We start from the raw sequence: 72,089 nt of genomic DNA, 5'->3' as shown, positions 1-72,089 counted from the left end.
AACTGACAAATATATATATAATTTTATAATGAATTCAATTATTAATTATATTAATTAATATTACTGATTTTAAATTAGACACTAGTAGATGAATGTCTACAGTACACTCTACACTAGTATACTATAGTATATATATATATGACTGACAAATATATATATATATATAATATTATAATGAACTATTAAATTATAGATTCTATTAAATTGTAATTTATAAATTCTATTTAATTTATTTAAGCAGGACAGGCAATAGGCACTAGTGCCAGCCCAGGGCAAGGGCACCCCAGTGCCACTGAGGCACTGGGTGCACTGTCAACTCAACAGCACTTACACTAAAGTTGATGACAAATTAATTTTAAAAAAATTAAATTAATCAAATTATTATTATTAAATATATTAATTAAGTAGCACTGAAGTGAGGATGAAGTACACAGTGAGAAATGGCAGGCTAAGGCTTACCAGTCTCACACAGAACAGAACAATCTCTCTCTGTAACGCTCGGATGCAGCACAGCAGTGTTGCCAAAGCAGTCACAGCGAAAAATGAATGGATCTCTCAGGCAAGCTCTGGTCTTATAAAGGCGCCTTCAGAATTCAAAAAACAGCAGCACAGGCATTGGACGAGACCCTTAGCGTTACGTCACAAGAGTGAGCTGATTGGACAGACGAGGATCAGCTCACTCCTGTTTGAAATTTTGGCGGTTGCGCGGCAAAAACGAAGACGATCACGAAGAATCTTCGAATCTTCGTGATTGTGAGTCTTCGTCTTCGCCTACGGTTTGCCGGCACTGTATTCTGTTCTACGTTCCTTCGGAACGAACAAAAAAACGGCCTCTTCGTGCTCGTTTTCATGTTCGCCCGAAGACGAATGCACAAGTCTACTATTAATATCAAGAAGCGTCCATTAGGGTCAGCTTCCTCATATATGAGATCTATTTTAAGTTTATTAGAAAAGATTATAGCCACTCCCCTTTTCTTCTTTTGGCCTTCCATATTAGCTGAATAAACATGGGGGTAATTTTTAAATTTCCATAAGGAGATATGCGACTTTATCCAGTGGGTTTCTTGAATGAAAGCAAGATCAATATTATTATCTTGCAATGATTTAAGTAAGGCACTTCTTTTTTGTGGAGAATTTAGTCCCTGGACGTTTAAGGTAAAGACCCTAATGGTCATGAAAGTAATATATTGCCCCCAGTGTTTCTCCTCTCCTTCTTTCATTCATCCACTTAACAGAACAGTCATAAAATACAAACATCATCTCTAGAGTTCAAGCAAACTGATTATGTTGCTAACCCTAAAAGTTCCTGTTTCCACCACAGGAGTTATGTAGGGAGGGAGGGGGAGAGGAGGTATAGTTAAGAAAAAGAAGAGAAAAAAAAAAAAAAAAAAAAAAAAGGGATCGCACTGTCACTGTATAGTCGAGTGCAAACCTAATGATCAGGTTGCATCTTAACCGCACCCCTCAGTATAGCATAATGTATACACGGCTCCATGCACCTTATGATTACTTAATTAACACTTTTGAGAAAAAAAAAATATAATCGTGGTTATCTTGTCAAAATGGGCCTAGAAGCCTGTGTCTAGACATTTCTAAACTTAATTTAGTAATAGATAATTAATTCCAATAAATATCAAAATGACCACATATTAATAACAAAAAAAAACAAAAAACACAAAAAAAAAAATAAATAAATAAAAAAAATAAAAAAAAAAATAAAAAAAATAAAGGGGTAGCATATCGTCCCTACTTAGCATGACATCAGTTATACCAATATTTAGAATAAGAGAAGGTCAAATAAAATAATAAATAAAAAGAAGTAAACTCAGTACCTGAAATCGCACTATATAGTCAAGTCCAGGCCAGTAATCAAGTTGCATCATAACCACACCTCACTATATACAATATAACATAATATATACACAGCTCCATGCGCCTTATAGTTAATTAATTAACACTTTTAAAGAAAAAAATATAAACGTAATTATCTTGTCAAAATGTGCCTATGAGGCTGTGTCTAGAAGATTCTAAACTTAATTTAATAATAAATAATAACATCAATGTCAAAAATGACCATATATTGATAAGAAAAAGATTCAGGATATAGCGTATCGACCCGGCTTAGCATGGCCACCATTGTGCCAGTATTTGGAATAAAAAAAAAAAAAAAAAAAAAAAAAAAAGGATCAAATAAGATAACCGAGACTTAATAAATATACATATAATCTCCGCAATTCCTATTATCTCTAGTGCAAAAAAAAAAAAAAAAAAGGAAACGCACTATGTAGTCAAAACTGGGCCCCTGATAATCAAATTGCATCATAAACGCACCCCACAATATAACGTTCTGTATACACAGGTCCATAGACCTTATAGTGCTTTTAGGGAAAAATATAATCACACTTGTCCTATCAGGATGTAACTAAAAGCTGTATCTGAGCGGGTCAAAACTTAATAAGTAGTTAATGCAATCAATTTCAAATTATCCATGTATAATACGGTTCAAGATATAGCATATAATCATCCTTTCTTAGCATAACATCAGATGTGGCTATATTTGAGGTAAGCAAAAATCGCATGAAATAATCAGCACTTAATAGATATACATAGACTCTCTCAGTTCCCATTGTCTCTAGTGCAGTAGGAGGAAAAAAAAAAAAAAATAAAAAAAAAAAAAAAAAAAGGAGAAAGTAGATTTGTTCTACAAAAAAGTGAGGTAAAAATCTAAATTGTGAAGTGTATAGATTGTAAAAATCAATTAAGAAGGCTTAATAAGGAGAAAAGATAAGTGCCATGATCGGTAAATACCTTGAAATTAAACATGTGTTTAAGAATATGTGTATTGTAATACGAGATCGTGTTCAAATTTCACGATTTATGTGATATAAAATTACAAGAAAGTGCAAGTGTAAATTTGTAGAAGTTGTGTGTCACTCCCCTGTGTGGGAGAGTATATAAAAAAAAAAAAAAAAAGGCCACGGTGAGTAAATACATTTAAAATTAAACATGTGTTAAAAGTGTATGTAGTGCAAATTCGTGTTCAAATTTCCCGATCTTGTGTTGCAAGTGTAAAGTAATGAAAATTATGTGTACCTCCCCTATACGGGGGAGAATATATAAGAAGAAGAAAAGAAAAAAAAAAAAAAAAAATAAAAAAAAAAAAAAAAGGAAAAAAATAAAAAGAAAAATTAATATATTCATCTTTCTATTAAGCCCCATTGGAGCATCTTGTCTCTGAGAGAGGACTGGTCCTTTAGTTGATATTCTTTATCTTCATAATAAATAATTAATGCTGTTGGAAAGCCCCATCTGTAGCGAATTGATTTTTTCCTAAGGATTTGTGTAAGGTCTTGAAAAGATTTCCTGGCCATTCTTGTAGCTTGCCCCCTTGTACTGTTTTCACCTCAACATGAGTGCTGTGTAATGCTTGGGGTGGGCTGCTATGATACTTTAGTGTACTTTTTAGGACAATATCCACACTGTGTAGCCAAGTTGTGGCTAGCCACAGTGCCAACACAGCTCTGGTGCAGCGACGTCACCCCTTCTCTCAACAACGCTGGTTCTGTGCGGCGCTGAAGGGGTTAATCGCTGGTGTCTGGCAGGAGAAAGCAACGTTTGCTGGGAGTACCTAGTTGGGGGTAACATGGCGTCCCGTCACAAAACACTTTTAAACCTTAGCCGGCCAGAATCACGTTTTTATTCTAATTTCTGAGGTGTCTGTACAAAGGTGCAACAAAAAATGAAGCTATAATCACTATTTGTAGAAAACATAAAAAGGGGTAAACATATTTTTTTAAAATGTGTGCTGTGCTTGATAATCAGTAAAAATATCAATTTATATGCTTAAAATTAAGTTATGTAATTGCCTCAGTTACCTATAAGACTGTTTTATGCTGTATGCTTCTTAAAAACAATATAAAAAATACAAAGCAATTTTTTTTCAAAACATTTTTATAGCATTTAAAAAATGAAAATTTTTGTTACGTAATAAATAAGGTTGGTAAAAAAACCCTAAATCTGTCAAGATTAACACTCCTACATATCCCTTCTGCTCTTGATCCAAAGATTGCAAAAAAACCCAAGGGAAAAAATCCTTCTTGACTCCAAAAGGCTAATGACGTAAGCGGGCGGTCCCGTGACATCAGTGGGAGGCCCTGCTGACATCAGCAGACGGTCCTGGCAGGGCCGGCACCAACTATAGGCAAAGAAGGTGCCCGCCTAGGGCGCCTACTTGGAGGGGGCGGTCATTCATTAGAAGCGCGGCCGCAGCGCCTACTTGGAGGGGGCGGTCATTCATTAGAAGCGCGGCCGCAGCTTCACTTGATGCGAGGCAGGCAGCCGTGCAAGCAGTGCAGGCTGCAGCAGCGAGCCTCCGGCCACGGTCATCCAGTAAGTGCGGGTCGCGGTCACTATGGGGAGAAGTGGGATCGAGTCAGCTACTATAAGTGGGTGTGGTAAAAGGGGAGGGGGACTTTTGGGGGTGGAGCCAGGTGGCGGCCAAATTATGTTTTGCCTAGGGTGGCAAAAATCCTTGCACCAGCCCTGGGTCAACTTTCTTTTTTAATCTCATGAAACTTAAAGTAGTTATTTATCTATTAAGTAAGTAACGATGATTACAGGTCTTTTTTAATTATTATTTTTTTTAATGACATTATACCGGTTGTATTTCAATTTTGCAATATTTGATTTCCTTACAATATATTTTTTCTGGCTATTCACTATATTTATGGATACATTTTTTTTTATTTTTTTTTTTTTATTTTTTTTTAAGGCATTGCAATAACGGTTCTTTATTGCCGACAAAGAAATATATAGTCTTAAATACGTTTAAACAATTATTCCAAGCAAAACAAGTTGTCCAATCCTCATTCGTTGCTATATTTAATATTACAATAAATTATATATTTATTTAAGGACTTTATAAACGAACAGGCGCTATATTCCTGGCCCCACCGAATGGAAGGAAAAAAAAAAAAAAAAAAAAAAAAAACAACAAAAGAATAAATTACAGGATATTTGGCATAAGCTATAAATATAGCAGCCAAATATCAATGACAGATACCACATATATCATTCATACGTCAGTCATACTTAGGAGGAGATGAGAAACAGATGGGGGCTAGCTATTGATCGAGAGTTGGGTCATAATAAATTGTCCGCCCAGGGGTACAGCGAATGGTAAAGAAGAGAATAGATAAATAAATAGATAAATAGATAAGTAAGTAAGTTATATAAATATATATAGAAAAAGAGATAAAGATCTTAATCCTCAATTACGATCTCTAGCATTCTGGGAGTCGATATCACAAAGTTGTTTCCAGGGTCGCCAGATGTTGTCAAATTTGACAAGTTTATTAATTTTGTTGTAATATCCTCTTTCCATTAGGTACTGATGGTTAATTTGATTGATAACTAATCTCCAGTTAAATAAACCTGGTTGTCTCCAGTGCCTAGCTATACATATCTTTGCGGCCATAAGGACATGTATGATTAAGATTCTATAATTTAAACAAAAATTCTCAAGTCCCAAGTGGAAGAGGAACACCTGTGAGTCTAATTGTTCCAGACTGTGAAAGAGTGATCCAAGTAGTTGCAAGAGATTTTTTCTTAAATTTAACAATTGCGGGCACTCCCACCAGATATGAACAAAGGTGCCCGTATGGGAAAAGCAACGCCAGCATCTATTTGAATGTACGGTACTGATTTTATTAAGTCTAGTTGGGACCAGGTACCATCTGTAAGTTATCTTAATATAAATCTCTATTAGGCTTATTGAGTGGACGAACTTTTTTGTTTGGACAAAGGCCTGACGCCATTGGTCCAAGGAAAACTCAATACCTAGGTCATTTTCCCACTTCAGGATCGGTGGATCTTTCTCATCTTTTTGCAATGATAGTAGAAGTATAGATGAACTTGAGATTTGTTTCTTATTTTTATGTTTTGTTAACCAATGTTCTAATTCGGGGTTTCTATCAATCCCTACCTGGTCAATAAGATTCTTCATCCTCAAAAAAGAAAATAGTTCAGATGATGGTAGGGTAAAGGAATTACATAACTGAGGAAAGGGTATAATAGTGCTTTGGTCTAACAAATTGCCAATACAAGAGATGCCGCATCCTTGCCATCTGGACAAGTCTATATCTCTGATAAAAAATCGGATAGCCTCGATAGGGGTGGAGGGCATAAGAGTTCTCTTTATTCCCATAGTTCGTTTTAGTTTAGAAAGTGTTTTAAGTGTATCATGAATTATGGGATTCGAGACTTTTATATCTTTCAATCTATTTGTATCCGCCCAGAAGAGAGAATATAATTCACCAAGTCCAATATCTAATTCCTCTATATATAGCCATTTTGGGAAATTATTAGATTTTTTGTCCCAAGCCAAATAATGGGTCAGCATTGTAGCTTCATGGAGTTTATTGATACTAGGATAAGATATTCCCCCTCTATTTGATTTTTTAGTTAAGATGTTATATGTAATTCTTGGTCTTTTATACTGCCAAATAAATTGATCCATAGTTTGCTGGATCTGCTTCAAAATAGGGGGGTGAACTCTTAAGGGGATTGTTCTGAAAAAATAAAGAATTTTGGGGATTAAATATCCGTTTATTAGGTGAATTCGGCCCATCCAAGAAATTTCTAAATTTTTCCACCTTAGGAGCTGTGCTTTTATTTTGTCAATTAGTTTTTTGTAATTGAAATTGATAAGTAAGGGGAGCTCATTTGTAATATTAATTCCAAGGTAGTCTAAAACATTAGAATTCCAGTCGAGTGGACACAAGGACCCAAGCTCAGTTCTTTCATCTTGCGTAAAGCAGGTCGTGATAACCTGCGTTTTACCAAGGTTAATTTTATAATTAGAAATTGAGCTATATTTATCTATCGCCTTAAAAAGTGCGGGAAGAGAAGAAGTTAAATTCGTCATTGAAAGAATTACATCATCTGCGTAGAGAGAGATCTTAAATGACTCTGAGTTAATTTGTATACCAAATATGTCGGGCGATTGTCTCAATAACTCCGCAAAAGGCTCTATAGTAAGAATATAAAGTAACGGGGCTAATGGGCATCCTTGGCGAGTTCCATTTTTTATAGGGAACCAATCTGAGTCCAATAGATGGCCGACCACCTTGGCAGTTGGATTAGTATAAAGGTTCATAACATAATTTTTAAATGTTCCCTCAAAACCATAATTTGTTAGCACGGCATCTAAGTATCTCCAATTCACCCGATCGAACGCCTTTTCCGCGTCAAGCGCCAAAAAAGCTGATTTGATTCGAAGGGAGTTTGCCTTATGTAAGAGGTTTAAAATCTTACGGGTATTGTCCATGGGACTCCTGCCTTCCACAAATCCTGTCTGATCCTTATTAATAATGTTTAGTACCACTTGTTTTAGTCTCTGCGCTAATATTTTAGAGTAAATCTTAATGTCTAAGTTAATTAAGGAAATAGGTCTATAGTTAAGTGTAGAGCTTGGGTCCTTGCCTTCCTTGAGTATTGGAATTATCGCCGCTTGGAGAAGTTCTACTGGTGGTTGCACCGTTAGCGAAAATGTGGAAAATACTCGCAATAGTAGCGGGGCAATCGTTTGCTGAAGCGATGTATAAAAAAGGGAAGAAAATCCATCCGGGCCGGGAGCTTTTCCTAATTTCATTTCCTTTATTGATCTCTTAATTTCTACTAATGAGATAGGTTGATTTAGAAGTTGTAATTGTGGGGCTGAGATCTTTGAAAGATTTAATTTCTGTAAGAATGTAGTTATTTCCGAGTCCGAGTATGGAGACTCGGGAAGGTTATATAGAGTTTTGTAATAATTGGCAAAAGCATTGGATATATCTTTAGGGGTAAGGAAGTGCTTATTTCCAACTATAATCTTTTTAATAGTTTCAGCTTTATGTTTGGCTTTAAGTTTATTAGATAATATTTTTCCTACCCTATTACTAGAATAATACCATTTCTGGCGAAGTTGTAAAAGCATCCAATTGATTTTTTCCTGTTCTTTAGTTACGATTTCCTTTCTAATAGCTTTTATCTGGTGGAGCATAGGAAGGTCCCTGTTATTTTTATTAATTCTCTCTAGCTCAGCTAATTTTATATGTAATTCAGTCAATGTAGAGCCCCTGCGTTTCCTCTCTCTAGTGCCTATTTTTATCAATACTCCCCTCATGTATGCCTTGAATGCGCACCAAAGGATAGGGTCGGATACTTCTCCGTTGTCGTTGACCTGGCAAAATTGCTTAGCCTCCTGTGACAATTCGTCTAAAATTAATGTGTTTCTCAATAGGGATTCATTTAGTCTCCATTTGTTTCTTGTTGTATAATCGGGATTATTAGCAATCTCTAGAAAGACCGGTGCATGGTCCGACCAAGTAATATTTCCTATCTTGGAATCTTTCACCATTTTCAGAGAGTTTGGTTTTGTCAAGAAAAAATCAATTCGCGAGTACGTTTGGTGCATATTTGAAAAAAAGGTATAGTCTCTCTCTAATGGGTGAATAGTGCGCCAGCAATCAAACAGAGAATTTCTTAACAAAAAATCTTGGATCCCATAAGATGAGTTTTTAGGATGACTGCGATCTAATTTAGGATCTTGAACAGAGTTGAAATCCCCACCAAATAGGAGAGTGCCCGTCTGAAGAGAGTCAATTTTAGTAATAAGTTTATCCAAAAAACGGACAGAAATCCTATTTGGGGCATATACATTAACTAATGTAAACTTAATATCATTAATTTTAACTATTAATATCAAGAAGCGTCCATTAGGGTCAGCTTCCTCATATATGAGATCTATTTTAAGTTTATTAGAAAAGATTATAGCCACTCCCCTTTTCTTCTTTTGGCCTTCCATATTAGCTGAATAAACATGGGGGTAATTTTTAAATTTCCATAAGGAGATATGCGACTTTATCCAGTGGGTTTCTTGAATGAAAGCAAGATCAATATTATTATCTTGCAATGATTTAAGTAAGGCACTTCTTTTTTGTGGAGAATTTAGTCCCTGGACGTTTAAGGTAAAGACCCTAATGGTCATGAAAGTAATATATTGCCCCCAGTGTTTCTCCTCTCCTTCTTTCATTCATCCACTTAACAGAACAGTCATAAAATACAAACATCATCTCTAGAGTTCAAGCAAACTGATTATGTTGCTAACCCTAAAAGTTCCTGTTTCCACCACAGGAGTTATGTAGGGAGGGAGGGGGAGAGGAGGTATAGTTAAGAAAAAGAAGAGAAAAAAAAAAAAAAAAAAAAAAAAGGGATCGCACTGTCACTGTATAGTCGAGTGCAAACCTAATGATCAGGTTGCATCTTAACCGCACCCCTCAGTATAGCATAATGTATACACGGCTCCATGCACCTTATGATTACTTAATTAACACTTTTGAGAAAAAAAAAATATAATCGTGGTTATCTTGTCAAAATGGGCCTAGAAGCCTGTGTCTAGACATTTCTAAACTTAATTTAGTAATAGATAATTAATTCCAATAAATATCAAAATGACCACATATTAATAACAAAAAAAAACAAAAAACACAAAAAAAAAAATAAATAAATAAAAAAAATAAAAAAAAAAATAAAAAAAATAAAGGGGTAGCATATCGTCCCTACTTAGCATGACATCAGTTATACCAATATTTAGAATAAGAGAAGGTCAAATAAAATAATAAATAAAAAGAAGTAAACTCAGTACCTGAAATCGCACTATATAGTCAAGTCCAGGCCAGTAATCAAGTTGCATCATAACCACACCTCACTATATACAATATAACATAATATATACACAGCTCCATGCGCCTTATAGTTAATTAATTAACACTTTTAAAGAAAAAAATATAAACGTAATTATCTTGTCAAAATGTGCCTATGAGGCTGTGTCTAGAAGATTCTAAACTTAATTTAATAATAAATAATAACATCAATGTCAAAAATGACCATATATTGATAAGAAAAAGATTCAGGATATAGCGTATCGACCCGGCTTAGCATGGCCACCATTGTGCCAGTATTTGGAATAAAAAAAAAAAAAAAAAAAAAAAAAAAAGGATCAAATAAGATAACCGAGACTTAATAAATATACATATAATCTCCGCAATTCCTATTATCTCTAGTGCAAAAAAAAAAAAAAAAAAGGAAACGCACTATGTAGTCAAAACTGGGCCCCTGATAATCAAATTGCATCATAAACGCACCCCACAATATAACGTTCTGTATACACAGGTCCATAGACCTTATAGTGCTTTTAGGGAAAAATATAATCACACTTGTCCTATCAGGATGTAACTAAAAGCTGTATCTGAGCGGGTCAAAACTTAATAAGTAGTTAATGCAATCAATTTCAAATTATCCATGTATAATACGGTTCAAGATATAGCATATAATCATCCTTTCTTAGCATAACATCAGATGTGGCTATATTTGAGGTAAGCAAAAATCGCATGAAATAATCAGCACTTAATAGATATACATAGACTCTCTCAGTTCCCATTGTCTCTAGTGCAGTAGGAGGAAAAAAAAAAAAAAAAAAAAAATAAAAAAAAAAAAGGAGAAAGTAGATTTGTTCTACAAAAAAGTGAGGTAAAAATCTAAATTGTGAAGTGTATAGATTGTAAAAATCAATTAAGAAGGCTTAATAAGGAGAAAAGATAAGTGCCATGATCGGTAAATACCTTGAAATTAAACATGTGTTTAAGAATATGTGTATTGTAATACGAGATCGTGTTCAAATTTCACGATTTATGTGATATAAAATTACAAGAAAGTGCAAGTGTAAATTTGTAGAAGTTGTGTGTCACTCCCCTGTGTGGGAGAGTATATAAAAAAAAAAAAAAAAAGGCCACGGTGAGTAAATACATTTAAAATTAAACATGTGTTAAAAGTGTATGTAGTGCAAATTCGTGTTCAAATTTCCCGATCTTGTGTTGCAAGTGTAAAGTAATGAAAATTATGTGTACCTCCCCTATACGGGGGAGAATATATAAGAAGAAGAAAAGAAAAAAAAAAAAAAAAAATAAAAAAAAAAAAAAAAGGAAAAAAATAAAAAGAAAAATTAATATATTCATCTTTCTATTAAGCCCCATTGGAGCATCTTGTCTCTGAGAGAGGACTGGTCCTTTAGTTGATATTCTTTATCTTCATAATAAATAATTAATGCTGTTGGAAAGCCCCATCTGTAGCGAATTGATTTTTTCCTAAGGATTTGTGTAAGGTCTTGAAAAGATTTCCTGGCCATTCTTGTAGCTTGCCCCCTTGTACTGTTTTCACCTCAACATGAGTGCTGTGTAATGCTTGGGGTGGGCTGCTATGATACTTTAGTGTACTTTTTAGGACAATATCCACACTGTGTAGCCAAGTTGTGGCTAGCCACAGTGCCAACACAGCTCTGGTGCAGCGACGTCACCCCTTCTCTCAACAACGCTGGTTCTGTGCGGCGCTGAAGGGGTTAATCGCTGGTGTCTGGCAGGAGAAAGCAACGTTTGCTGGGAGTACCTAGTTGGGGGTAACATGGCGTCCCGTCACAAAACACTTTTAAACCTTAGCCGGCCAGAATCACGTTTTTATTCTAATTTCTGAGGTGTCTGTACAAAGGTGCAACAAAAAATGAAGCTATAATCACTATTTGTAGAAAACATAAAAAGGGGTAAACATATTTTTTTAAAATGTGTGCTGTGCTTGATAATCAGTAAAAATATCAATTTATATGCTTAAAATTAAGTTATGTAATTGCCTCAGTTACCTATAAGACTGTTTTATGCTGTATGCTTCTTAAAAACAATATAAAAAATACAAAGCAATTTTTTTTCAAAACATTTTTATAGCATTTAAAAAATGAAAATTTTTGTTACGTAATAAATAAGGTTGGTAAAAAAACCCTAAATCTGTCAAGATTAACACTCCTACATATCCCTTCTGCTCTTGATCCAAAGATTGCAAAAAAACCCAAGGGAAAAAATCCTTCTTGACTCCAAAAGGCTAATGACGTAAGCGGGCGGTCCCGTGACATCAGTGGGAGGCCCTGCTGACATCAGCAGACGGTCCTGGCAGGGCCGGCACCAACTATAGGCAAAGAAGGTGCCCGCCTAGGGCGCCTACTTGGAGGGGGCGGTCATTCATTAGAAGCGCGGCCGCAGCGCCTACTTGGAGGGGGCGGTCATTCATTAGAAGCGCGGCCGCAGCTTCACTTGATGCGAGGCAGGCAGCCGTGCAAGCAGTGCAGGCTGCAGCAGCGAGCCTCCGGCCACGGTCATCCAGTAAGTGCGGGTCGCGGTCACTATGGGGAGAAGTGGGATCGAGTCAGCTACTATAAGTGGGTGTGGTAAAAGGGGAGGGGGACTTTTGGGGGTGGAGCCAGGTGGCGGCCAAATTATGTTTTGCCTAGGGTGGCAAAAATCCTTGCACCAGCCCTGGGTCAACTTTCTTTTTTAATCTCATGAAACTTAAAGTAGTTATTTATCTATTAAGTAAGTAACGATGATTACAGGTCTTTTTTAACTATTATTTTTTTTAATGACATTATACCGGTTGTATTTCAATTTTGCAATATTTGATTTCCTTACAATATATTTTTTCTGGCTATTCACTATATTTATGGATACATTTTTCACGCAATACTAAATACCAATGCTAAAATGCTATGATAACATGCTATAAATATGTGCAGGGCCAATATAAAGAGCTCTTCAGAGGTTCAGAGATTTTGAAATAAAATCAATCTCTGGCCTGTTCCACCCATACATTCCATGTTGCCCAACTTAATCTCCATTTCTGTGAAGGTCCTACCCACCTTTTGAAAGTGTGCCCCTTTGTGATCCCAAATAGCCTTTATTTTACTACTAGCCTCAATTAACATCATTGAGTAGGGAGTACATAAAACAATGTGCATGTTATAATTATTTACTGATAGGGAGACTAAATACTGAATAATTGTCCACTTAAAAAGAAAACACTATTCCCCATGTAAAGAGGAAGGGTGAGATCCATGGATTAAACTACATGAAAATGTCACAAGAAGGATTATAAACAAGACAAGAAATACATTTTATTGTATGTTTAAGATGATATTATTTATTAGAAATAAATCTCTAGCAGAAGTTCACAAGGTAATACTAAATAGCATCATGTGGCTTTTGATATTGTCTACAAAAATCCTGGACTTGAGTTTACTAGGACTCAAGTGTACAGAAGGCTCCCTCTGGACTCACAAAGAATCATCCTTTAGCTCTCAGGAGAGGAAAAACCCCCTTGTGGGGGAAACCACTGGGGATCCATGGCTAAAAGGACTGCCCATCCCTCTGGGCATTAAGAGGTTAGTGCTTAAGGTGTAGTTTAAAGCACAATCGTACTGACAGTAGAATGGAAGTGGTGAAGATGGCTCTGTGGATCTTATTATGCTATTGTTCAGGTAATGTTGAAGAAAGGATGCATCGTTCTCACTTCTAAAAAGAAAATGAAGCACAAACAATGAGAAACTAAATGATAAGACACAATTGTTCAATATATTAAAAAAAATGTATTGCCCATATTAAGTCTTTTTTGGACATTAATCTGGTTTTTATGTTATGTGGAGTCCCTAAACTGCAGGAGTAAAAGAACATCAGCAAATAACTTGACAAAGCTTACTCTAGCTTAATCGGCCAAAATCAGCCCAAACAACAATATGTTTACTTTAAAACAACATGTCTAGCGAGTCTATACCGAAGATTTCATGGATTTTTGTGGCCCTATACTTCAATATTCAAATGTAGTTTAATATTAAAATCAGATACATTTCATTTAAATATAAACTTTCATCTAAGTTTCCCCAATGCAAGTCACCAACTTTTAAAAGTTTCTAATGCGGGAAAAAGCTTAGTGTTCAAATATAAACTGTCACAAAAAAAAATACGGATTCTTACTGTTCCCCCAAACCTGTCCTGGTGATCCGGTGGTCTGCACTTCAATAAAGCCGTCTCCTCCAGCAGTAGGGGTAAAATATGTGACCCTACAGATATAGAAGAAATAGAACAATCACTGTTACAGTTACACAAGTTAAATGTGTGAGTATTTCCATTTGCTTACTTAGTATTAGGCTTAGAATTTGCCTCACTGTCTGTGAGGGGACATTAAAAGGTGGAAAGAAAATTTAGTTGAAAAAATACCATTGGAAGGGGTTAAACAAAAGCAAGTATTTTCCATAGAACACATTTTTTGAGAAAGTTACAGCAGATTTCCTCTAAAGTCTTGTATTTGGTTCTATTCTCGCTACCAAACATTAAGAAATTAAGTTTGTGGGATTAGAGGTTTGTTACTATGCAAAACAATTAACTAATTGACTTCATTTGGGACAAATTCTGGCACATTAAAAATCCTTTAGCATTTTCCACAATAAATTTGTTAAAAGATCAATGAGATAAACATACTACAGAAACACGAAGCAAGGGGGGGAAACTGCCAGAAATTGAGAGATTGAAAAATAAAAAAACAATAAAAACAGAAAGTAGGGAAGGCAGAAAAAGCTGAAAGCTGAGAGAGAAAGTTTGATATAAATAATAGAGAACGGAAAGATTACCTCCAAAGATGTGAAACTTCCTACGAGACTTTCACCAATCAAGCTCAGCCTTTCCCATATAGCCGATTAGGCTTTATTGCCTTAACCAACTGTGTTGGTGAGTCCACAGGAGTGGGGGGTCCAGGTAACTCCATCCTTTCTACAAAAGGGGTACTCTATCACCAACACTCACTAGGGCTGACTCGCTGCTGTTACATATGCTGTTGCTGCACGCTGTCTTCTGGGATGTGGGAGAGAAAAACTAATGTTACTGCACTCTTATTGACAGTCTGCATTGTGACATCACATGACTATGACATCACATGACTATGACATCACACGACTATGACATCACTGCCTAGCATCAGAATTCTAATCTTATATATATTCTTAATCGGCCAAAATAACTCCAAACAACAGAACAGGCAGAAAAAGCTTAAAAGAGAGATAAAGTTTGAATAAAACAATAGAGAAAAGAACGATTATCTTCCTACCAGACTTTCACCAAACTTCAAGAAACGCATCCGATCCACACTGCTCCTAAAAATGAATCAATCATGTGTACTTTGCATGGAGTGTATGTATCAAATAAGCATGTATGTATGTAGCTGATTTGTGTGTATGTATGTTGTGTTTTGCTTGTATGTTTCTTGGCTGCTGTTCGTTACATATGCTGTATCTCTATGTTACCTTCATCTGATGTGTGAGAGATTAATGTTAGCTTACTGTTATTGAGAGTCTGCATTATGACATCACTTGGCAGTCATCATTATGACATCACTGCCTAGCAACACAATTGTATCAGGGAGGGGAAGTTAAAAAAAAGGCTACATTTTGTATACAATATTTTATGTAAAGTTCTGAGTCAATAAATGTATATTAAGCGTTTTTGAACACTAATCAGGTTTTTTATGGAATTTGGACTTCTAGTCTCTGACTCTCCCGAGGTCCTAAGGGTATATAGTACTGAGCGCTACTGGCAGTTACCACGACAGACTAAATCCACCTGTCTGGGAAATTAGTGCCTAACAGGTTCCTGAAGCGCTGGTCTTCTAAATCTTACACTATAAGTATGTGTCTAGGTGTGTGTTAGTGTGAGTGTCTAGGTGTGTGTTAGTGTGAGTGAAAAAAGACAGGACTCCATCATGCTCAGCCTTTCCCATATAGCCGATTAGGCTGTATTGCCTTAACCGACCGTGTTGGTGAGTCCACAGGAGTGGGGGGTCCAGGTAACTCCCTCCTTTCCACGAAAGGGGTACTCGATCACCAACACTCACTGGGGCTGACTTGTTTGTATGTATGTTGCTGGTTTGCGTGTGTTCGCTGCTGTTACATATGCTGTTGCTGCACGCTGTCTTCTGGGATGTGGGAGAGAAAGACTAATGTTACTGCACTGTTATTGACAGTCTGCATTGTGACATCACATGACTATGACATCACATAACTATGACATCACACGACTATGATATGACTGCCTAGCATCAGAATTCTAATCTTATAATTATTCTTAATCGGCCAAAATAACTCCGAACAACAGAACAGGCAGAAAAGGCATACAAGAGAGATAAAGTTTGAATAAAACAATAGAGAAAAGAACGATTATCTTCCTACCAGACTTTCACCAAATAGTCAACAAACGCACCCGATCCAAACGGCTCCATAAAATTAATCAATCATGTGTACTTTGCATGGAGTGTCTGTATCAGATATATATATATATATTGTTTTACGAGTGACCACACTGACTTGTGTGTATGTATGTTGCTGACTTGTGTGTATGTATGTTGGTGACTTGTGTGTATGTATGTTGGTGACTTGTGTGTGTGTGTGTATGTTGCTGGTTTGCTTGTGTTCGCTGCTGTTACATATGCTGTTGCTGCACGCTGTCTTCTGGGATGTGTGAGAGAAAGACTAATGTTACTGCGCTCTTATTGACAGTCTGCATTGTGACATCACATGACTATGACATCACATGATTATGACATCACAGCTTAGCATCAGAATTCTAGCAGGGAGGTGAAGTTAATGTTGAAGCCGATTAATGTGTAAAAAGGGCCACATTTTGTATACACTATTTTATGTAAACTTCTATTTCCTATTTTGGACATATTAAGCCTTTGTTGAACACTAATCAGGTTTTTTTAATGGAATTTGGAGTCCCTAAACTACAAAAATAAAACATCAGCAAATATCTTGACAGAGATTGCTATCGCTTAATCCGCCAAAATAACTCCAAACAACAGAACAGGCAGAAAAAGCATTAAAAGAGAGATAAAGTTTGAATAAAACAATAGAGAAAAGAACGATTATCTTCCTACCCGACTTTCACCAAACGTCAAGAAACGCATCCCATCCAGACTGCTCCTAAAAATGAATCAATCATGTGTGCTCTGCATGGAGTGTATGTATCAGATAGATATATATATTGCTTTACGAGTGACCACACCGACTTGTGTGTGTGTATGTTGGTGACTTGTGTGTGTATGTATGGTGCTGGTTTGTGTGTGTATGTATGTTGCTGACTTGTGTGTGTGTATGTATGTTGCTGACTTGTGTGTGTGTGTGTATGTTGCTGGTTTGCGTGTGAGTTCGCTGCTGTTAGATATGCTGTTGCTGCATGCTGTCTTCTGGGATGTGTGAGAGAAAGACTAATGTTACTGCACTCTTATTGACAGTCTGCATTGTGACATCACATGACTATGACATCACATGACTATGACATCACTGCCTAGCATCCGAATTCTAATCTTATATATATTCTTAATCGGCCAAAATAACTCCAAACAACAGAACAGGCAGAAAAAGCATAAAAGAGAGATAAAGTTTGAATAAAACAATAGAGAAAAGAACGATTATCTTCCTACCAGACTTTCACCAAACGTCAAGAAACGCACTGATCCAGACTGCTCCAAAAAACGAATGAATCATGTGTGCTCTGCATGGAGTGTATGTATCAGATATATATATATATATTGTTTTACGAGTGACCACACTGACTTGTGTGTGTATGTTGCTGACTTGTGTGTATGTATGTTGCTGGCTTGTGTGTGTGTGTGTGTGTGTGTGTATGTTGCTGACTTGTGTGTATGTATGTTGCTGGTTTGTGTGTGTGTGTGTGTATGTTGCTGGTTTGTGTGAGTTTGCTGCTCTTACATATGCTGTTGCTGCACGCTGTCTTCTGGGATGTGTGAGAGAAAGACTAATGTTACTGCGCTCTTATTGACAGTCTGCATTGTGACATCACATGACTATGACATCACATGATTATGACATCACAGCTTAGCATCAGAATTCTAGCAGGGAGGGGAAGTTAATGTTGAAGCCGATTAATGTGTAAAAAGGGCCACATTTTGTATACAATATTTTATGTAAACTTCTATTTCCTATTTTGGACATATTAAGCCTTTTTTGAACACTAATCAGGTTTCTTTATGGAATTCGGAGTCCCTAAACTACAAAAATAAAACATCAGCAAATACCTTGACAGAGATTACTATCGCTTAATCCGCCAAAATAACTCCAAACAACAGAACAGGCAGAAAAAGCATAAAAAGAGAGATAAAGTTTGAATAAAACAATAGAGAAAAGAAAGATTATCTTCCTACCAGGCTTTCACCAAACATCAAGAAACGCATCCGATCCAGACGGCTCCAAAAAACGAATGAATCATGTGTGCTCTGCATGGAGTGTATGTATCAGATATATATATATATATTGCTTTACGAGTGAACAAACTGACTTGTGTGTATGTATGTTGCTGGTTTGTGTGTGTATGTATGTTGCTGACTTGTGTGTATGTATGTTGCTGGTTTGCGTGTGTGTGTATGTTGCTGGTTTGCGTGTGTTCTCTGCTGTTACATATGCTGTTGCTGCACGCTGTCTTCTGGGATGTGGGAGAGAAAGACTAATGTTACTGCACTCTTATTGACAGTCTGCATTGTGACATCACATGACTATGACATCACTGCTTAGCATCAGAATTCTAGCAGGGGGGGAAGGGTGTTGTTGCAGAGGCTTTGCATTTATATCTTGTGATTATTTCTTCACATTATTAAACCACGGGATTCAGGGTCTATGAATCAGAACTTTTTCAAGAAGAGAGACTGAGCCATGGATAATTCATAAGACTTAATACAACAAATGAATGTCAGCTTCAGTGAGCCGCTACTCCTGATGTTACTACGGGAGGTTATGCATCAAGTTCTATTCTGGTGCAAATTTATAAGAGGGATGCAGTTACCATAGCAACCAATAGGTGTTTCTGATGATTTGAATAGATTGTATAAATGTCAGGGTTCACCCCGATGAAGCCACCTCTGTGGCCAAGCGGCAGGAGGGATCTCAGCAGACTTTGGTGGTCTGGAGTTCAGGGGCAAAAAAAAAAATGGACCCCAATATGATGTGAGTCAAGAAAAATAGGCATTCCTCGAATAAAAACATTTTGCTATTGCTCTATATCTGGTATGTATTTATTAATGAAGTTTTTGACTATTTTGAATTTGATGAGCTTGGTTTAAAGCCATATTCCTAGTTTTGATGAATATTTCTTGGATTTTGATCTCAGATCCCCTTTCTGTATTTCCAAGTTCTGCCTTTTTTTCCCACGTGTTACTACGTCTTCAGATAGTGTATGGTTGCCATGGCAATGGGGAGCTGACTCACCGTTTGTAATTGTGCGGAGGCTCGCGCTGCGTGTGACTCGCGGGGGGGGGGGCGCTTTGTTGTGGGGGCGATTCAGACGATTCCCACGTAAAGCAGCAGAAGGCATAACACCGACAGCCGCTACCCATTGCCCTGCATTCCTATCACGCTAAATCGGTGTCACTCGTATGGATATATGACACACGCGTGTATTTACTGTGTATATGTGCAGTTCTTTGCTGTGAGTGTTACGGTTAATCAGTTGTTGGTCTTGTCTGAAATTCAGGAGCAATATGCTTATCCAAAGCTAGTTTAAATTCCCTCACTGTATTAACCTCTACCACTTCTGCCGGGAGGCTGTTCCCTTTATCTACCACTCTCCCTGCAAATTAACACTTCCTTACATTATATCTAAACCCCTGACCTTCCAGGGGACATGGCAAACGCACGGGGTATTGTGCAGAATTCCTCCATATGTATTTAACCCTTTTTCCCCCAACACTTCTCCCATTGATTTCAAGCGACCAATTGGTGGCAAGAATCGTTTAACCACGGGGATAGCAGGGGGGCTGCAGATTCTCCCTAAGGTAAGTGCTTTTCTTTTAACCGTTAAAGAACGCATAGCAGAGCACTCGCAAAGCATGAGTTCTTTGGTGAGGCTGCCGGTGACATTAAACTGTCCCTCTAAAGTCTTGTAACAAGTGTTTTCAGCACTTTTATGGGTTTTAATAGGATGTGTACAGGATGAGTGCAGATAAAAGGACCCCGATCTTGGGATATAAATGACATGGAATGACGGCGCAGGGAATCGCAGGTAGTTCCGGTAGTAAAAAAATGATGTATTTTTACCAACAAGCAGACAGGGCAGGTTGCGTATTATTCAGCGCTAATTACGTGCTGTTTGTATTGTGTTGTTGATGTTCATGCTGCTGAGTCATGAATTCGTGGTGGGCATACGGGGCTCCTGTGTTACTATGACGAGTGGGCAAGTCGAAAAAAGAAGAAATATACAAAAACAAAGCTTTCGTAGTGACCCAATGTCTTCAGTTGTCCCAGATCCCAGTGATATATTTAGCCCTTCATTTACAGATAATTGTGGAATTCGTTACATGTTTTGAGAAATCACACTTTTCAAAGTACCCGATGAATAAAAGTGTAATTTTTTACCTGCTTCTAAAAATGTACCAATCACTACTGGCAATCATAGTCAATCAAACCATCTGTGGACAATGCACTGAACATTTTTACATTGTAGCCGATACAAGTTTCTTTTATAACCCTCTTTTGTATTCTGCATGGGTTTTCATGTAGTTGTAAGGGATAATGAAAACCATTAAAATGTAACAATAAACCAATATTGTGAAATAAAAACAAAGACACTTTTTTCTTGGAATAAACAGGCCGTGGACTTTTATTTAGTTTAACAATACTTATTTTACCATACAAACTTTAACGAAACTCTTGGCCCAAACCCAGAGTTTCACCATCATATAATTTACACGATATATATATGTACAATGCCTACCGCCCTAAAAGCCAGTAGACAAACCACCACATAACCAGTTCATCCCATTTGGGACAACCTTAACCCCAATAAAAGCACACGACATTTTTATTTTTTTTATTTTTTTATTTATTTATTTATTTTTTATATATATACATAACAAATATATATATATCAGGGAGGGTGGGTGGGAGTTTTTCAAGAAGAGCTTCCATCTTCGCCCGCGGCTCTCCTGCTTAGCTGAATTACCGGCCTTAAAAAGGTCAGTAGCACAGCCTGCAGTTCGCCTTGTGGCATGAGACGCTGCCACTTCAGCCCCTTCTATTTATAGCGCGAATTCGCGCCTTTTGCGCAGCGCGAGGCATACCTAAGCGCTCTCGAGGTGTCCTCGAGACAAAGGCGGCAAATAACTAAGCGGCGCGCGCACACCCCGAAATTTCTAAGTTATATAACCTAGCAGTTTTTTTGTTTTTTTTTAAACTTCAAGCCTGAACTTTTGAACCCTCCATATAACTAATAGCTGACCTTTCAATGAATCCTAGCTCCTATCCCCACAACTACATGCCGCCCTGTGCTATTTAAGCAGCAGGGCTCTACATTCTGTAAAAGGATAGTAATACCCTCAATGATTAAGCCTTATATTTATCACTATAGCAACAAATGGAATATTCCCATTTACCATTCCCCTGGTTGCTACAGTGATAAGACCCCCATACCAGATTTTGCTTCACAGTCTCTTTTTCCAAAATGAATATGGAACATTACAGAACTGTTATATTTTAGGCAAGCTACAACGTAACAATTCTTGGAAGGCCCTAATAGCCAGCAGGAAACACTCGCTGGATGAGCTATGCCATAACATTACATTGCTGATCGAGCGTCAACAGATTCTGTAGAGCTAACATTACAATAGAGAGAGTGATGATTAAGTATTAGAAAGAACAACATACAACGTTGACAATACCACCAACACATGTTAAGATATACTGGTACAGAAAGAGAAGAAGGCCATGCTATCACAAGATTACAATCTAGTAGGATGTTGAGGGGGAATGAGACAGAAGGAGAGGGACTGTTGGGTGAGAATGACTACTGTAGCAAGGGTCATGTGGAGAAGTCAGTATTGGGAAAATCTCTAAATTGAGGGAAAACGGTGGGTCCTCCAGAAATTCTGGAAGATATGGGGAGCCAGTGGATGCATAGTGGGGCAGCAGGTGGAGGGTGATGGGATAAGAAGATTAGTCTACTAGAGGTGCTCTGCTCACAGTGGATTAGAGAGTTGAAAGGGAATTGCAATAATCCAGAAAGGATATCACAAGGAGGACAAATGCAAAGAGATGAACATTGATGATTTGATGAGATGATTTGGTGAGAGACTAAGTGTAAGGGGTGAAGAAGAATGATGTGTCGTGTAACAACATCAAACTCTGGCTGTTGTTTAGATTGTGGAATTCTCAACAGTATTGTAGATATCAGAAACTGGGGATAGAGGAGGATAGCCAGAAGCTCAGTCTTGAAGATGATTTGCATCAGGTAGTTGTCAGAGAGATAATAGGGAAAGGTAGAAGAGATTGCAAGAAGAAGCAAGAAGAAATGTAAGCATGTGGTCAGCATAGAGGTGGTATTGGAATTCAATAGAAGAGACTTGTGTAGAGAATGATAGAATAGATGCTCTAGAACTAAAATACCAGATATTTATTGTTTATATAAAAATCCGCTCAATATCATGCCCCCTTAAAATAGGGCTGACTGGGTCAAATGCTATCCTAGGCAAAAGGCCCCTCATCCTCTGTGCACTGCTCCTCCTTCGACCCCTATCCCATTTAGAGATTATGGGTGCTGGGCGAGGAAACTGGTTAGGGCAACAATATAAGATAAACATACTCTGTTTTCTTATTTTAACCTCTTTCTGTAATCATGAACTAAATTACACCAACTGACAATAAAGCATCTTCTTTTGTTCACTGACACCCACTGACTGATTTCCTACAGAGATTTCTGTTTATATAGGAAAAGCTATTTATATAGTAAAAAAACTGAGCCTATCTCTTACAAGAGGATTTTCTAATATTAGGGACAAACCCTGCATTTGTACGGTATATTGAAGAGCAAGTTAGTCATAAATAAGATGCATCTTAAAAAGAAAGATCTTTAAAACATAGCAATCATTGTCACAGTAAATGATAAACAGGCAAATAATCTTGTAGCTCTACTAAAAAATAGAGTTAAAACTGAGTACCACATACAAACCCAACAATGTATAGATCAAATTATAAACAGATTAACGGAAATGCATTTAGCATTTTTTAATGGATCAATTAACAAGCTCTGCAATAATAAAAAAATAAATAAATGTATAGTGCTTAGAGAGGGTGTGCATGTATATGTGTTCAAGTGTATTGTGTTGGAATGGCCGTGTGTGTGTGTGTATGTATGAGGTGTTAGATTGTGTGAGTGCATATGCATGTGTGTGCACTTTACTCATTTCACTTTATTTGTCCACAATTTCTTCTGTTCCTGGCTGGTGAAGTTCCTGAGTGTCGTCCTGGGCTAAGAAAGCACGGTTTGGCAGCAGTCTCACGGCCTAATACCCATACAGACATATACACTCTGCATATACACACATATACACTGCCCTTACACATGCCTACCCATACACATAAACACTGCATCCCGTCTCACTATCCACTAGCCCTTACCTCACTTTCCTCCTAGCTCCTCATCTACCCACTTTTTCCCATCTCTTATCTGTCACTGTAGACCCCTGCTTTGGTGATGCCCGGGCCAGCTAGAGGGAGTTGCGTGATCTCCTTGTGCGCACACACGCGAAAAGGTCCCTAATATACTACCTTGACCCCCTAATTGATCTCGGATTAACCTACAAGTGCCCTATGCTGGGCCTTTACTCTACACGCTGCCCTTGGTTGGTGTATGTGTTCTTGCATTATTTGCTACATGTGTGATCATATTTTGACTTGACTGTTCCTTTGACCCTGGTCTTGGTTCCTGCTAGAGTTTGGTGTTTGTGTATCCTCCATGATTTAGTTTTGACGTTGCCAGTTTTGGTTCTGATGTGGGTCGACCTCTCACTCTGCATCTGTATTTTAACTTGATTCTGACACCTTGGTTTTCCCGGTTCCTGTTCTTGTGGACCTGCACCTGCCCCTATCTCCACTCCCAGGTTACTGATCTCTGCTGACCAATTACACTTGGAAGCTCCAGCTTCTCCTTAAGGGAAGTACTTTTTTTATGGCGGTCACTACCCTAGACCTGGGCCAACCCTAGCCATATCATCTGTGTGCCACATGAGCGAAGTGCAGGCTTGGGGAAGCACAGGCTATAGGTAGTTTACATTATGAAGTTTTCAGTTTTACTGAAAGCTGTGAAAGAGACATTAACCCTTTAAGGACCTTTAAGTATGTTGACGTTCATTGAAGTTGCTGGTCGTCTGGGGAAATGTTACATATTCTTGTGCATTATTTAATACACAGCAATGAATGTCACTAAATCTAGTGATTCACATCCACTGACTCATACATTAGCATGTTTTCAATGCTCATTTAAATTTTTGGTGCATTTTAGTACAACAGATGGACTTTGAAAACATAAGAAGATTTTGTAATACATAACATTTCCAAGCTCATTTAACCAATTTACCCCAAATTGTAAAAAAAAAGAGCATCTTTCTCATGATCTTGCAGGACTACAATTCCCATGATGCTCTGTATAATCATACTAGCTGAGTATCATGGGTGTTGTAGTCTTCCAACAGCTGGATAGTTACTATTACAATTAATGATATTACTATATTAAAAATATGTCTTTAAGTTTGTGCACTAAATGTTTCCCCCTATACATAATGTGTTCTCCTCTAAGCTGCAAAGGAAAAATCAGAAGTTATGACGTGCCCTGTGTATAAAAATATCACATTATTATTATCACGTTGGTTTTCCCTGTGGGCGTCAGGAAGTAGCCAGCGTCCCCTTTTTGGTTTTACGTCATTCATGAACGTCTAAGCATGACATGCATTGAGATTCATAGGTTATATCCATTTGCCTCTGGTTGTTTCTCTTAAAACATAGCATGTTCATTTCCTTTCAGAGGCTAATGTGTCAATCTGTATCACTAATGAAATGACAGGTCTAACTCGGTCTTAGAGAGAAACACATTTTCAGTGTCAATGACATCACAAGCAGCAGCCTACTCGGTAGCGAAAAATAAAAATGACCTCCGTTTCAATTGTTTCCTGACAATTTGTAGCACACAAAGGTAGGACCTGCACATGGATGTAGATTGCACCAAACATCATATATTGCATGGGGTGGGAGGGTAATTCTACAGATAGTGGAGGTGCCCAAACATTGCTCCTGTGACCTGGAGATTTAATGTCCTGATCCGGTGACCCAAAGTCATGGAAGCCTCCATGAGATGGGCTACTTGAGGGGCCTGAGTGCCAGCCTCCTACCTACAGACTATGGACTCTGGCCTTGGAAGGGGTTCTGTTTTTGGGGAGGTGGGTACAGGGGGTCCATTAGGACTACTTCTTCCCCCTGGTACAGAGTGCCACGTTTCTACAAGTACCAGAGACTCTAAAGACTGTGGAGCTTGGACACAGATTTGGGGCGCCTGCATTTTGGGAGAGGATTTATGTGTGGTGTTACTCTCCATCGGGTCAGGACTTAAAGGACAGAGACCTCTATGGCCAGTATTTGCACCTGGATCTGATATCACCTGGTTTCAGCCAGAAGTCAGTGCAAATCCTGAGCTGTGTGCAAAGGAGGGCCTGATGGAGAACTTTGTGTGGTTTGTTGTGTTTATTGTATATAAATTGCCCCTTGTACTGTTTTCACCTCAACATGAGTGCTGTGTAATGCTTGGGGTGGGCTGCTATGATACTTTAGTGTACTTTTTAGGACAATATCCACACTGTGTAGCCAAGTTGTGGCTAGCCACAGTGCCAACACAGCTCTGGTGCAGCGACGTCACCCCTTCTCTCAACAACGCTGGTTCTGTGCGGCGCTGAAGGGGTTAATCGCTGGTGTCTGGCAGGAGAAAGCAACGTTTGCTGGGAGTACCTAGTTGGGGGTAACATGGCATCCCGTCACAAAACACTTTTAAACCTTAGCCGGCCAGAATCACGTTTTTATTCTAATTTCTGAGGTGTCTGTACAAAGGTGCAACAAAAAATGAAGCTATAATCACTATTTGTAGAAAACATAAAAAGGGGTAAACATATTTTTTTAAAATGTGTGCTGTGCTTGATAATCAGTAAAAATATCAATTTATATGCTTAAAATTAAGTTATGTAATTGCCTCAGTTACCTATAAGACTGTTTTATGCTGTATGCTTCTTAAAAACAATATAAAAAATACAAAGCAATTTTTTTTCAAAACATTTTTATAGCATTTAAAAAATGAAAATTTTTGTTACGTAATAAATAAGGTTGGTAAAAAAACCCTAAATCTGTCAAGATTAACACTCCTACATATCCCTTCTGCTCTTGATCCAAAGATTGCAAAAAAACCCAAGGGAAAAAATCCTTCTTGACTCCAAAAGGCTAATGACGTAAGCGGGCGGTCCCGTGACATCAGTGGGAGGCCCTGCTGACATCAGCAGACGGTCCTGGCAGGGCCGGCACCAACTATAGGCAAAGAAGGTGCCCGCCTAGGGCGCCTACTTGGAGGGGGCGGTCATTCATTAGAAGCGCGGCCGCAGCGCCTACTTGGAGGGGGCGGTCATTCATTAGAAGCGCGGCCGCAGCTTCACTTGATGCGAGGCAGGCAGCCGTGCAAGCAGTGCAGGCTGCAGCAGCGAGCCTCCGGCCACGGTCATCCAGTAAGTGCGGGTCGCGGTCACTATGGGGAGAAGTGGGATCGAGTCAGCTACTATAAGTGGGTGTGGTAAAAGGGGAGGGGGACTTTTGGGGGTGGAGCCAGGTGGCGGCCAAATTATGTTTTGCCTAGGGTGGCAAAAATCCTTGCACCAGCCCTGGGTCAACTTTCTTTTTTAATCTCATGAAACTTAAAGTAGTTATTTATCTATTAAGTAAGTAACGATGATTACAGGTCTTTTTTAATTATTATTTTTTTTAATGACATTATACCGGTTGTATTTCAATTTTGCAATATTTGATTTCCTTACAATATATTTTTTCTGGCTATTCACTATATTTATGGATACATTTTTCACGCAATACTAAATACCAATGCTAAAATGCTATGATAACATGCTATAAATATGTGCAGGGCCAATATAAAGAGCTCTTCAGAGGTTCAGAGATTTTGAAATAAAATCAATCTCTGGCCTGTTCCACCCATACATTCCATGTTGCCCAACTTAATCTCCATTTCTGTGAAGGTCCTACCCACCTTTTGAAAGTGTGCCCCTTTGTGATCCCAAATAGCCTTTATTTTACTACTAGCCTCAATTAACATCATTGAGTAGGGAGTACATAAAACAATGTGCATGTTATAATTATTTACTGATAGGGAGACTAAATACTGAATAATTGTCCACTTAAAAAGAAAACACTATTCCCCATGTAAAGAGGAAGGGTGAGATCCATGGATTAAACTACATGAAAATGTCACAAGAAGGATTATAAACAAGACAAGAAATACATTTTATTGTATGTTTAAGATGATATTATTTATTAGAAATAAATCTCTAGCAGAAGTTCACAAGGTAATACTAAATAGCATCATGTGGCTTTTGATATTGTCTACAAAAATCCTGGACTTGAGTTTACTAGGACTCAAGTGTACAGAAGGCTCCCTCTGGACTCACAAAGAATCATCCTTTAGCTCTCAGGAGAGGAAAAACCCCCTTGTGGGGGAAACCTCTGGGGATCCATGGCTAAAAGGACTGCCCATCCCTCTGGGCATTAAGAGGTTAGTGCTTAAGGTGTAGTTTAAAGCACAATCGTACTGACAGTAGAATGGAAGTGGTGAAGATGGCTCTGTGGATCTTATTATGCTATTGTTCAGGTAATGTTGAAGAAAGGATGCATCGTTCTCACTTCTAAAAAGAAAATGAAGCACAAACAATGAGAAACTAAATGATAAGACACAATTGTTCAATATATTAAAAAAAATGTATTGCCCATATTAAGTCTTTTTTGGACATTAATCTGGTTTTTATGTTATGTGGAGTCCCTAAACTGCAGGAGTAAAAGAACATCACCAAATAACTTGACAAAGCTTACTCTAGCTTAATCGGCCAAAATCAGCCCAAACAACAATATGTTTACTTTAAAACAACATGTCTAGCGAGTCTATACCGAAGATTTCATGGATTTTTGTGGCCCTATACTTCAATATTTCAAATGTAGTTTAATATTAAAATCAGATACATTTCATTTAAATATAAACTTTCATCTAAGTTTCCCCAATGCAAGTCACCAACTTTTAAAAGTTTCTAATGCGGGAAAAAGCTTAGTGTTCAAATATAAACTGTCACAAAAAAAATACGGATTCTTACTGTTCCCCCAAACCTGTCCTGGTGATCCGCTGGTCTGCACTTCAATAAAGCCGTCTCCTCCAGCAGTAGGGGTAAAATAGGTGAGCCTACAGATATAGAAGAAATAGAACAATCACTGTTACAGTTACACAAGTTAAATGTGTGAGTATTTCCATTTGCTTACTTAGTATTAGGCTTAGAATTTGCCTCACTGTCTGTGAGGGGACATTAAAAGGTGGAAAGAAAATTTAGTTGAAAAAATACCATTGGAAGGGGTTAAACAAAAGCAAGTATTTTCCATAGAACACATTTTTTGAGAAAGTTACAGCAGATTTCCTCTAAAGTCTTGAATTTGGTTCTATTCTCGCTACCAAACATTAAGAAATTAAGTTTGTGGGATTAGAGGTTTGTTACTATGCAAAACGATGAACTAATTGACTTCATTTGGGACAAATTCTGGCACATTAAAAATCCTTTAGCATTTTCCACAATAAATTTGTTAAAAGATCAATGAGATAAACATACTACAGAAACACGAAGCAAGGGGGGAAAACTGCCAGAAATTGAGAGATTGAAAAATAAAAAAACAATAAAAACAGAAAGTAGGGAAGGCAGAAAAAGCTGAAAGCTGAGAGAGAAAGTTTGATATAAATAATAGAGAACGGAAAGATTACCTCCAAAGATGTGAAACTTCCTACGAGACTTTCACCAATCAAGCTCAGCCTTTCCCATATAGCCGATTAGGCTTTATTGCCTTAACCAACTGTGTTGGTGAGTCCACAGGAGTGGGGGGTCCAGGTAACTCCATCCTTTCTACAAAAGGGGTACTCTATCACCAACACTCACTAGGGCTGACTCGCTGCTGTTACATATGCTGTTGCTGCACGCTGTCTTCTGGGATGTGGGAGAGAAAAACTAATGTTACTGCACTCTTATTGACAGTCTGCATTGTGACATCACATGACTATGACATCACATGACTATGACATCACACGACTATGACATCACTGCCTAGCATCAGAATTCTAATCTTATATATATTCTTAATCGGCCAAAATAACTCCAAACAACAGAACAGGCAGAAAAAGCTTAAAAGAGAGATAAAGTTTGAATAAAACAATAGAGAAAAGAACGATTATCTTCCTACCAGACTTTCACCAAACTTCAAGAAACGCATCCGATCCACACTGCTCCTAAAAATGAATCAATCATGTGTACTTTGCATGGAGTGTATGTATCAAATAAGCATGTATGTATGTAGCTGATTTGTGTGTATGTATGTTGTGTTTTGCTTGTATGTTTCTTGGCTGCTGTTCGTTACATATGCTGTATCTCTATGTTACCTTCATCTGATGTGTGAGAGATTAATGTTAGCTTACTGTTATTGAGAGTCTGCATTATGACATCACTTGGCAGTCATCATTATGACATCACTGCCTAGCAACACAATTGTATCAGGGAGGGGAAGTTAAAAAAAAGGCTACATTTTGTATACAATATTTTATGTAAAGTTCTGAGTCAATAAATGTATATTAAGCGTTTTTGAACACTAATCAGGTTTTTTATGGAATTTGGACTTCTAGTCTCTGACTCTCCCGAGGTCCTAAGGGTATATAGTACTGAGCGCTACTGGCAGTTACCACGACAGACTAAATCCACCTGTCTGGGAAATTAGTGCCTAACAGGTTCCTGAAGCGCTGGTCTTCTAAATCTTACACTATAAGTATGTGTCTAGGTGTGTGTTAGTGTGAGTGTCTAGGTGTGTGTTAGTGTGAGTGAAAAAAGACAGGACTCCATCATGCTCAGCCTTTCCCATATAGCCGATTAGGCTGTATTGCCTTAACCGACCGTGTTGGTGAGTCCACAGGAGTGGGGGGTCCAGGTAACTCCCTCCTTTCCACGAAAGGGGTACTCGATCACCAACACTCACTGGGGCTGACTTGTTTGTATGTATGTTGCTGGTTTGCGTGTGTTCGCTGCTGTTACATATGCTGTTGCTGCACGCTGTCTTCTGGGATGTGGGAGAGAAAGACTAATGTTACTGCACTGTTATTGACAGTCTGCATTGTGACATCACATGACTATGACATCACATAACTATGACATCACACGACTATGACATGACTGCCTAGCATCAGAATTCTAATCTTATAATTATTCTTAATCGGCCAAAATAACTCCGAACAACAGAACAGGCAGAAAAGGCATACAAGAGAGATAAAGTTTGAATAAAACAATAGAGAAAAGAATGATTATCTTCCTACCAGACTTTAACCAAATAGTCAACAAACGCACCCGATCCAAACGGCTCCATAAAATTAATCAATCATGTGTACTTTGCATGGAGTGTCTGTATCAGATATATATATATATATTGTTTTACGAGTGACCACACTGACTTGTGTGTATGTATGTTGCTGACTTGTGTGTATGTATGTTGGTGACTTGTGTGTATGTATGTTGGTGACTTGTGTGTGTGTGTGTATGTTGCTGGTTTGCTTGTGTTCGCTGCTGTTACATATGCTGTTGCTGCACGCTGTCTTCTGGGATGTGTGAGAGAAAGACTAATGTTACTGCGCTCTTATTGACAGTCTGCATTGTGACATCACATGACTATGACATCACATGATTATGACATCACAGCTTAGCATCAGAATTCTAGCAGGGAGGTGAAGTTAATGTTGAAGCCGATTAATGTGTAAAAAGGGCCACATTTTGTATACACTATTTTATGTAAACTTCTATTTCCTATTTTGGACATATTAAGCCTTTGTTGAACACTAATCAGGTTTTTTTAATGGAATTTGGAGTCCCTAAACTACAAAAATAAAACATCAGCAAATATCTTGACAGAGATTGCTATCGCTTAATCCGCCAAAATAACTCCAAACAACAGAACAGGCAGAAAAAGCATTAAAAGAGAGATAAAGTTTGAATAAAACAATAGAGAAAAGAACGATTATCTTCCTACCCGACTTTCACCAAACGTCAAGAAACGCATCCCATCCAGACTGCTCCTAAAAATGAATGAATCATGTGTGCTCTGCATGGAGTGTATGTATCAGATAGATATATATATTGCTTTACGAGTGACCACACTGACTTGTGTGTGTGTATGTTGGTGACTTGTGTGTGTATGTATGGTGCTGGTTTGTGTGTGTATGTATGTTGCTGACTTGTGTGTGTGTATGTATGTTGCTGACTTGTGTGTGTGTGTGTATGTTGCTGGTTTGCGTGTGAGTTCGCTGCTGTTACATATGCTGTTGCTGCATGCTGTCTTCTGGGATGTGTGAGAGAAAGACTAATGTTACTGCACTCTTATTGACAGTCTGCATTGTGACATCACATGACTATGACATCACATGACTATGACATCACTGCCTAGCATCAGAATTCTAATCTTATATATATTCTTAATCGGCCAAAATAACTCCAAACAACAGAACAGGCAGAAAAAGCATAAAAGAGAGATAAAGTTTGAATAAAACAATAGAGAAAAGAACGATTATCTTCCTACCAGACTTTCACCAAACGTCAAGAAACGCACTGATCCAGACTGCTCCAAAAAACGAATGAATCATGTGTACTCTGCATGGAGTGTATGTATCAGATATATATATATATATTGTTTTACGAGTGACCACACTGACTTGTGTGTGTATGTTGCTGACTTGTGTGTATGTATGTTGCTGGCTTGTGTGTGTGTGTGTATGTTGCTGACTTGTGTGTATGTATGTTGCTGGTTTGTGTGTGTGTGTGTGTATGTTGCTGGTTTGTGTGAGTTTGCTGCTCTTACATATGCTGTTGCTGCACGCTGTCTTCTGGGATGTGTGAGAGAAAGACTAATGTTACTGCGCTCTTATTGACAGTCTGCATTGTGACATCACATGACTATGACATCACATGATTATGACATCACAGCTTAGCATCAGAATTCTAGCAGGGAGGGGAAGTTAATGTTGAAGCCGATTAATGTGTAAAAAGGGCCACATTTTGTATACAATATTTTATGTAAACTTCTATTTCCTATTTTGGACATATTAAGCCTTTTTTGAACACTAATCAGGTTTCTTTATGGAATTCGGAGTCCCTAAACTACAAAAATAAAACATCAGCAAATACCTTGACAGAGATTACTATCGCTTAATCCGCCAAAATAACTCCAAACAACAGAACAGGCAGAAAAAGCATAAAAAGAGAGATAAAGTTTGAATAAAACAATAGAGAAAAGAAAGATTATCTTCCTACCAGGCTTTCACCAAACATCAAGAAACGCATCCGATCCAGACGGCTCCAAAAAACGAATGAATCATGTGTGCTCTGCATGGAGTGTATGTATCAGATATATATATATATATTGCTTTACGAGTGAACAAACTGACTTGTGTGTATGTATGTTGCTGGTTTGTGTGTGTATGTATGTTGCTGACTTGTGTGTATGTATGTTGCTGGTTTGCGTGTGTGTGTATGTTGCTGGTTTGCGTGTGTTCTCTGCTGTTACATATGCTGTTGCTGCACGCTGTCTTCTGGGATGTGTGAGAGAAAGACTAATGTTACTGCACTCTTATTGACAGTCTGCATTGTGACATCACATGACTATGACATCACTGCTTAGCATCAGAATTCTAGCAGGGGGGGAAGGGTGTTGTTGCAGAGGCTTTGCATTTATATCTTGTGATTATTTCTTCACATTATTAAACCACGGGATTCAGGGTCTATGAATCAGAACTTTTTCAAGAAGAGAGACTGAGCCATGGATAATTCATAAGACTTAATACAACAAATGAATGTCAGCTTCAGTGAGCCGCTACTCCTGATGTTACTACGGGAGGTTATGCATCAAGTTCTATTCTGGTGCAAATTTATAAGAGGGATGCAGTTACCATAGCAACCAATAGGTGTTCCTGATGATTTGAATAGATTGTATAAATGTCAGGGTTCACCCCGATGAAGCCACCTCTGTGGCCAAGCGGCAGGAGGGATCTCAGCAGACTTTGGTGGTCTGGAGTTCAGGGGCAAAAAAAAATGGACCCCAATATGATGTGAGTCAAGAAAAATAGGCATTCCTCGAATAAAAACATTTTGCTATTGCTCTATATCTGTTATGTATTTATTAATGAAGTTTTTGACTATCTTGAATTTGATGAGCTTGGTTTAAAGCCATATTCCTAGTTTTGATGAATATTTCTTGGATTTTGATCTCAGATCCCCTTTCTGTATTTCCAAGTTCTGCCTTTTTTTCCCACGTGTTACTACGTCTTCAGATAGTGTATGGTTGCCATGGCAATGGGGAGCTGACTCACCGTTTGTAATTGTGCGGAGGCTCGCACTGCGTGTGACTCGCGGGGGGGGCGCTTTGTTGTGGGGGCGATTCAGACGATTCCCACGTAAAGCAGCAGAAGGCATAACACCGACAGCCGCTACCCATTGCCCTGCATTCCTATCACGCTAAATCGGTGTCACTAGTATGGATATATGACACACGCGTGTATTTACTGTGTATATGTGCAGTTCTTTGCTGTGAGTGTTATGGTTAATCAGTTGTTGGTCTTGTCGGAAATTCAGGAGCAATATGCTTATCCAAAGCTAGTTTAAATTCCCTCACTGTATTAACCTCTACCACTTCTGCCGGGAGGCTGTTCCCTTTATCTACCACTCTCCCTGCAAATTAACACTTCCCTACATTATATCTAAACCCATGACCTTCCAGGGGACATGGCAAACGCACGGGGGTATTGTGCAGAATTCCTCCATATGTATTTAACCCTTTTTCCCCCAACACTTCTCCCATTGATTTCAAGCGACCAATTGGTGGCAAGAATCGTTTAACCACGGGGTTAGCAGGGGGGCTGCAGATTCTCCCTAAGGTAAGTGCTTTTCTTTTAACCGTTAAAGAATGCATAGCAGAGCACTCGCAAAGCATGAGTTCTTTGGTGAGGCTGCCGGTGACATTAAACTGTCCCTCTAAAGTCTCGTAACAAGTGTTTTCAACACTTTAATGGGTTTTAATAGGATGAGTACAGGATTTAATCTTTTAAAGGACCCCGATCTTGGGATATAAATGACATGGAATCACGGCGCAGGGAATCGCGGGTAGTTCCGGTAGTAAAACAATGATGTATTTTTACCAACAAGCAGACAGGGCAGGTTGCGTATTATTCAGCGCTAATTACGTGCTGTTTGTATTGTGTTGTTGATGTTCATGCTGCTGAGTCATGAATTCGTGGTGGGCATACGGGGATCCTGTGTTACTATAACGAGTGGGCAAGTCGAAAAAAGAAGATAATATATAATTTATACATAATATTTCTAATGACCATACAAGGGCATCCCTCCAAACGCAGAGAAACGTCTAAAAAAAAAAGTGATCCTGCTTGAATGCAAGCAAATCTATCCAAATTGTTGCCTCGAATATAGAATGCTGGTTATCAATTCCTTATGTATAATATTACGTTATAGGTGCCCTGGGGACGCATATCGCATTAAGTATAGAATTTGACAGCAAATATGACTTATTCATCCCATCCGGTCTGCCCGTTTTTCTCCTTTCGTCTTAGATTCAGGAGCCATATGCCATACCCTTACTGTATTAACCCTTTACCACTTCCGCTGGGAGGCTGTTTCAGTTATCAGCCAAACATTTAGTAACATAGAACAGGCTCAACAGGAACAGCTCTGCTGAAGGGATGATGGATTTGACCCATTTCCCTGCCAATGAAAGCCGGGGAACTGGGACGTTCCTGTTAATGACCAAGGCTGAAGACTTCAACTTCTTCAACCTCACTGTGGAAAACCATGGCCAACCGATGGTTAAACTCTATGTTGTTTTTTTTATAGTATAATAAGCTGTTATTTATTAAAGTGCGGGAGCTATATGTTTTCTCTGCAGAATATGATGTATGCATTAGCAATTCCTCCTCGTAAACTGATGGGCATACCTGGGAACTCCCTGGCTTTTGCCTGGAGACTCCAGGTGATACACTGCTCCGGGTCTCCGGGTCATTACACAAAATCCTCGGGTCGAGGGAGCGGTGTTTAGGGACGCGGCCTTACTCCCCACCCATTTACCCCTCCTACCCCTTACCAATGTAGTGAGTTTGGAGGCAGTCACACCGCCAACATCACAGACTCCGCCCACTGATATCAATGGCCCGCCCACCGGATCCTGAAGAAGGGGAGCTCTGGGAAGCTGGATGGGTACATGCACCTCCTCAGCAGAGTAAGGACATGAAATCATCTGAGATACAACGGTGTCAGTCATTTAGTCCATGACCCACGCATCACACGTGACCGAGACAAGTTGACACAAAAATGGACGGTGTTGTAATGGTCAAAAAGACGTTAGTGAATGGACCGATGCTCATTCAAGGTCCTAGAGGTCCCTTCTTCAGAAGCTTAAGTGACCCTTGTCGGCCCACCACACAACAAACCTATTTAGGTAAATTTTTATTTGGTGAGATCTAGGAATGTCAAGTGCGTCCGCTGATATTCATCTAACACTGAGAGAGAAACACAAAAGGTGATGAAGCCCGGGAACCAGACCCCAAACTACAATTGGTTAGATGCAGACATAGCGCTATAATTGGTTTAAACGGCGGAAAGGTAAGGATAATTAGTAGGACTCTGGCATTATGGTAACGGCAGCCTGTTGCCATAGTGACAGCCTAACATCGCCTGATTTTGTCCAGATCCGGGTGTTTTTTTGCAGAGCTGCTTTGCTAATTTGGTAGAAAGCAAAAATAAATGTTTACTTACATTGGGGCTCAAGCTCTCGGGCCGGATACTTGTGTTCAGACGCCGTTAAAAGTTTATTTGCGTTAGAAAATGTCTCTTATGAGACATGTAGAAAAAAGTACTTTGAAAACTGGTAGCTATGGTGAACCATAAAACTCCCAAATGGGAATTCTGTTAGAAGTTGGACAATTTCATTTTGTTACGTTACCTTTTGCATTACTTACCGTGTACCGTAATAAAGATTGGAAACTCCAAGAGAGTAGATGGGGGCAAACACCGGGTAATTGGAGGATAGTAGATCATCTATGCTTTAAGTAAGGGTGAAATCCAGTCATTTGTAGAAGCTTACGTGTCGCTCAGCACAGTAGTCAAGGCCAGCAATTTACCTTCTATTAAAGCCTATAAAGTTGATTAACAAAATCCTGTCTGCATTGACCTGAAACACTCTAATAGCCTGTATAAATAACGCTTGCAGAGTCACACTCACAACAGGAAGGAAAGACGGGGTAAAAAGGGTGTGGGGCAGAATATGTGCCAATGCGATCCTGATTTTCGGCAGGGTCAGGCCAGGTTGATGACGCTCCTCCTTTCAGAAACAGGTTTGCATGAGACACGGGTAGAGCCATAATATTATTGTCCACGAGATAAAGGCTCCTGACTAGGCAGTGCTTCAAAGTTATGTTTTTCTGTGGCTGCTGATGCAGGCGTTACCATCTTCTGATGCTATCTTCTTGGACCTGCCACCCTATTCCAGAACACAACAGCGAAAAACTGTCTACCAGAATAAAGTGTCAATCATCTATATTTTGGGGTACAAATTGGTAGATAATGCCAATATACCCTATTAGCATATCAGATGCCTTAATTTTTGTTGTATTCTTTTGTAGGGAGAAGGTAGCCATGGTGGGTTGTTGAAGGCAGATGTAGCCATATGACACTTTTTTTCCGAATACACCAATTTTAATGATTTCATTTGGATGATGTTGGATATTATGTAATATTTGCTGGTAAATAAACTGTTGTCCATATGGTGGTCCACAGACCTGGGCTGGACAAAACTCTTAATAGAATAGTTTCTGTTGCGCTGCTGATACTGGACCTCAATATTACTATCAACGCCGGTCTATAGAATGCAGTTAACTTTATTAATTATGGATGACTGGTTACATAAACCTTCTGCGCAACCTCTGTGTCAGTAATGGTTCCAAAGTAAAATGTAACATTCAGAATCATTCCAAAGAAACACGAACATGCAACATTGCTCCAATAAACAAAGTATACAATCCGGTTTATACAGTGGCAACTTTGTGACCTTTCTTTGAAGATGGCTTTCCACAGATGTCCTGTGGTTATTCCACACTGTGACGCACTTCCAGCCGAATTCTGTTGGTATCTGTCCCATGGTTGCGGGCTATGGAACGTCCTTGATCTGAGATTGACGGTGATTCAACATCAAACACTCGCATGGGTAACCAGCCACCCCTTGCACCGATCCATATTTACAACCACGTATTTTCTAGTATTTACGTCAGCTTTAAGACTATAGATGAGTTTCTGTGTTGGAGGGTAAGCAATGTTGGCACTCAAAAAGTTTACATATAATGTACAGTTTTATCATATCTGAACATGCATTTGGGTAAAATCATTTATATACAAGCAGTGTATATGAGATGGTATCTCCAGGTTGTGATATCTCCAGAAAAAAAAGCACATAACATATTGTACACTACAAGAAATTAACTTTGGAGGTGGATGCGCAGTCATACAGACAGCTTAGAGGTTCCTAGGTTGGAATACACGGAGGGTCCTTGGAAGTCCCATGTTGGTCACCGTCTGATACTGCTGTAAGGAAAGAACAATTGTTTAGCAATTCATTGCAGCCGGTACAGCATGTTTAGTAAAGCATAACAGCTTTATTAGGGGAATCCCAAGAGAAGCCACGGACACGGATCGAGCATGGAGGACTTTAATTATTATCAGGAAACTGTTGATATAACGGGTCCTTTAAGGGCGCTGCAGCGTGAGGTCACTGTCACGTATTCCACTACTTCTGTTCATTTCTACCAGGGACAAACTGGGGATGACGGGGCAGCCCTAACCCTTTACGGCTGTCAGCCGGCAGTGGTGGGACACGATAATGTCCGCCCGTTACATTTTTATGCTCTGTGACATACTGTCGGGCAGGGACGTAACTAGAAACCACGGGGCAGGTCTTTGCCATCAAAGCCCATTGCCCCCTCCCTTCCACACAGAGCACACACATTTACTAACACACTCCATCTCATCCCACTTACACAATCATACTCACACACATACATATGCAAACACATATACCACTCCTGCCCCGCTTACCTCTCACATCTCCAGCAGCTTTTGCTCTGGTCTCCCCGTGCTGGTCCAAAATAGCCTGGAATGGGCCCTTCCGACCTAGACCGGTGTGGTCCAGGACAGAAGGGCCCTTTCTAAACAATTTTGGACCAGTACGAGGAGACAGGAAGAAGGGGACGCACCGTGCCCCTTAGAGGCACAGGCCCCATCGCTGCCGCGACCGCTATAGTTATGCCACACAGGTGTCACCCACCGCGTTGTATGGAGCAATGCCCACCAAAGGTGTGCCAGACGCCCTGTCCACTTCTACTTTTAATCATCAATTTCAGGACAACGAATTTTTAACAGCATCTTTTACGTCTGTTCTTTTTTTTTTTATTGTGTTTTTCATTGTATTTGGAGACATTTGATTGACATGTTATTTCTTCCCCTGAATTCACCCCCCACCAAACAGGGGCATCTTGGCCAACTTGTTCACCAGCAGCTGCTCGGCCACCAAAAATAGGGCAGGTGTGTTCTGTCTGTACAAAAAGGGACAGGTTACATAACAGGCAGCCTGTGAGCTACTTATGGCGAGAGCGGCTACGGAGCAGATGTGAGGCAGGGGATTAACGAACTGTCTGGTACTCGCAGGGATTACATGGGGAGAGCGGCAGGAACCGGCTGTACCGAGCTCCCGGATCAGGCGCAGTAAAGCCCCCGTTATACAGGTAGATAAGACTCGCCCCCACACTCTATTCAGGACCAGGTCGGTGTGTAAGCGGCTGCGCGCGCACTCCGTATCCGGCAAGCCACTCTGCAACGTGCTCATCCGGGCACTAGCAAGAAGGGCGGCCAATCCTCAGCCTCCGAGGGCATGGCTTAGTGCGTCACGGCCGAAAACAGCCTTGAATGGGGTAGTGGGCAAAAAAAAGAAAAGCTGTTTAAAAACTGTTTCTCGCAGCGCCAGCCGCTCCGACGCGATAACGCAGTACGGTAAAGACCCGGGGAGGCTCCGTGAAGCGCTCGGTAGTGACAAAAAGAAAAGGCGACAAAGGCCAGCTGAAGGGGAAAGGGTCCGGCCAGCGAACACACTAGAGAAACGTGAGGGCTGCTGGAGCACGTGACCGCGGCCCGACCAATCAGAAAATCAAAGCGGAAGAGGAGGGCGGGGCTGAGGTGACGTGCTTGCCTGTGTGCGCACTTGGAATCCAGTGCGGCAGGCAGTGACTGCTGCTCAGTGACTTGGTGACTCTGCGCCCCCTTTTTGATCCATAACTTGTGCTGGGAGCTCCGGAACAGGACCCTCGATTTCTTTATTCTCTCTGCGCACAATGGTAGAGAAACCCCTTCTCTCCACTCACATCCACGGAGACCCCCCTCTGTGCATTCCCACTAAAGAAGGTCGTAGAGGATAAGCCCCTCCAGCTGCCTTTTCTTTAACCCTTTACATAATGAGCCAGACCTGGACCTGATCACGTAACTATTCAGCGATTATCTCTACTTTCTGCATTTTTTTCCCCTTATTATTAACCCCCCCCCCAGTTGTATTTTTTGGGGGGTAAATTGAATTAGAGAATGGGGGTAAATGCAGTGCATTGGTTCAGGAAGGGGCTGAGGCTTCATGATAACCCAGCTTTAAGGGAGTGCATCCAAGGAGCTGATACAATCAGATGTGTGTATATTCTGGATCCCTGGTTTGCTGGATCATCCAATGTGGGCATCAACAGGTGGAGGTAAGTAAAACTTTTATATTCATCTCCCCTGACTATTTAACCTATACATATGCTGCTTTATTGCTGATCTGCAGGGGGCTAAAGTGCATTTAGGGGCAGCCCTTAGGACAGGCATGAAGACATGCCTATCCTAAGCCTGAAGCATCCAAGGGGTTAAAAGACCTGGAAAGGGTTAAATGTGACAGACGTAGGGTTTCGCAATAGGTGAAATCTGTTAGAATGTATAGATCAAAAAACCTTTATGATCTCATTAAAAGAATAGCAAATTGCAAGGGTTAATTAATGCAGGATATATATATATTAATTAGGATATATATATATTTGTGTGTGTGTGTGTTAATCCCCCCCCATATTCCAATTGTACAGCGCCGTGGCGTATGTTAGCACTTTGTAAATAAATAGTAATTATGATCGTAGTAGTTCCGAGTTCCTCCTGTTTATTGTTTTTCCATTGATCTGCTTTTAAAGAACCGTAGCAACACTGTATCGCGCAAGTTCTCCTTCCAACCATTCAGTGGATTTCCCCTTAACACGTTTTGTATATTAAAAAAAAAACAAAAAAAAAACCAAACACAGCCCGTCGCTTGGTTACGTTAATATCCGAGGTTTGTACATTAATGAAACTGAGGCTTTTCACGTAGAAATATGGATGCTTTTGGGAATCTCCCCGTTTGGCGTCTTTAACTATTCCCTTTCCAAAGAGCTCCTGTTTGAGTCATAGTTCCAGCCAAACCACACACAAAAAAAAGGTTATGGCCGCTAGCCTAGCGTTGGATACGTTTCAGAGCGCGGGTCACCGGATTGTACACGGCCCTAGGGGTCCGGTGACCGTTTGGCGCCGGTCTAGGTCATAAAGCATGATATTTTATATTATTATTATATATATTTTACATTTTTTGGGTTGCTGATCTGGCCTCCGAGTTGGAAACCGGAACATGTGGGGAACGGCAGCGACGAGTTATGTAAAAAGGGTGTGTGTGGTTTTGTAACCCTTTCTATCCCAGCACAAAGCCTGAAAGCCCCCAGCAGCTCCGTGTCCCGGGGCAAATCACAAAGTTCTGCTCGTTTGTTCTATTTCTGCGGTCGACTTCACCGGTTATTATAATTTTTTTTTATTATTTATTACCTCTATTTTTATTTTTGTGGCGGAGCATTGTTCGCAGGACGACAATCCCCCTCTTCCCACCGTTTTATTCAATGCTTAATTGCCTAGTCGGATGCGATCTTTCGAAGTGACTCACGCCGCGGGCATGCGCGTCGGGAACGGAGCTAGCCAACTGGTCACTGTTATGTTAGCAGCAGTTCCTAGATATTGTGTAACAAAGTGCGTATAATAAAGGTCATTTCCATCACGTAATTACCGCCCTGGATTTACAAAAGAAATGTCAATTTTCCCCCTTTTTTAAGGCCGGTGATGTCAGTTGCCGTTTATTGTTTTCAGTAAGCGTTGCTTACATGAAGCAGGCATGTTCTTCTATGCGTGTGTGTTGCTGTCAAATCATGTAAACGGCACTCATGTTTTAACACGTCGGGGACATCGAGCCGCGTCTCATGTTATGCAAATAAAAGGTGCTTGGTGTTTCCGTGTAATCCCGTTTTATTCGGCTTTGGTTTTAATTTAGTTTCTTCTTGCGTAAGACGGGTCGCTCTGTAGAATAAAGTGTTAATGTATCCCACGGCACGTTCTCCCCGAGCTGAAGAGTCGCTGTGGCGGTTTCCAGAAGAGAAGAGAAGGCATTCCCTTCGACTTATAAAAACTCCGTCTAGGCCTAGAAGGTGCGACCGATGGGTTTGGCCTCCGACCGACGTTCTGCTGCTGCTCCTGTTTCATGCAGATCGCTTTGTCGCTTGTTGTAATGGGAAGCGTTTCTCCATTCCAGCTCCAGCTGGTAGGTTGGATCATACGCTTTCCTCATCCGCTTTACTAGGAAAGTTTTCAGGCTTGTAAGATGCCGTGTCCGTTACCCTAAGGCCTTATTATTTAAGGACGGACTGTAGCGTTTTGGGTTCAAAGTGTTAACCTTACTCCATGGGTGACCGGTCCAAACGTGGGCATTTATCCCAGAATTACGCCCAACGTGCCGTGATATATACAGCCTTAAATACTCCAGTACAGACAGACTGGGTCATGTTTAGCAAATGTGGAAAGTTGCACCGATTGCTATGGTGACTGCTTCGCTTATAGAAACCTAGTCCCTCGTATGGGCTATGAACATCCGTGAAGAAGCTCCTACCGCTCTGTGGCCTCCTCTGCTGTTCTTCTGTTATTGTATAAACTCGCACCGCGCGCTACGTATACTTGAGTGTTCCTTTAAGTTATTGTGTTACGGACTCCACCCCGCCGAAGGCTCCTCACAAGACGGGGTGCGAGCTGCATGGAAAACGCGCTTCTCTACGCTTCCGAGATCATAACGTGCCCATCACTTACAGAAGAGAACGCTGGTTAGAGATGCGGAAGGACTTTATATTAGGGGGTTCTTTTTCTCTTTGTCGACTGCATTCTATAGAGGTTTGTAATGTCTCTCCATGGGGGGGGGTTAAAAGGGGGGGGTTAGAAGACTGAGGAATAGTCGCCAAGCCCACCAATATTTTGGCTGTAAGATTATCTGCTACGTGCCTGTTTTTGTGTTGAGTATTGTTTTTATTCTTTGTACACCCGAGCTCGCTGAAACTCACGTGGGCCTAAAGGGTTAATACTTTCTTAAGAGGTTTCCTCTTCCGTATTCTGTTTTTGAGCACCAGAAGATGATCTAGAACTTTTTCCACTTACGTTTGCGTTTATGGGGGAAATTTATTTTAGAAATATTTAGAGAAATTCCAATTTATTTCCTAAAGGGCAGCTGAGGGAACATTTCATTTAGGTATATTTCTGACGATTCATCATGAAATGCAGGCGTTCACCTCATACGTTGATCCTGGTCAGGGAGCAGCCTGCTAAACCAAGTGCTGAACTTTGTTGACAAGGACCCCTTCTTACCTGCCACCTTTTACTAGCTCAGCTGATGGCCTCATTTACGGAGTGCCCCCATACTCATGTTATTGCATCCCGCTGATAAGATCATATGCCCCCGTCCGTGTGATTTGGGCAGGTAAGGTCAATTCTTATCTACCACCAGGTTCTATGCTGCAGGAGGTGAATCTACAAGCTAAGCCAGGGGCAGGTCATCATCAAATTAGAAAGGAAAAAGCACTTGATTGGGCTTTGCAGAGTTAAAATAATCCCTGGCATTTTAGGGACCACGTCTTAACGCGGACATGCTACCTTCTCATATGCTCACCTTACGTGTTGACCCGATTTGTGTTGAGTGACCCCATACTCACGTTGTCACGTCCTGCTGATGAGCCGATATGCCCCGTCAATACGAATTGGGTGGATGAGGTCGATTCTTGCTTTTTTCAGTACTGCCATCACGTTCCGGGGTACTGGAGGTGAAGATAAAAGGTGATTGAATAATTATCGAATTAGGCTTAAAGGTCACGTGATTGGGTTTTGCAGGAATCAAAAAATAATCCTAATCGTTTATCATTTGTTATTCAAATATAGAAGTTTGAAGGTGTTATGGGTCCATACTTTTTTCTTGAGCTCTCCTCCGCATCCCATGCCGGTTTGACGTCAATTCCCAAGTATCATTTGCTTCTAATATTTCATTCTGTTGGCTGTTTTGGCACACTTATTATGGAAACATTTCTTGTAGCTATGCTGAAGGTACTTGGGCTGTCAGCCAGACACATAAGTTACATGTATTTATCCAGACCCATCGTTTTTATGAAGAAGACTATGAGTAATGGTACAAAATAAGGTTGAAAGATCGAGGTAAAGCCAGCTCACCTTCCATTGTAGGACCGCTAGTGATGTTGGGTAGAGTGGCCAAAGTTTATGTTGGTGTTTCTGGCTTCCCTTCATTAAATTAAAGGTAATATTCTATAAAATAATGCAATAATCAGTAAAACTTTTTACTAAAAGGATCTACATTTTGACATGTATCTTTAAACCAAGGCATGCTTGATGTACGGGCCTACTGTGAGTCCCTAGGTCTAGAAGGTGCCAAGATTTCTTTTTGTCGGACGCTAACTTTTAAATTCTCCCTACAAACCCCCATATGTTTGTGGACCTAAACTTCCCTATAGCAAATAATTAAAAACTTCACTTTTCATTAATTATTGAGTGTGAAAAGAATTGTCAATAAAACAGCCCTACTTCCACCCCCCAAAAATTTAGCTCTTGGACATCAAGTTGTAATCAAGTTGGTCACCTTAAAATATCTCTTCTTTTAATGAATAGACCTGTTTGACTCTGTACCCCAGCATGCACCTGACCCCTTACGTAGCGGTCGGCAGACTTTAAATAGCGTCTTAAAACTTCGTGAGATGGTAACGCGACATATAGGGAGATATTTTAGACGACAGATGACTTTTCCTTGCAGCTGGATGGACGAGTGTTTTTCATCTCGACTCACGGCTGTTGTTGAGCGGGGAGACAGCCGTGCCCCATTTCTGTAAACACCGTAATAAATTGTTCTGTTAAAAGCCGCAAAGTAAAGTCATCAATCATTTGTTTCGTCTACAAAAAGATTAACGTGTCCACCATGGTGGCATGGAAGGCTGGTCAAAATCACACCTGGATGTAGGCTCACCAATGTGGAACTAACCAGCTAGGTTAATAAAAAACATTTATATTAGACCTTTTTCGAGTAGCTGCTGAAGTGTTTTGGTCACGTGGTCCTTGATGGTTTTTATGTAGGTTAATCAACCGCACCGCGCAGGTGCATTCAAGGTGATGCATGTACCGTACACCATTATGTGCTTGTTTTTTTGTTGGAACCTTTCCCACTCATCGGGCTGGAAAAACAAAACCTGCTTGTAGACCAGGAGGTAATAGAACTATGATTTATGGGGTTCTGATGGTTTTGAGATTGTCGTATGACTTTGTTTTCTTCTTCTGGTCATCAAGACAGCGAGTGGACCACTTAACCTTGACTGGTTGACCCCAGAGGGGACCTTCTTCTGCTGAAACTCTTATGATACTCGGGCATGCTGCGGATGAGTAGAGTTTAATTAAATTTTTTTGACGTGTACTTTGTAAACCATCATGTCAGAGGGTAGAATAACCTGAAAGTGCTGATGGATTTCACCTCTAATACATAGTTTTCTTCTCGTTTGTTGCAGCCTCAACGAGAAGCCTGATGTTCACGTTTTTTGTGCAAGGCTCATAAATATTCAGCCATGACTTTTTTGTTTTGTTTTGTAAAAAATATGAATATTTTATTTAAACCCTGTAATTATAATATTCACCCATGCTTGTGTTTCCAAGCACATGGCCTTAGAGCAGGGGTGTCCCAAGTTTTTTCTGCAGTGGGCCACTTCATCAGAATTGTATACGTGCGCGGGCCGCACTCATTTTTCACTGTGACAAAAAATATGGCCTTTAATAAAATATGCAGATTAAAATAAAGTAAATAACACAAAACCTTTACTCTTCCTCTCACTGATTTCTGGGCCTTGAAAGTTTTGTGACTACAAATTCAGGATTCCCTAGATTTATTCTAGGGATGAACTAAAATGAAAATTCTGGACCAAAACATTCAGGGTTCACTTAGCCAAAACCGAAAATGACCCCCACCTTTAAAAATAATAATAAAAACTCACATGTTTAATAAAAGTAGGTAACACACAATTGGACAAAATTAGCAATATGACTTGGCATGATAGGAGTGTGATTGCTAACAGCAATCACACTCCTATCATACCCAGGCAACCAGTAAATGCTGGTACCTAGGCATGATGGGACAGTGCTCGCTGTGATTGCTGTTAGCAATCACACTCCTATCATGCCAAGTCAGCCAGTACATGCTGGTACAGGGTGGCTGTAAGTGATGTGCAGACCCCATACTGCTGGCAGCATCACTACACAAGGGGGGCAGCTAGCTAGGTTTCAGCATATACTGGCTGATTTGGCATGATAGGAGTGTGATTGCTAACAGTAGTCACAGTCCCATCATGCCTAGGTTCCAGCACTTACACATCCATCCAGTAAATGCTGGAACCTAGGCATTATGGGACTGTGATTGCTGTTAGCAATCACACTCCTATCATGCCAAGTCAGCCAGTACATGCTGGTACAGGGTGGCTGTAAGTGCAGACCCCATACTGCTGGCAGCATCACTACACAAGGGGGGCAGCTGGCCAGGTTTCAGCATGTACTGGCTGACTTGGCATGATAGGAGTGTGATTGCTAACAGCAATCACAGTCCCATCATGCCTAGGTTCCAGCACTTACACATCCATGCTATCGCACACACACAGACACACATTTATTCATATAATCATTAATTCACAGATTCATTCCCTCAATCACACACACTCATTCAAACACCCTCCCCACCCCCTTACCTGCACTGCAGCTCCTCTATGCCGCTCACAGACTTCAGCAGGGGGCGCGGCCTCCCTCTGCCTTCTCTGCTAAAGCACAGAGGAAGTAGGATGTCACGTGAACTCCGCTTCCTCTGTGCAGTCCAGAAGACCCTCCCACAAGTAAGTAGCAGGGCTTGAGGTGCGGCTCGCGTAAGATCGGTTGCCCTGGCTGCCGATCTTACGCGGGGCGCACCTCGAGGACGCCCCTGCCTTAGAGTATGCTCTTGGCCCTTTATTTGATGTTCTTGTAAAATGTCTCCTGTTTTTATTATACTGGCGATACCCCTGAGGCTAAAACCACTGTAAACCCGCAGGACACTCTCCATGAGTATGTATGGCAACATTGCTAAACACCCCAATAAAAAATGGTTAAAGGGACCGTTTATGGTCCTCACAGCCCTACAGAAGAATAATGCATATTAAAATACCCTGTGAGTAATTTAATATGCCTTCCTCCAGAATGGGGGGGGGGGCACTTTTTTCGAGGTAGAAGCTGCAGATTCGCTAAGCCAGCACTGGAGTGGACTGGTTGCGATTATATACCGCGGTCGGCCGAAGACACCTCCTGCACAGAAAATACCTGGGGGCAGGCGGAGGGGCAATTGGGAAGATCGGCAGACTTCCCCCATTCTAAGGGGACACCGTGACAATTTAAAGGGACTTCTCCGCTATCATATGGATTAAAGATCAGGAGGCTTTTGTCATAGGATTGATCAAGTTGACTCTCATGGAGCCTCTTGCTTTGTGATTCTCTATAGTCTCCCCGGATCCAGCATGCGTCGGAGTATTTGGCGAGACACTTTAGGTTTTCCTGCAAAGTAAACCGGGATCATTTGATTTTACGAATACGCGCTAAAGAACTTGAACAAATATTAGATTTTGAAGCCATAAATTCCTTGTTAGTCCTGGAGATGCTTACATCTTTTTTTTTTTTTTTTTGTCCCTAAACTGGCTCAGCTTGAGAAATCCAATTTAGCACCATTTAGTTTTCTGAGCTCATCAGCGGAGGTCTGCGTAGTAACTTCTAAACGGATACATTGTGTCCTAACACAACTCTCCTGTTATTCTCAGAACGCCTTTATAAGACACAATCATGTTTTTTTGAAAAGGTCCGGCCGTAGTTTTATAACCCCTACATCATTTTAAAAAGGCCAGTAATAGGGGGGCATGGTAAATGTGCATTTTAATGTAGCTATCGGAGTTTGGGAGTTTGTATATAGTTCCTTGTCTGCTTCTTTATTTCTGCTTTGAATTCTGATTCTTAATGTGAGATTCTTAGAATGTCTGCGTCTATGCAAACATTCCCTATAGCCGGCTTGTGTGTGTGTGTGTGTGTGTGTGTATATATATATATATATATATATATATATATATATATATATATAATTTTTTTTTTATTTTTGTGTGCAAATACTTTTCTTTTTGAAGTTCTATTTGTTGTGCCTAATGAGCTTCCAGTGGATAGTTGTTTTTTTTTGGTATAAGAAGACATCCTGTATAGAGGGTAAGAAGCGGCCAGAAGGGGGACACAGAGACCCTCCTATCTCTGAGCATGCAGTCAGCGCTGCGAACAAAAATGCAGTTTTCTAGCAAAATGTTTGTATGAATTGTTGACTTCAGCACACAAACCAGTGTAAATACACTTTCTGGTGACAATGGCAAAATTTAGGAAAACGTTCTGAAATCTACTTCGTAATTCTAGAACAGAACCATTGTTTATTTTATTTAGCACCCTCATATTCCGTAGCGCTGTACAGTCATGATGTTTGCTGATACACCTGTTTATCCGTACCGGCGATATAGGTATGTATTGTCAGGTGAGATTCTGGTTCTTTGTAGCTTTAGCCGAAACCGTACCAGGAAAACATCTGTGAAGATACAAGTCCTGTGATGATCAGAAAGCTGAATTTCCTTGTCGCCTATCCGTGGTTTTGGCAAGGAACAAAGAAAACGTTTGAGGAGGCAGCCTTGATGTATGCGTCGTTACGTAGGTGCCGGAGAAGCTTTCCGTATGTAAAGCCTTTGAAGCAGCCTTGATCTTCTGATGAAATACAATAAGAGTTCCCAAATGAACTGAGGTCATGAAGAATACCTTCAGCAGGCTCTGGGTGGTGTACCGGATTATGTAATTTGTGTTAATTCCGTAGTGTGTGTACAACTATGTTACAGCCCTAATGTAAGATTTGTTTGAATAGGCGTAAGGATGAATCCTAGTGTAAATCACAGTGCAGGTGAAGCATTTTATTATTTTTCCCGTGTTATCACTGGCAGTGACATAGCTTCAATTTAGAAGACCAAACCAGCCATTGGCCAGTGTAGTGTATCCATTCCAACCATAAAAAAGCACCGTTCTTGATTCCATCCTGGTTGGGATTGCCCTGTTTGTGCCACTCATTCCTAAACTTTCCCATCTACCGCCGCTGCTTGGAATCTCTTCCATGTGCCCGGAATTCCTTACCCCAAGAAGAATCGCCTCGATTAAATCCAACCCCCCCCCGCGCCCTATTGCTCAAGACCCCTTCGTTGTTCGGAGGCGCCAGGTATAGCATCCTCGCGGAGTGTGCCGCATGTCTTCCTCACCCCGGGTGCCTTAAACAGCAGGCTTATCACAAAAAATATTTTTTACAAAATCCTTTTTTGGTACTGTGTATGCAGTGTATAATTTCACTCTTTGTATCCTCACTGCATTAACAGGGCATTAAACTGCATAGGCTGAGGCTTTTTCATCCTGCAATTTTCCATAATTCACCAGGTTTACTTAGTAATATTCAAATAACCCCCTTGCCTTAGTCTGGGAACATCGTGGCCTTAATAAAGCTAATGTGCTTTTTCAGTGTACACGGGGAGACTCATGATCATTTATGGCCACATTACACAACCTTTTTTCTTTGGCTCTGGTTGTTTACAAACATCCATTGCCGCCCCCCCCTTCCCAGCTCCATTTTCTTGGATATTAAAATGGTTTCAAGCCTTGTTGGTTCTGTGGTTTGGACTCTAAAGTGCGCAGGTGGATTAGGTGTATATAGCCTTCACGTGCGGGTATGTGTGCATTGTGAGAGTCACCTTTTTGTGCGCTGAAGCACACCCCTTCTATTCTTGACAATACCCAAACAAGTCTTTTTTAGGTCATGTGACATTGTTAGATGAAATACGTTTAAACCTAGGTACAGGTAGTAGTATCCAGTATACTGTTTATCGGCTTTGTCTGTGAGCCCTGAAAAGCTTTGGAAACCCTTCTGATGTAGGCTGGAGTGTTTCGAGATCGTTGTCTCGTATGACTTATCTCGCAGTAAGCAGACAGAAGGATAGCCCGATGTTCTCCTGCAGAATTCATGATTCCTTCAACGATGGCAACTCCTGATGTCGCAAAGCATTCCCAAACCGTGACACTGCTACCACTATGACGGCTGGTATGGGGTTCCTAATGTTAAATACAGTATTTGCTTTTCGATAGACATAACAGCGCCTGAATCTCTCAAAAAGCTCCACTCATCTGTCCTTAGAACTTTGTTCCAGAGCTGTTGAGTAGAATCCACTTTCTGGGTGATTATATGCAGGACAGCCACGTATAGGAAGGTTCACTACTGTCCCAGATCTTCTCCGTTTGGTCAATATGGCTCTGATAGTGGTTCGGTGATGTCTCGGAGCCATGAAAAAGGCTACGTAACACTTCCCAGGCTAATGTGCGTTGGTGTTTGTTTCCAGGAATGCCTTTTGAATGTAGCATGATGTGAATTTAGCACCTTGCAAAAGCCAACATTATATTTATATTGGATGGGTTTACTAAATACTAACCAAGGACTTTAAACATCTGGCCGTAATAATAATTTCATTGTGTTTACTTGGGGTCCAGGGGCAATAACTCTTCGACCTCAAAGACTGTGTGTTTCATTACCGAGCACATCAAAGAAATAAAAGAATCATTAAACTTTGTCATTTGTTCTCTCGGGCTCTCTGTATGGATCACAGAGCAGACAATCGGACAGGGGGCAAATACTTCACACTACTGTACATATAAAGTGTAAGGAGATTATTACTGTAACAGAGGAAAGAAGAAGGTAACTCCATTTCACAAAGGTCAGCGTGTCTGAGCCTGGATTAGCCTCGCTGTGTCCAGAATTGTGTGTCCTTGTCTGGGGATCACAAGAATGTTTCCGTACAGACTAAAAGGTCTTAACTGTTGGCGACACGAGGACAAGCTGACCTGCCCCACGATTCTCCCTGAGAAAGTTTAGTTGTATTTTAAGATGATCATCTGGCACAGGAACTGCGGAGGCGAAAAGAAATCAAAGCAAATCTTTAAATGACTGGAAAACTCTGCGGTTTTGGACATCAAATTGAATGCGCTAAAGTTTGGATCCAATCAGGCAGAGTTGCTGTATTGGTGTGATGTACGCTTAAAGTAAGAATGCTTTCAAACGTAGATATGTTAGTCATTTAATTTTATCATTTGGCTAAATGCAAAGTGAGTGAACAGAAGAAAAAATAAATCAAATCAATATTTTGTATGACCGCCCTTTGCCTTCAAAACAGCAAGGAAACTGCCTTCTGCTGCGCCCAAATATTTGAGCTTCATCAGTCCAGATCACCTGCTGCCATGTTTCTGCACTGCAGTCCCTGTGTTTTTGTGAATAGTTGAGTCTCTTGATCTTGTTTCCACGTCCCCGCTATGGCTTTTTGGCCGCAAATCTTCCATGAAGACCACTTCTGACCAGACTTCTCCAGGCGGTAGATTGGTGTACCAGGGTCTCGCTTGCCAATGCTGAGTTGATGGCACTGCTTGACATCTTCCGATTGCAAAAGGGATGTAAGCACGATGTGTCTTTGATCGAATGCAATAAGTTTCCTCAACATTAACGTTTCTTTGTGCTTCTTCAAAAGAGCGTTGGCTGAACCCCTGGAGACCCCTGTCTGGCTTGCTGATGCGGTATCACTACCTTGTGTCTTGTTGCTGTGCTCGGTGTTGCCATGACGTATGACTTTTGACATTAAACTGCCTTCAGCAACCTCACCTTATTGAGTTTGGCTGCTCCTCAGCCAGTTCTGTTCCTCCCTTCATAGCTGTTTCTGTGTCCGTTAATGATTGCATCTCAACCTACATATTAAATTGATCGATGGTCTTATACCCAACTGCCTACAACATCCCTGACTGTGCCTAGAAGAATTGATGCTGTTTTGAGGGACAAATATTGATTTGATTTTTGAAAGCATTTTTTACAGTTTCGTTTTTTTTCCTCACACCTGCCTTAAAGTTTTGCACTTTTATATGTTTTTAAATGTATCTACATTTATTTAAATTTACATTTGAGATTAGTCTGCAAGGTGTGTTACATATCAAAAGTACAAATTGTTTTGATCAAGCCGTTCAAGATCTAATTTCCTGTCTTGGGTACATTTTCTCCTGAATTCTTTTATTCTTCTTTAGTTTAAACTGAGATCCCACATTTCTCGCCTTTGTAAACAACTTCAGCTTATTGATTCCTGGCGTATTCTGAACCCCATTGAAAGAGACTTTACTTTCTACTCACACCCACACAATTCTTTCACAAGGATAGATTATATTCTATGTGCAGCATCCCTCTCCCAATTCATCCACAAGGCCCAGATACTGGATATTCTTATTTCGGACCACGCTCCAATTATGTTATCTTTCACATTCCGCCCCCCCATACCCTCCTCCTTCAATTGGAGGATGAACCCTTCACTATACAAATCCCAGGACTTCTGCTCCAGCCTAAAACTGGCTTGGGCAGAATATGAGGACAACAATGCTGAACATAAACACACTCCGATTCTTTTTCTGGGATGCAGCTAAAGCTACCCTCAGGGGCCATATAATTTCCTATGTTACAAACAAAAAACGAGAAACCGTAACCAATCTCAATAAATTAAGTGCTAATTTATCAAAGGCGAAGAGGAGACTCATTGTAGACCCTTCTCCTCTTTCTACGACTGCCTATACACAAGCGAAATTAGCCTACGACACTTTATTACACAATGCTTCGCTTCTAAATATTCGATATAGAGAAGCAGATTTATTCCATCATGCGAATAAGTCGGGCACTCTCCTATCAAAATTAGTGAAATCGGTCACAACACGATCTACCATACCGGCCATTAGACTCGGGGATGGCTCCTTAAGTACTTCCTCTTGGGATATTAATCGCACCTTTGCAGATTATTACCAGTCACTATACACCTCCAAGACTGTTTCTGCAAACTCAATAGACTCCTTCTTGCAACAAATAGACCTACCCTCTCTTACACAATCCCAACAAGACCACCTAAATAGGGACATAGAACAAGCAGAAGTTGATAGGGCTGTAGGAGGTCTCACGCTAGGCAAGGCTCCTGGTCCCGACGGTCTCCCAGCAGAATTTTATAAAATCCTGAAAGAACAAATAACCCCTTCACTCACCTTAGCTTTCAACACTTCTTTTACTACATCTGAGGTTTCCCCTCACTCCAATATAGCTCGTATAATTGTCTTACACAAGGAGGGGAGGGACCCCTACTCTCCGGCTTCTTATAGGCCAATCTCATTGCTAAACTCAGACTTCAAGGTTTTGAATAAAATACTGGCAGACAGACTCGCATCTTTCCTCCCCGCTATTATCTCTCCGGTTCAGAAGGGATTTATAAAGAACAGACACTCAGTCACAAGCGCCAGACACATAATAGCCGCCATTCTTAAAGCACAATCGACTCCACATGTCCCTCACCTACTACTAAATTTGGATGCTGAAAAAGCATTCGACAATATAAATTGGCAATATCTTTTTTCCCTCCTTCAACTTCAAAACTTCGGTTCACCCTTCATTGCATACATCAAGGCCATTTACTCCACCCCCAAAGCTTTTATTACGACTAATAATTTGAACTCCCCTCTTTTCACTCTAGGTAAAGGCACCAGGCAGGGCTGCCCCCTATCTCCGCTCCTCTTTAACCTGGCTCTAGACCCTTTTCTCCGCCTTTTATTGCAGTCACCATCTTATCAAGGCATTCAGGTGGGAGATCGAGAGATGAGGGTGACCGCATTTGCGGATGATATGTTGCTTTTCGTCGGGAATCCTTATACTACTATCCCTATCCTGCTGTCTTACCTGACACAATTTGAACTAATTTCTGGGCTCAAGATAAATTTAGATAAATCGGAGGCATTGTGGTTGTCGGGACCTAGACCTCCCGACGATCTGCAATCCTGGCCTTTCCGTTGGGCCCGAACTTCCATTAAATACTTGGGAATTGTTTTTTCTACAGACTTATCCAGTTTATTTGACTTAAATATGCTCCCCATCATTACTAAATCTCTGTCGGATTTAAAAGCTTGGACCACTCTTCCACTTAATCTCGTTGGAAGGGTAAATCTCATCAAGATGGTCATTTTTCCCAGATTCCTCTATTGCCTCAGCATGCTACCACTAATAATATCCCCACGCGATATCAGGAAAATACACAACGCATTCTCTCGCTTTATATGGAGAGGAAAGAGGCCCAGAATTAGCTTTCAGAAACTGACACAACAAAAGTCCAATGGTGGACTAAACCTTCCCAATATCAAATTATACAACATTGCTTGTCTTCTCCGGTTTGCGAAGGACTGGATCTCTCACACTGACCACTACACTGATTGGAGACGCGACCAAACCTTTTGCTTAGAGTGGAGCTTAAACTATCTCTTACACGCTCCCACAAGAGACATCCCAGTCTCCTGTCGCTCTAATCCCCTTATAATGGCTACTATACAAGCCTGGCGTAGTGCCCGTAGGTCGCTCTATGGCAACTCTGCCTACTCGCTCTTTTTGCCTCTCACTGGCAACTGTAAATTTCAAGGGCTGAGTCCAGACACCAGATTTCAGAGTTGGAGGGCCAAGGGTATAAACTTATTAGCAGATATTTTCAACCCATCTTCCGGGGATTGTCATACATTTCCTTTCCTCAAGGAAAAGTACTCCTTACCTCCTTCCCATATATGGCCGTATATGCAAGCTAAACATTATCTACAACAAACCGTACGCCGTATACATCCCACCCAAAGGAACCATATATTGGATTTGCTTCTTAATCCCTCATACTCAGGCAAAGTCTCCATATCCACTCTATACAGGGCGATTTTCCATCCCCTGAATTATTCCGATTCCACATCTGGCATCACCAGATGGTCTACTATCCTCCATACTAGCTCTCTCACTACACGTGATCTATTACAAGCTTATACTCGTAGACTGAAGAACCTACAAGCCTCTTGGTTCCATGACGCCACACTCAAGTTGCTGCATAGAGCTTACATATCTCCAAGACAGCTATCCACATTTACCCCCCATACACCATGGCACTGTTGTAAGTGTGCCATGATATCGGCTGATATGGATCACTGCTTACTTACCTGCCCCAACCTTCTCGCCTTTTGGAGGTCTATGGGCCGTGTCATAGGCACCATACTGGGTGGTGATCCCATTACTATGTCTTTTGATATTCTGCTGGGCATCTATGATTCATTAGAGATCAGGGGGAGGTACAGGATAGTCTTGCTAGACTACTTAATACTGATAGCAGTTAAATCTATTTTGGATCACTGGCTAAAGCCGTTAGCTCCTTCTTTATCTTATTGGAAGAATAAGGTCACTAAGGCCATGTTTCTGGAATGGACTATAGTCCTACGCGATAAGGAGGGACGTGGTGAGAAATTTTATGAGATGTGGGAACCGTACATACTCACCCTGCCATCAAAACTGCAACGTCAAGTTACTATGGTCTTTCAGCATACTGTATGGTTTTGTTCGCGGGTATTAACCTCTACCTAACTAATGGTGTATATGTCTTGTCTTCCATCGCTATGTTGTGAATCATAATCTACATGCGATACAATGGCTTTTGTTGCTTGGCCCCTTGGTCGGACGAAGCGTGGTACTTGCATATACTTCTCCTGGTCTCGGTCTCTTTCGTTTACTGTTATTTTTCATTTCATTTCTTGTCTTTGTTAATTTTTGTTATTTTCTCAAAAACACAAAAAAAAAAAAGCACAAGTGTTTAGTCTTATCTCTACAATGAGTTACGCTGCAGTTTTGAGTTCACTGCGCATTCTTTGTATACATGATATGATGCCTTGGCTGGGTTGACCCCGCATACTCTGTAACTCCAATGCGACACCAACTAGATGTGACTTTACCTTTACTGTTATCAGATCTCTCCATTCTGGACTGTCGATACATTTACTTCATGTTGAACTCAAATGTTTTACTAATGTATACGCTGTGCTTGAATAAACAGTTTTGGAAAAAATTGAGATCCCACGAGAACATTTTGTCTTCATTTTCTCGGCTTCTCCTTTAGCGTTCGGAAGTCGACGGTTTATGGTTACGCTCGGTGCTAACGTAAGCTGTGAACTAGGTCACCGTACAGGGAGTCGCCCTCTCCCCTGCTGGTTGCTGGAGTGATGACCTACTTCCAGAGATTGTTCCGACATGTTGAAATAGTTTTAAATGGAAGCCGACACAATGGACGAAAACAAATGTCTTATACAGGTGGCCCGAGTCTCATCTAAATCTGGGGCTACAAAGTGTGCCGCTTAAAATAGCAAACTATTTTGAGGTTTTCTTCCCCTAAATCGTGTCAGCCTATTCCAGGGAAAACCCTGTGCAATTATTGTATTCTTTTCCTTGGAAGACATGTAGGTCAAGGTTGCACGTGTGGTCCTTTTTGTATTTATTTTTGTTGTGTGGTTTTTTTTTTTTAGTTTTTTTTTTTTAGTATAAATCTGAACGCTGGTCCATCTCGCCGCTTCCCTGCTGCGTGTTATACAGGTCAAACGGCTTTCATTTTCATAAGTTTATCTTTGGAACTGTAGTTGTGTTGGGCAACGGGCAGATGAAAAGACTTTTACGTGTAAAATAATGATAATAATTTTAAAATGGATCATGTAGGCCCCTTGATAAAGTAAGACCAGTCTACTGGACAGATACTCTGACTCTTTACGATACTGCATGAGGTAAGCAATAGAATGGCTCAGTCTCATTCAGCAAGCCAGACACTCTGACTAATAGAAGTCTATGGAGGAACGGACTTCATCAGCGTCGCCATAATACATCGCCTCAGTGTGGTGCTGGGAAGGTCACCCAAGATATCACAAGACTGACAAGTATGGCGGCCTCAAGGTAGTTTATTGGAAACAAAATGAAGAAAACCATGTTTTCCTCGATGCTAAGCTGCTGACATCACTTTTCCTCCCTGTCGTGAATGTAGAACCTTAAACCTGTTATGTTGTGTAAATCCCTGTAAAGAAGGGTGCGTTACAACTGCCATGCGGGCATCCATTATAAGATGGGGCTGCCGTGATGTCTACCGGGACGTCCCTGGCCGTCACTGCCACCCTCCTCGTAGCGAAAGCCAGCTTACAAGATGGACAACCGCTCCGGTTCTCAAAGTAAAGGTTCCCAAAGAACCGCAACACCAGCCGGGGGTGAGAGAACACTTAAGAGGGACTGGGTATAGTCTATAAAGCCACTTTACCATGGGAAGGGAAATGGACATAAACATGAAAGGGTTAACATAATGGCACCCGACTAATCTCATGACACATGCCACAAGGGCAAATACCCAACAGAGGTGACAGGATTACAGATGTTACACTGAAATGTAACACTAGATGGTGTGTTATACACTTAATACACACAGAAATGGAAATAAGAGGCTGTAAATACCAAATATAACAGCTAAACCCTTTGCAAGTTAATATTTAATGGTGGTCCAGCGTGCGTAAGACACCGTTACATGCTCTGAAGCCTGGCAGGTGCCCCCCGTGTGCCGCGGAGCTCCTTCTTCCGCAACGCTCGGCCGTCATTCTAAACACAGAAAGGTGCAAATTAAACTGTGGTGCGTTCGATTTCGAGCTCGGTGCGTGTTCGTCTCTTTTCCTTCCGTAGCGTAAGATTAATTGCATGCTGGCACCTTGGTAATAGGTGCGTGGAGAGGGGGTCTGTGTGTGGATACAGAAACACAACATCTTGTTCTAGGGCAAGCAAAAGCTGCTTTGTCAATCCAATGAGTAATTAATCTCCCGTGTCACATCGCCAGATGCAGAACAAGTTTTTGGGACGGTGCCCATGTGCCCTACGATCCCATTCCCTTCCCGCTTATTTAACCCCTTAAGGAAAATGGGCGGTCCCTAAACCCATTGAAAACAATGCATTTTGCCATTAAGGGGTTAAAATAAAGATTCTCCGCAAACCTTCATACAAAATATCCAATATATACGTTTTGTAATCCATAACAAAAAAAAAAAGTACAGCTAACTACAGTATATAAAATGTTTGCTACTTTTTATATTGTTTTTACTTGTTCTTTGATTGTTGAAAGTAATCGAGTCATCTGTGCAGAATTAAATTAAATGGAAAAGACAAAAAAAAAAAAAAAAGCTTTCTGCTCCCTTTTTTGTTACGTGAAACCATGGCTGTTGACTTAAAAAGTGACGTGGGTTTTTATTACACTGCCTTAAAGGAACGCTCCAGCCACCCTATGAACTTTAATGCATATGATAGTCTCTTTAAGAGTTTTGTGGCGCTCCCCCTTGCAAAAACCTTACCCCCCCCCCACCAACAATATGGCTTCCAAGAGATGTTTTGGACTGAACGCATCTCACGTTGTGTGATATATGTACCACCGGTCCACTCCAGTAACGATACCCTCCGTGCGCATCCACCGAACCACTCTAGATCATGATTATCTAAAGAACATTGTTTAAAAGAAAATGGAAATAACAATTAAGAAACATCGCTGGCTTGCTTTAAAATGCCATATTTGTGAACGTTCTTGCCCAGAGACATTAATTAACTGGGGAATTGCCTCGTTAACGAGGTTAATTCTTCTGATCTACTCTTTACGGCTCTTTACCGTGTCGGGGAAGTGTACAGACGTGGCGGCAACAGACACCGTCCATACATCAGTGCCTTATCCAAATAAATCAGCATTCTAATCTATAATTCAGACAGAATGTCCCATCGGGTCATTTAATAATCTGTACATGCCGCGGAGCAGATGCTGATTCCACGTACGGTGCATTAAATGGGTTTGTAGGTCAGACTGTGTTTGTTTGCATGCGCGTGTGATGCGTCGTTTCACGCCGGGCACATTTTGTACTTTAACTTTTTGTAGTTTTTTTTTTTTATGGACTACAAACATAAGTAGTGGACATTTTTAACCACTAAATAAATAAACATAATATATGTTTATTTAGGTCAGGTACTAGCCACAGGGTGCTATAGGTTCTTTTCTCTATACATAACCCTCAATGTCTTTGTTCTCCGCTTGTTGTGATCTTCATTGCTAATTAGTTTTCACCGTTCCATTTATTTAGGTTTCTGCTGCAGTGTCTGGAGGACCTGGACTCTAATCTGCGGAAATTAAACTCCCGCTTGTTTGTGATCCGCGGGCAGCCTGCTGATGTCTTTCCTCGGCTCTTCAAGGTATATTCTCCTCGTTAACCCGCGTTCATCGACCTAGTCTACGTAAACAGAAATGTATTTACGTGCCTTTTTCCGTCTATACCGAGGAGTAGGCTATTCATAGAAGATGTAGTTGTTGTGGTCCTTCTTCTTCGTTCTATTTAAAGAATATAAGCACTGTTCTCATTAACCAAATCTCTTAATTAGGAATGGAAAATCTCCAAGCTGTCCATTGAATATGACTCCGAGCCGTTTGGAAAAGAGAGGGATGCGGCCATCAAGAAGCTGGCCAGCGAGGCTGGCGTGGAGGTCATCGTCCGCATATCACATACGCTCTATGATCTGGACAAGTGAGTTATTTCAGTGACGTCGTAACGAATCGGTTGTGTGTAGTGAAGGCACCGCTCTATAGTTAGTGTGAGTTGACGACACATTTAGAACCCTAAGCTTTTAAGTAAAGGAAACGAGGGTAATCGTGTGGCTTTTAAACCCGCAATGGAATTGTCCCCCAAGTATGGGAAGCTCCTGGCTTCTTGAACACTTTTGCTGGTCGGAACACATCGATACCCCAAGTTCTCCATCGCATATATTTGCTTGAGTAGTAGACGGAATTCCTTTCGTTTTACTTGCCTGTGAAAACTTCAAAGTATACGTTTCTACGGCCAAGACGTGGCATTTACAGCGTTGACATTTATGTATGGTCTTCAGGATTATAGAGTTAAATGGAGGCCAGCCGCCGCTGACGTACAAGAGATTCCAAACGTTAATCAGTAAAATGGAGCCCCTGGAGATTCCTGTTGAGACCATCACAGAGCAACTGATGGAGAAATGCACCACCCCGGTGTCAGACGATCACGACGAGAAATACGGCGTCCCTTCCCTGGAGGAACTAGGTATAGTATTGCATATCACATGTGTATCCCATCCGAATGTTACGTACCTAGGGTCGGATCTTAAAGTAACTTAGAACCGTCCAGGCTGTGTGTGTGTGTGAGTTTTGAGAGGTCTAGATTTCTACCGGTTGGGCTACTCGGGGGGGCAGAGTTTAGTGGAAATGGGAAATTTTATGGCTGTCCGAAATACTAGAGGTACCATTGCGACTCTTCTATCGCTACAACTAATAATCATCCATGCTTTTACCGATCCATTCAGTTCTGTAAGGATTTTGGATGTTCCTCTCCAAGCTTGAATCCGCCATCATCCTTACGGATTGCTTCTTTTCAACACATAATGACTTAACCGACTATCGAAGGGTGTTGTTAGCTGCCGTTTTACGCCCCAGTCTTTCTGCCTAATTTAACAGTTTTTTTGTACACAAGACGTTAAACATCACGTTTCTTGTCCTGAGACTTTTAAACGCTTATAGGATTTCTTGGAGCAGCACCCGTGCTTTTCTGTTCCCGATACTCTACAGAAAGCATTTTTACAGATACTCTATAAAAATTAGAATGTCTGCTTCCTTAATCGCCGTTTTGGTGATTGTAAGGAACTCTATTTTAAGAATCCATTTTTTTTCCTGATACGGACTATTGAAATGCCAGAAGTGCTATTACATCTGGAGTAAATATTAGCCAAATATATAATAATATTGAATAAATATGATATTTTTATTTACTGTAAGTACACATTGTGAGTGTGTACATGCTGAAAGTTCATCGTTAGAATGAAATGGACCTTTTTTATTAGGTATAAAATGTTAATAACTTGGATTAACACTTTCAGCTCCCTCAAAAATCCTTGGAATCTCCCCAGTATGTCTCGCTTGGGGAGTATCATTTTTAAATCGCTAAATTGTTTGTTTTGTTTTTTTAAACTTCTTGTTCTTAAACTTGTCATTGCTGAGCTATAATCTCCAATGTTTATGCTGAGCTAAAAAAAAAATATATATATATTATGGGACGTAATTCTTATGTGAAAGATCTATATCTAAAAAAAAAGTAAATTTGATAATGCATTTTCTTCGATTTGTAATCTGCAGTTTTATAACAACATAACTTTTGAGCTATTTAGCCAATATCTGCCATTATCTGGCTTGCTTCATTATAAACTGTTATTAATACTATAAAATATTGTTGTCGTTTTTTCCACCGTAGGAAATTTTTAAGATAATGTATGCCTTTCTGTGTCCGAGGAAATGTTTACATTTTAGGATTGCCAGTATCGTAACGTAAAAAACAGACTTCGCTCTGCCCTCTGCAAAATATACTAAGTCCGTGGGCTTTGCGGACCACATTGCAGTGTATAGGAGCATTTTTCAATTAAATTTGTAATATTTTTTATTAATAGGCTCCTTTGCCAATTTTTTTTTTATCCCCCCCCCCGTTACCCGTCAGTGGCACATGCAATTGACTTTGTCCCATTTGTAAACCTTGCTGGAATTTATTAATTTCAAATTTCTGTAATTGCGATAAACATCACTGGGTGGTGCATTTCAGTCTCCTCTCTGACTTTCCCTTATTTTATTTTTTAATTTTATTTTATTTTTTTTCCTTTTTTTTTTTTTTTTTCCCCCCCACTGCAATATTCTCTGCTATGTGTGTCCTGACTTTCGGCACGTACCGTTAAAATCGGCATAATGTGCTGCCGTTATTGGAAATGTTTCAAACTTTTTTTTAATGTGGGCACAGTACTATAGCTCTTGTAACTCAATTTTCCTTCCTTCCCCCTGGACTTAGATATGCAAGTATTTAGGTCAGACTTGTAGATGTATAATTTTGAATATTTTATAAAAAATATATATATAAATAATTATATATATTAACTGTTTAACTCTTTGGTGCCACTTTTACCAGCAATGGGATGCATGTCGAAAAAATCTCACTCCCGTTTTACAAATAATTTCATTTGAATGCAATTATTCTCCATTTAATAGCCGATGATAGCTTTTTTTTTTTTTTTTTTTTTTTTTTTTATAAATCCAATGATGGATATTTAAAAAAATAAAAAGTGCAATTTTGAAAATGTTTGTCCCATTACGAGAAGGCATTTCACTGAATTGAAGAATATGCATTTTCTAAATGTGCAAACCTTAAAAATTTTATTTTGTTCTCCTCTCGCTTCTGATTCTCGAGCTTCTGGTTTCTAAACTACGTAAAGTTACGTTAAAACTACGTTTATTACGTCAGTGGGTTTTTTTTATTTCATTTTTTATTATTTTTTATTATTTTTTTAACAAATGACAAAAATAGCAATAATTTTTGATTTTCTTCAGGAAAAAAAACCCCGCCAAGATAAAATTGCATTTTTATTTTTTTTTTATATTTTTTTTCTTACCAAGCTTTTTTTGCCAGGACTTTCAATTAGACAGGTTGGTCTCAAACCCTTTAGGCTGCAGCCTGACACCTATTGGGTTTCTTTGGGGGCTGCAAGACACAGAAACTGGAAAAAAAAAAATGGTGGTTGCGTCACTTCTTGTGATGCCAACTACTCCCAAGTATGGCCGGACGGCGAGGAAAATCACAGTGAGAACACCCAGTGAGAAGGCGGCACAGGTGGGGTCGTTCATGTTTGTAAAGATAGCCCACGTTGTGGCGGGGCATCTCCCGTATGTCTACACCGCGCGCCCTCGAGAAAAAGGCGCGTCCCGCTGGACCTAAGGGATAAGCCCATGGACCAGCGAAGGACTCGATAGTGTTTGTTTGTTATCGAACTTGTATTATGTTTTCTACCAAACAAAACAAAATCTCCTAAACCATTTAAAAGATGTGACGATCAAATCTCATCTTAACCCTATTCAGGACTGGCTTCGTTTACACTGGAACGGTACTTGAACTGGGGGGGGGGGGAATAGAGAGAAAAAAAAACGCACTAGAAGAGGGGGGGTTGGGGCTGTTGTTAAGTGTTTGTATTCTCATTAACCCCTTAATGACAAAGCCCGTACAGGCTCACAATGCATTGTTTTTAATGGGTTTAATGCCTTAATGTCCTGAAGAGGTTAAAAAAGAGTCCTCTATTTCCCTTTTAGATTTAGTAGGGGGGTCTTTTAAATACCTGGTTTGGGGGGGGACCTGAACCCTGTAAGTCCTGAATAGAGTTAAATTTCGTTGTCTTCTTAGAATGTGTTTTTTGTCTGTCCTGATACTTACTTTAGTGTTGGAATAGATGCTTTGTACAGAAAAAAAAGAAGCATAAAAACAATAAAACTATCCCCAAAAAACTAATTTAAAAGTATAGCCCTTCCGCACAGGAGTCAGATTTTGTCGGCTCGTGTCCCTTTGCCGGAAATGGAACTTATCCTGACTGCTAGCCCCAAGGAGTTAACAAATCTGTTGTCAAGCAGGATGTATACGAGCGAGGGCTGTTCTTCTGTCCAGCGAGGAGTTGCACCGCCTGTTGTTGTTTAAATGTTCACGGGAAGACGATGCGTCCGTGCGAGAAATGTAAGGAATTAAAGTCTTGGGTGAATCTCCTCCTTTAGGTTTTGACACGGAAGGATTGCCGTCGGCTGTGTGGCCCGGCGGAGAAACGGAAGCCCTCACTCGTTTGGAGAGACACTTGGAGAGAAAGGTATGATCGTATAGATAAGCTGTACTCTATAAGTAGTCTTGTTTATCGGTTCAGTATAAAGCCCATACGTTTCTCCCGTTGCCCACAGAGCTTTGTAGTCACCTTTTTTCTTCCAGTCCTGCAGATCTACCAGTAGCCCAAATGTAGCATTTTTATAAAATAATAAAAGAAAAAAGGAACGGGAAGCGTTTTGCGGCTTAACAATCATGGTTTTTTATCCATTCAATTCCTGGATTTTGATGCATTTTTCATGTTCTTTTTATTTTATTTTTTTATTTTTTTTTTTTTAGGCTTGGGTGGCAAATTTTGAACGTCCTCGCATGAACGCTAATTCTCTCCTTGCCAGTACCACGGGTCTGAGTCCCTACCTCCGATTTGGATGTCTGTCGTGTCGTCTGTTCTACTTCAAACTAACAGATTTGTACAAAAAGGTAAAGTTCCGGGGCTTGGTAATTTACCAAACTTCCAAAAAAAAAATCTATTCCTATAAACATGCAAACAAACGTTTAAAAAAAAAAAAAAAAAAAAAGTATCAGTAAAGGAATATGTGCGTTTTTTACTCCATAAAACATTTTTATCGGGTTAAAATTAATCAAATATTAAGCGAATATTTCTACCCCTTCACTGCCGCTCACACTGAGCTCTGCACGGCTTAGGAGCCTCGGGTCTTGAAAATTATCACTAAATTGTCATATTTGAAGGCTAAAAAAAGGTTTTAATAGGAATGCCGGGCGTAGCGCTGCTAAATCTTAAAAATGTAATGTCTTAAATTTTTATTTTATTTTTTTCTGTTGCATAGGTGAAGAAAAACAGCTCTCCTCCCCTCTCTTTATACGGGCAGCTCCTGTGGCGTGAGTTTTTTTACACTGCGGCCACAAACAACCCTCGTTTCGATAAAATGGAAGGGAACCCGATCTGCGTACAGATCCCTTGGGACAGAAATCCAGAGGCGCTCGCCAAGTGGGCCGAAGGCCGGACCGGCTTCCCTTGGATTGACGCCATCATGACCCAGCTTCGTCAAGAAGGCTGGATCCATCATCTGGCGCGGCACGCTGTGGCTTGTTTCCTCACCAGGGGCGATTTATGGATTAGCTGGGAAGAAGGGATGAAGGTAATTTGTCCAAAGCGATGGTAAAAGCCCTTTATCTATAAAGGATAACCGGGTCACAGATATCTCGACCCTTCCGTACTGATGGATGCTTTCTGGTTCCACTAGCAGCAGCTGGGGGAGGAGTTAAATAAGACTAACCAATGAGTGTTCCCGTTTTGTATGCAAGATAACGCATTGGACGTAAAACGGACCTTGACGAACTTCATTTTCTTCCACCTATTTTTTCTTTAGCATCGGCCCTTAACGAATCGGCCCTTAACTAATCGGCCCTTAATAATTGCTTGTTAATTGTGTCATGATCTAAGTGCTGGATAGATGTGCCCTGGGGCTTTAGTTTGTGGTCGAGAAGCCATTTAATCAAAGGTTTCTGCTCTTTCCGTTTTCTAAACAGGTGTTCGAGGAGCTGCTGCTGGACGCCGATTGGAGCGTTAATGCCGGCAGCTGGATGTGGCTGTCCTGCAGCTCGTTCTTCCAGCAGTTTTTCCATTGTTACTGTCCCGTTGGATTTGGAAGGCGGACTGATCCTAATGGAGACTATATCCGGTAATGAATCCCATCCGATGCGGGTCTCCCCAGACTGTGGCCTTCCACAATTTGTATGACTACTGCTCCCATTATCCGGGAGACGGTGTCCTGTTCTACCTGTCATTCATTGGATATAACGTTATACATTTCAGTGTACAATATGCAGGATGAAATGCTTAGTCTGTATCTTACTTTAAATACTGTTGGTTCCTGGGAATGTCCTTTATTTTGTTCTTTTTATATTATATATATAATTTTTATTATATTATATGCACCACCTGGGTTACCATAATCTCAAAAAACACAAAAACATAATGTGTGTGTGTATATGTATATATAATAATTTTTATTTTTATTAAAATCTATATTTACTTACTATAGAGTGGAAAGCTTTTTTTAACGTGTAAAAGCTGAAAATTTTTTGACTGTTTCACGTATTTATGATTCTTTTTTTTTTTTTTTTTCTTCCTGTTCTTATAAAGACGCTACTTGCCCATTTTGAAAGGGTTTCCGCCAAAGTACATCTATGACCCGTGGAACGCTCCCGAGGGGGTTCAGAAAGTTGCAAAGTGCATAATAGGGGTCAATTACCCCAAACCGATGGTAAATCACGCCGAAGCGAGCCGCCTCAACATAGAGAGGATGAAGCAGATTTATCAACAGCTTTCGCGATACAGAGGACTCGGTACGTTTCACAGCCTTAGTTACGCCGTCTCCATTCTCGTCGTAGTTTGTACATTGTATCGCGGTGAAGCGCCCATTTTCCCCTTAAATGGGGGGGGGTTTCCCGCTGCCGTCAGTGTGCAGTTCTGGCCGCGTCCCGCAAAGGGAAGGCTCCAGGTAGCCGGAGCCCAGAAGTTCCCAGGTATGGACGCGGCCCTGTACTGCTGGCTGTTGTTTGACCGCAATAGTCCGGATTCTTGACTAGCTAAAGTCAACTTGATGCTTGCTGAACTTGGCTACTATCTGCCAGTAAGGTTTCTTTCCACAATAACCGTTTTTGATTTTTTTTCTATTTTTATTTTATTACTTTTTCAGGTCTTCTTGCATCAGTGCCTTCAAACCCGAATGGGAATGGAAACGGTGGATTGATGAGCTATTCTCCTGGAGATAGCTTGCCTGGCTGCAGCAGCAACGGAGGTAATGGCGACAAACTTCCATAAGTAGACTGCTTAATAGATTGTAAGCTCAGCGGGTCAGAGCCTTCTTTAGTTTCGGTCCTACTATGCCTTAACATGTGTTTATCTGCCAACAAGCATGGTTGGTTTAAATAGCCTTCACGTTCCATATTCAGTCAGACAGCCCTTTAGCTCTAGTGGGTCCAAATACCGAGAGACGGGTGCCGGAAGATTGCGATGCTGACGTCTTCCCTTATATTTGAACAGGAGCTCACAGCGGAGCCATCGAGGGGAGTGCAGCAAGCGCCCCCTGCGCGAGTCAGGGAGACTCTCATCCCGGGGCTGGAGCCATTCAAGGTATTTCAGCACCACATCATTCCGCTAGCGTAATAATAATTAATAATAATAATAGTCATCGCTGGCGTAAAGCGCGTGAAAGTGATTACTTTCAGGAAACTGCAAACGGAAAGCTCATTTACGGTGAATGTCTGCAATAGAAGCTAATTTAATTGTATCCCTTCTAGGTTACTGGCAAGGGAGCAGTATCCTGCATTACAGCCACGGGGACGGCCAGCAGTCTTACTTAATGCCAGGTACTTAACATTTCCATTAAAAAGGTTTTGGAGGAGCATTATGAAACATGCCTTGTGGGGGTTTGGCTGGATGTGATTAAGCAGATCTGCCCCTCGCAAGCCTGCACATTGCGGCGTATGATTAACAGCCGGTGGGAATGCTGAAGACCACTTGGTACAGGCTTCTGCCATGATACGGCGTGCTTGTAACCTGTTCAGTGCCAGAACGGTCTGAAGCAAATTAAAATGCATTAAAAGATAGATTATAAATTTTATATATATAATCTGTAGTCTAAATAATAAAAAAAAAAGATGTGAAAAATACTAAAACACTTGCTAAGTTGGAGATCCCTGCGTTAGTTGGAGACAATGCCGTCGTAACACAATGTACAAAATTTGATAAATATCTCTGATTTGTGCCACTGTTTTGGGGTTTGTTTGTTTTTTGTTTGCATGCGATGTAGCATTCTTTATTTTTGTCATAATGAAAACAATAACGATTTTGTTTTTCGCTTCCCAGGGCGGAATCATCTTAATTCTGTGGTGTCCTCTGGAAAACGGCCTAGCCCAGAAGAAGAGACGCAAAGTGTCGGCCCAAAAGTACAGCGCCAAAGCAGCCATTAACTGTGTAAGAGTCGAGTCTGAACCTTAGTTAAACTCTGTTATGCAGCTGCTTTAACCCATCGAGTGCCAGACAGTTGATCAGGCCACTTCTACCCTTTCTAATTATAACCACTACCTTCGGCTAACGGCATCCTATTTAATAACCATATTTATTCAAATCTGCAGGACAGAATAAAATGTTCTACTTTTTATATGAATGTATAACCACTTGTTTATGGGCTGCAGTTTTAGATACGGCCACTAGGGGGTGGAATTATCTTCATTTCTAATTCCTTTTTGAAATTTGCTGTGTATTTTAATGTAAAAATGTACATATTTTTTACATTATATGCTGAAATTCTGTGCCTTAGTTTCATCAGACCAAACTTTTTTTTTTTTTTGTAAATTTATTGTAATTCGCTCTTTTTTTTTTTTTGTCTTCATTGCAGATTTTGGGTTATTGGGACATACACTGAACAGAATGTGGCCAGTTAATTTTTCATTATTGGATCTGAATGTAAATATGTTCATAAACAGAGAACAGCATTTTCTCAAAATGTCATTGACTTTTATCAGCTGGTCATTTTGTGAAGGCTTAATTCATCGCTGCATTTCTATGGTTTTTATCTTTTAAAATATCTCGGTAAGCAGTTTTTTTGTAAATATTACCTGTAAGCATTTTGTGACGATTGCTTACCAACGTTGTATATATTAATATCTAGATTAGATAGACTGTGCAATATATTTTTGATAATGAATTTTGTTTGGCAAGAACGATAATATCGCAGATCTCTATAATGGAAGAATTCTTGGTCTGTGACGATGCAAATTTTTCTTTCGTTTTTCGTTCCGAATTGTAGCTGTGAGGCCTGTTTATCAAAATGTGATATCTTCGCTGTCCAACTGGAAACATGGATATTTCATTTTTTTTTTTTTCTTAAATATGTCTGATATCCAATAACTTTTTTTTCAGTAATCTTGCTAAATCACAACGGATAAAAGAAAGTTACATCAACCAATGAGGTTTTTTAAAAAAAAAAATAATATATATTTTCAGGGTTTTTTTTGTTTTCTGGGAGTAGATAATAAGGTTCAACTCTTTTTAGTAAATGATTAAATTAATCTGATGTCCTTGTGGGCTCGCTCAACACAGACATGCTTGGAGCTAAAACAAATACCGCTGGGTCTTATCTATTGTTTCTCTCTATTTTCAGAAATTGTCTGCAAGTTTGGTAACATTATTGTTCTGCTCTTTACGAGTCTGGCCCCCATAAGAGCCGGATAGATTAACGTTCTGATCCCATCAGTTAAAATACAAGCTTTATGAGCGATTGTTACTTGGATAAAATTAGTTTTTGGTGACCAGGCCCCCACTATGTCAACATGTTAATTTTTTGTTTCTTTTTTTTTTTCTTTTAAAGTCCTGTTTTTATGTTAGTATTGTATAACTCTTTCATTGCCAGCGTGAACTGGAACACAATGCGCTCTTTTGTGCTTTTCAGCCAATTCGGCAGTGAATGATCCGTAGCATTTTGTCTCTGTCTTAAACCTTTTGCGTTACAGGGTTTCTATCCCTGTAGCACTCAAAGGGTTAATTAACATAGCCGTGTATATATACTGCTAGCATGCCAATTTATCCTTAAATATTCTCATGTAAATGCAGCGTCCTTATGTTTTGTACACCCCATTGCCTTTTTTTTTTTTTTTTTTTAATAAAAAACCAAAACTAAACGTACCCTTCTAATAAAATGAAAACAAAAAACAAAACTGTTGTGTTTGTTTATAACGCGATACACAAAATGTTAAGGGCATTTGCATTCGGTTCGGGAAACATCACACTCATTTAGCACCATTAACTTCATATTAATTCATATTAAAACATGAAATAGTAGTTCAGGACTCGACAAGTTGGTATAGACGCTTGCGCCAGACAGACAAATCTGGATGCTTCTGGGTTTAGTTTGACTGTTTTGTTTGTCAATCGGTGTAAGTATCTGGAGATATTTTGGTGTGAAAGTGTAACTTAACAATAGGGGAGTAATAACGGAGTCATCATCCAGAGCCTGCTTTAAGCAGCCTGGCTGCAAATTGATAAACAACCACCAGGGGGAGCCAAATAACTGACCGCTTGCTCTTGTCTGGTTCTGTATCATTTAATGCAAAGTTCTAATGTACTCTAAGTTAAAAGATGTTAACATGTAGATTTCCATGCTCTGATTTTTTTTTTGTATTTAAGTTTATTATACAGACTGATTATGATAAAACAGACATCAACCTGTTTTAGCAGGAGTACATAAATCGGTATTATCGGTACAGGTAGACGATAAGCAGTACTGCGACGCAGGGCAATACACGTTACAGTACGACTTCAGTTACGGAAAGCTCAGTAGAAGCAGTGTACAATTACATTTCCAGACGTGGCGCATATGGTTAGCACTTTGTGGAACATAACCTGGGGAAATGGGGGGGGGGGCCGAGGAGAATGGGGCTAGTCTTCAGCCTCTAGACTGTCCTTGAGAGAGTAGTCTCTCAGCAGGCTGTGGATAAGCCTGCGGCAGTCACGGACTGTGACCTGCTCCCTCCTCAGCACCAGGCGGTTCCTGGCAAACCATAGAGCGTCCTTTACACAGCACATGAGACGCCAAGCATCCTCAATGGCGCTCTCCGTGTGTGTTCCTGGAAAAAGTCCGTAAAGTACCGAATGGTAAGACAGGTACTTTCTCTCGATAGAGTCCTTGAGATCCAGCTGCAGGGCTCTGAACAAAGCCTGTGCAAACGGGCACTGCCAGAACAAGTGAAGGGAAGTCTCCACCTCCACAATGCACTGTGGGCAGTGTCTATATCTGCACAGCCCCCTGGCATGCATAAATGTCCTTAGGGGGAGGCCTCCCTGAATGGCCATCCATGCCATGTCTTTATGCCTGTTGGTTAGCCTGCTCGACGACACGTTAGCCCAGACAGTCTTGGCTGTGGCGTCGGGGAGCCCTGGGATGTTCTCTATAGTGTCTTTGGCTCTGATGAACTTGTGGATCACACGGGGTAACCACAAATCTGGTTTAACTCCCTCCAGTTGGTGCTCCCTTACAAATTTGCCCACGTCCGAGTAGAACCAGGGCATGGTCCAGTTGTAAGGGACGGAGCTGTCCCACTTTTCCCACTTGAGCTGCCTCCACAGGGGCAGCAGGAAGAAGCGAGACATGGAGTTTCCAGCAGAGCCTTTCGCTACGTCTCTGAGAGTCCTGCGCACGCAGTTGCACACAAAGAAGGTCCTCAGCATGGTAGGGATGTCAGGCACTCCTTTGCCTCCCTTGCCGGGTTCCTTGTACATCACTGCGCGCTTTACTCTGTCCATTTTGGAGCCCCAGATGAAGTGGAAAACTGCTCGGTTGATGCTCTGATGCTCCGTTTGCCATCGGGTGTTTTTAAATAGTGTCTGAGCGTCATTGGAGTTATAGTAAAGCTTCACAGCTGCCTGTGCTGTCAGATTTAAGGATATATAGAAATCTAGGGGAAAAAATTGCACAGATATGCAAATATACAGCACGGTTTAACATAAGCTTGGATATATGGTCAACACTATGAGCACTATGAGTGAACCCATACCGCACCCAGCAAAATCACAAGCAACTTTTACACACGCACACACACTCACTCACACTTTTACATTATGCTTCTGGGTGCAGTCTCGTTCAAACTGTAACGTCATCCCAGTGATTTATATAGAGGTGCCGGCCATTGGGGTCATTGGCAGTATGGCATAAAAAAAATGTGTGATATATGCCCCCCCCCCATCTGCTCTGGCAAAACCCTTCCAATAATAATTTTTCTATCATAAAATTTTGCCTCTGTACACTTGATTGTCATGAGACATGTTACATAGTTACATACATAGTTCGTAAGGTTGTAAAAAGTCCATCAAGTTCAACCCTTCTACCTAACCTTCCTATTCTTGATCCAAAAGGCAAAAACATGTGTAAGAAGGCAAAAAAACATGTGTTATTGTTTTATATAACACCAGCATATTCAGCAGCGCTGGGTAAACTTTTGGTGCGTTGACTATAGAACATTTAGGAAATAAGACTATCTTATAAAGGAAATGGTGAATCACCTCTCAGTGGGATCTTCACAAAATGCTTTGGATGATTTTTTATGGGTCGTTCCATAACAACCCAAATTAGGTCAACGTATGCCTTCGCAAAAAAAAAAAATGTAGGTCAAAGAATCTGTTTTCTGGAAATGAACCAGTTCTGCAGGTGAATTAAGAGATCAAGTCAAACCAGGGATGAATTTCATGCTCGACCAAGTTCCGGGGTGGAGTGCACCAACGCACAGCTAATTCTAGTGCAGGTCGGTGTCAACTCGTTGACTAATAGCGGAATGACTTAAAAAGCATATAAATACAGATTTAGGGGTGCCATGTTCAAGGAACCAGTGTGAGATGATGTGAGCTTTGTGACACGGTGCGTTATCCTGCTGGAAGTAGCCATAAGAAGACGGGTACACTGCGGTCATAAAGGCATGGACATAGTCAGCAACAATACCCAGGCAGGCTGTCGTGTTTAAATGATACTCAATTGGTACTAAGGGGCCCAAAGCGTGCCAAAAAAATGTCCCCCACACCATTACACCACCAGCCTGAACCGCTGATACAAGGCAGGATGGATCCATGCTTTCATGTTGGTTACACCAAAGTCTGTCCCTGCCATCTGAATGCCGCAGCCGGAATCGAGACTCATCAGACCGGGCAATCTTGTAACCTCAGTTTTCTGTCCTTAGTTGACAGGAGCGGCACCCGGTGTGGTATATAAAAAAATGATAAAGGCATCGCATCCTTGTAGGATTCTGCTATGGTAATTGTCACTAAAGTAGCTGTTGCCCCCCAAAAAATAATTGTACGTTCCACA

At 40.4% G+C, this 72,089-nt stretch overlaps 1 protein-coding gene across 3 annotated transcripts; it reads left to right on the top strand.

The window, feature by feature from the left end:
* Nucleotides 1–39,741: 39,741 nt before the first annotated feature.
* LOC149287274 (cryptochrome-1-like) lies at nt 39,742–67,206 on the top strand. Of its 3 annotated transcripts, XM_089493096.1 has the most exons (13): nt 39,742–39,899; nt 58,663–58,771; nt 58,958–59,100; nt 59,459–59,643; nt 63,168–63,256; nt 63,547–63,687; nt 64,056–64,367; nt 64,759–64,910; nt 65,375–65,577; nt 65,931–66,032; nt 66,278–66,367; nt 66,535–66,603; nt 67,103–67,206. In XM_089493096.1, the coding sequence occupies exons 1-13, from the start codon at nt 39,742–39,744 to the stop codon at nt 67,204–67,206; spliced, it is 1,857 nt and encodes a 618-aa protein (XP_089349222.1). The 3 variants fall into 3 exon arrangements, with proteins under 3 accessions (XP_089349222.1, XP_089349224.1, XP_089349223.1); XM_089493098.1 differs by lacking the exon at nt 66,278–66,367 and having other exon boundaries at nt 39,742–39,893; XM_089493097.1 differs by lacking the exon at nt 66,278–66,367.
* The last annotated feature ends 4,883 nt before the right edge of the window (nt 67,207–72,089 follow it).

The sequence above is a fragment of the Sceloporus occidentalis genome, unplaced genomic scaffold (genome assembly GCF_023333645.1).
Source record: "Sceloporus occidentalis isolate IW3139 unplaced genomic scaffold, rSceOcc1.0.p SCAF_62, whole genome shotgun sequence".
NCBI classification, from domain to species: Eukaryota; Metazoa; Chordata; class Lepidosauria; order Squamata; family Phrynosomatidae; genus Sceloporus; species Sceloporus occidentalis.
Note: the sequence above shows the minus strand (reverse complement) of the source record. Positions and strands in the feature narration are given on the sequence as shown.

Bases quoted from the DNA above. Each gene is read 5' to 3' on its own strand.
- LOC149287274 (XM_089493096.1), top strand. From the start codon at position 39,742: ATGGGGGTAAATGCAGTGCATTGGTTCAGGAAGGGGCTGAGGCTTCAT. The intron at 63,257-63,546 runs GTATGATCGTAT...TTTTTTTTTTAG, and splicing joins AGAGACACTTGGAGAGAAAG to GCTTGGGTGGCAAATTTTGA. The intron at 66,033-66,277 runs GTAATGGCGACA...ATATTTGAACAG, and splicing joins TGGCTGCAGCAGCAACGGAG to GAGCTCACAGCGGAGCCATC.